This window comes from Cyrtonyx montezumae, unplaced genomic scaffold (genome assembly GCF_038088225.1).
Source record: "Cyrtonyx montezumae isolate F1298 unplaced genomic scaffold, pur_monq_1.0 scaffold_3, whole genome shotgun sequence".
Lineage (NCBI taxonomy): Eukaryota > Metazoa > Chordata > Aves > Galliformes > Odontophoridae > Cyrtonyx > Cyrtonyx montezumae.
The window spans coordinates 74,531,967-74,604,055 of NW_027072034.1; positions in this window are offsets into that span (position 1 = coordinate 74,531,967).

The window sequence follows — 72,089 nt, forward strand, 5'->3', positions numbered from 1 at the left end:
TCACTTCAGCTCAAGTCTTCGATCCTTTCTTGCATGATTCCATTTCCCAGTAAAGAAAGTAGCACTATAAGGCACACAGAATTCAGGATTAGTCACACTGGCAGTCTTAGAAAGCAACACTGCATTAGAAAAGTTTAAAAAAAAAGATAGAAAAGCTTTTTCCAACAACCCACAATAACATATAGGTTTAGAAAGTTCTCATTTTCAGTAGCACTGATGATACCTGAATGACAGGAAAGCAGCCTCCAGTACAGCAAGCTTACTTCTTTTGAAGTTATCCCCTCATTTCTGGTAGTTGTTCTGCTATATTCAGATGAAAGCTGGGTCAATCTAACCAACAGTTCCATATCTAACTACTTCCAGGGCTGCTCTTAATATGTAGCTTGAATGCTCCTGATCATCTACAACCTGAGGAACTTGAACAACCATAAGTCTATGGATCCCCAAAAGATTCATCCCAGAGTCCTGAAGGACTGGTTATTGTAGCTGCCAAGCCACATTCAATTATATTTGAAAAGTCATGGCAGTCAGTTGATGTCACTACTGACAGGAAAAAAGGCAATGCCACACATCCCTTCCAAAACAATCTGGGGGTACTGGTGGATGGCAAGCTGGACATGTGCAAGCAGTGCGCCCTCGCAGTCCAGAAAGAAGTGGTGTGGTCAGCAGGTTGACAGAAGGGTACTACCCCTCTACTCTGCACTGGTGAGACCTCACCTGGAGTACTGAGTCCAGATGCAGACTCCTCAGCACAGGATAGATGTGAACCTGCTGGAGTGTATCTACAGAAGGGGAAGGAAAATGGTCCAAGGTATTGAAAAACTCCCCTACAAGTACAGGCTGAGAGAGCTGGATGTGTTCAGTCCTGAGATGAGAAGGCTTTGGGGCTTTTCAGTATCTAAAAGGGGTTATAAGAAAAGAGAAAAACTCTTTAGCAAAGGTCTGTTGTGATGGGACAGGGGGAAAGAGGGGAGATTTAGGTTGGATGCAAGGAAAAAGGATTTTCTATAAGGGTAGTGAAGCACTGAAATAGGTTGCCCAGAGAGGCAGTAGATTCCTCATCCCTGGAAACATTCAAAAGCAGGCTGGACAGGGCTCTGAGCAACTTAATCTAGCTGCAGTTATTCCTGTTCATGGCAGGAGAGTTGGGCTAGATGACTTTAAAGGTCCCTATCAACTCCATTCTCTGATTCTATGACTTTGAAGTTAAAGGGGAGGGAATTGCACTCTCACAGGGTCTTCCTAGCTCCCAGCCTCAGTAATTTGCAGCATGGGATACTGGTGAGCAGCACATATTTCCAGTTACATCACCTCAAGTTTCTACAATAAAGCAGAGAGGTTTTCTTGAGGTACAAAAATCTCTCTAAACTGCTAACATCAGTTTGATGTCGATATCTATCATGTATTCCCCTTGCAACCTTCTCGGTGCAGTCCTCCAATTGATATTTCATCAGGCAAAAAGAGGGAGGGAAAAGAAACAACCACAACCACACACAAAAAAAAAAAAAAAAGAAAAAAAAAGAAAAAAAAAGAAAGAAAAGAAAAAAAAGAAAAAAAAAGCAGAAAAGCAGCTAACAAAACACAAGAATCTGTCTGGCACCTTATTAATGCCTCCTCAAACTGGCTAAACACATGTATCAATAAATCTCAGCCATTCTGGAGTATGGTATTTTTCAGCCTTATTATTTCCAATATTTTACCTGTCATTTCTGAATGGCTTCTCAAAAATAAAAGCTTGTCCTTGAGAAGCCAGAAAAAGTTACTATATTTTCAGCCTGAATCACCTCATAATATAAGCACTGAAATGCTAGGAATAATGTAAACTCTACAGTAAAATACTATGATATAGTATACCTAGAAATACCTCAGCTTAATAGGTGTTGTGCCATTAACAGTGAATTTTATGGAAGCTAGTAGATGTAAATCTGTCAGGTAGACAAAGATTTACAGTAATATCCACTGCAGTGGACGATTTTTATCACATTTAGGACTGTCAGGCAACTAGTGTGTTTTCTTCTGTTCCTTCAGTTGTGAAGGCCCCTTCATTTTATTTAAAGGCTTGTACTTTCACCTTCAGGAATTTAGCACTGATGAACAGAGCTCCCCTATGCTCTGTCCCTTTTCATGGAGATAGCCTGGAGCTTAGGTGACTTTGCACATTCATGCAACTCTTTTCCAGATAAGAGCCATAGCCCCAAGCACTGAACGTTGTCACGCTGCAGGAGGTGAGACCCAAATCTATGGCATATGCATTTTCAAAACTATAACAGCATTGACTAGGGCACTCTGCTGACTCAGACTCAACTTGCTGTCAGCCAGACTCCTTTCTGGGCTTCTCTCTAGCCTCTGTCCTGTCCAGTTGCAGAATCCAGTACTTGCTCTTGTTAAACAAAACAGTTTTCCCTCCAGTTTTCAAGATCTCCCTGCATGGCCTCTCTACCCTCAAGGGAGTCGAACATTTCTCCTAGTTTAGTGTTGCTGACAAACTTACTTAGTATACCTTCAGCTCCTGCATTCAAGTTATTGATGAAAATATTAAAGAGAAGTGGCCCTTAATTTAAGCCCTGTGGAACCCCATTAGTGACTGGCAACCACTCTGATGAAACTTTACTTGTCGATGAGTCAATGGGTGATTGTAAACTGTTCACTCAACGAATTATGTCTTTGTCTAGTTGAATGCTAGATGCTTTTCACAGAAGGATACTCTCAGAAACAGTATTGACAGCTTTGCTGAAATCCGAATAGTCACATCAGTTGCCTACCCTCGGTTGACTAGATGGGTAACCTTGTCATAAAAGGAGATTAAATTTGTTAAGCAGAACATTTTCCTCATGAACCCACACGGGCTGTGACCAATAACTGCATTTTCTTTTAGATGTTTTTCAATAACTCCCAGCATAATTTTCTCCATAATTTTGTCAGGAAGTAAGAATGACAGGCCTAGAGTGATATTCCTGCCTGCCTTTCTTGAAACCTGGGACAACATTCATCAGCTTCCAGTTAAGCAAGAAATCTAGGACAGCACCTTGCCTCATCAGCTCCCTAAGTACCTGTACCAGGAAGCTATCACCAAGATATCTGAAGGAAACTCCTGGACCTTTATGCATCAGCTGTGTTGCATTCCCAGTTAATATCTGGCAAGTAAAAGTCACCCTCAGGACAAGGACAGGTGATCTAAAGGTATCTCATTGGTGCCACTGACCAAGCTGGGTGGCCTACTGTGGAATTCCACAAGGACAGATACTTTATTTGCTTGTCACTTGTTCCTAACCCAGAAGCTTTCAACTGTATCATTGCCAGTTGCAAGCTTTGTACAGTTCAGCCCCTAGACAGGAAAGAAGACTCTGGTAATTGTAGACCCATCATTCTCATTTTCATGGCTGGCAAAATTATGGCCAAACATACCTGGGATGTCTTAGAACAGCACACCCATCCAGGCTGGGGAAGGGATTATCTTGTTCTGCTCTGTGCAGTCTCACCACCAGTACCTTGTGTATCTTTGGGTGCCACATAGTTTTATGTCCTTCCTACAACTAGAGAGCTTCAAAAAGAGGGCTACAAAGATGGGGAAGGGTCTGGAGGGCAAGGCATATAAGGAGCAGCTGAGGTCTCCTGGTTGGTTCAGTCCAGAGCAGAGGAGCTGAGGGGAGGCCTGATGGCGGCTGCAGCCCCTCACAAGGAGAATGGAGAGGCAGCGCTGAGCTCTGCTCTCTGTGTCATTGACAGGGCCCGAGGGAATGGCATGGAATTATGTCAGGGGACAGCAGGGTGGGGGATAGGAAAAGGTTCTTCACCAGAGGGTGGCAGGGCCCTGGAACAGACTCCCCAAGGCAGTAGGCAGAGACTCAGTCTGATGGAGTTCAAGAAATATTTGGAAACCACCCTCAGAAATGTATTAGCTTCAAGTATTCCAGTCAACCAGCCAGTCAGGGAGTCTCTACTCCCAGGCTAACCACAGAGTCTTATAAATAATAACTATTTGCCAGTAATACACACACACAAGAACTTAGCTGCTAAAATACCTGTCCACTCATCACCACGCCCCAGTCAGTGCTAGGCACATCACAACCAACTGGAGTGGCAAAGCAATGCCTCATTATGAGGGTACAGCACTCAAGGATTTAGTACAGATGCATTGGCCTGCCAGAGCCCTGACATGTCACCGCAGTATCCCTCATCACAGGGGATGGCAGTAGCAGGTCTTTCAGACTCCTCCACTCACCACCAGGATTCACCCCACCCCTCAACTCCATCATTACCCACCACCACCCACCCCCTTCCAGCCCAAGCCATTCCCTAAGCCAGCTGTCCTTTAGAGAGGAGAGGCCCCTCCAATATTTTGACCAAGACAATTACAAAGCAGCTATCTCAGCAGGTTCTGTGTGAATCTGCACAAAGCCCCACACAGTTCTGCTGCTCCTCAGGGCATTGCCTCAGTGCAGCTTCAGTCTTAAGGCCAGAGTCTGTACACAAGATGGTGGAAGACAGAAATACCTGGGGTAAATAATTCCAAAACCTCAGTGAAACCTTTACTTTATTCCTGGCTCAGCGTAAATAAACCCTGTGCAAACCCAGAGTATGGAAAAAAAATCACTATTTAAGATGAGCCTACAAAGGCTGAGAGAGCTGGGGCTCTTCAGTCTCGAGAAGAGAAGGCTTCAAGGAGACCTTACAGCAGACTTCCAGTTCCTGAAGGGCCTACAGGAAAGCTGGGGAGGGACTTTTTATAAGGGCATATAGAAACAGGATGAGGGGAAATGTTTTTAAACAGGAAGAGGGTAGATTTAGACTAGGTATTAGGAAGAAATTCTTTACTGTGAGGGTGGGGAGACACTGGCACAAGTTGCCCAATGAGGTTATGGATGCCCCCTCCCTGGAGGAATTCATGGCCAGGCTGGATGGGGCTTTAAGCAACGTGGTCTAGGGGGAGGTGTCCTTGCTTATAGCAGGGGGTTGGAACTAGATGATCCTAAATGTCCCTTCCAACGCAGATCATTCTATGATTCTATGAGTACACACAATCAGTTTTTCTGAAGGAGCAGTGACGTATCGGAAGTTGGGAAATTACAGCACGCAGATCTAGAGTCACAATTGCTCCTTCCTTCTCCATGCTGCATTCAGTCCCATACGTACCATGATGAAAAAGAAAAAAGTACTATTGAAAGATTTAATTTCTTCAGTTATGGTGCACTTTTTACACAAATAGCCACATAAACAAGTCCAAATTTCAGCTTGAAGCACTTTTCCAGGGATGAAAGAAGTTTCACAGAAATTAAACTAAAATTACAAAGTATACCATACTTTTAATTACACTTCACCATTTCCACAGTCCTAACTATCATCAGTGCTACAACAGCACAATTATATGATACACCATAGGCAATCGAACTATTTAGTGCTTGTAAAGCATATTTTGAAAAAGGAAGACCTCTGGCAATCACTGCTAAACACAGCCTGTTGCTGTGCTCATAGTGGAGGTGAATTATCCTCATTGTGCAATACTCCAAATGCAGGAAATCTTGAGCCAACAAACTCCTCAAAAGCTGAGCAATTACATGTTAAATCAATTTCCAATCAAGAACTGCAAAAGCACCTGATATCCAAAAGGAAGCCTGCCATTTGCTTCCTGCAGAGAACCCCCTATCTTCTTCAGTTCTAATTAATCTTTCAAGCTGCTTCATTTCCAGTTGGGAAGTAGCAACAACAACATACCTACATCTTGCAGGCTAAGTCCTGAAACAGCATTTCCTTAAACAGTCAGTGTCGCTTTTATCCCTATTGCCTCTAAGTTTTGGCAGAAAAGCCCCATACATCAACCCCTAGAAATGTATCTTAAATAATGCTTAGCAATTACAAGGGAAATATGCAGTATACTCAGTTGTATCCAATGGTAATGAAACTAATAACAGTGCAATCTCTATGCTAAAGTATCCACTAAATTCAAATACATAGAAGCAGTAGCCTATAAATTAAAAGACTTCACAGCTTTACTTCTCAACATACACATTCTAGTGTACATTCTATTTACAGGCTTTTTTCCATATTAAAGTTTCATCGTTTAAAATTCTGTCTTGACCTTGGTCTGTCAAGTGCCTCCCATCACCTTCACAGCATGTTTCAATGGTATTGAGCTAGGACTTTTACAGTTTACTAGATCAGAGGAGTTCCTTACGATCTTTGGTCTTACTTTCTGCACAAAATGGCTGAAATCAAAGGCAAAGAATGGTGACAGCTCTGCCACATCCCTAGACAGATAGCTCTGGTAGTTAATTACACTTAGAATTAAAAGTCCATTCTTTATTTTGATTTTTCTAACTGTCTTAATTGCATTCCTAGATTCCTATAACACCTTTGTCATCCAAGAGGCCTCTGGAGAAAGGCAGCTTTTTTTCATAGTCTCACAATTCTGTTTCCTTTTTCTCCCCTGAAAATAGTCTTATGAAAATGTTCAGGAATCGATTTTCCCATTTTCCTTGCTTCATGAGTACTACTTCATTTGAAGCATCAAATGTGCTTTAAAATGATTTACTGACTAATATAAAATAATAATAATAATATAAAATAATTTACTAAAGATTTCCTAAAGTAGTGACATTGACTACAAGGAAGAAGTTTTTGACCAGTCCTTACTAAACAGGAACAATCAGGATCATTCACTCAAAAACAGTGGGGGGAGGGGAATGGATACTCGTAAACAATCACATAAACATGGATATTCCATAAACGATGTTCATATTCTATGTCCACTCATTAGCATTCTTTCTAGGATGTCACTTGGGCCCTTTTATTGTTAGGAAAATGTAGAAAATACGAATAAGTCTAGTCAGTACCTGAAACATTTTTCTTAAAACCTTTTGAAATAAGTTCAGCTGTGGAATAAGCAACGATAGGACATCAACTGTAAAGGAGACTACTTCCAGGGTCTTAAAAAAACCAACTCACTTCTGAAGATAAAATTACAGTAGTACTCTCCACATAGTGCCAGAAACCCACACTGACCTTTGCTTTCCAAAACAGCACCACTGACATCAGTAGATCCATCTAAAGAGCAGATCCAGGATGAAGCCACACTAGACAAACTGGAGACCAGGTCAGCATTTTCTGAACTATAAATACTTTTTTTTTTTTTAGTAGCACAAATAATTAAAAGAACCTGCGTTAGTATCTCCTTATTAAACTCACCTGCACTTTTTGTATTTACTGTCTTGTTTTTCTGGCATCCACAAAGGCTAAAACAATGAAAGATTCAAATAGACATTTCAACAGAAGAGAGACTTGTCATTTATCAGGAGGTATCAAATTTAAAGGCACACAAATTTAGGCCAAATCATAAGCATTTTGAGAATAAATTGTGGTTCATCCTCAGTAAGGACACACTTTAACAGCTAAAATATTCAGGGAGGCAAGCTTTTCACCTGAAACTTGTAAAACCCCAATACAATGGAAGCACTACCACCTCATCACAGCAGAGGAACTGGCTGTACCCTTTCTAGCTCTGTATAACTCAGTATGAATGTTTGTATAGTACAATTTGCTGTTAATCAGCAAAATTATAAAGCTTAATAAAGGGTCCATGCCAAAATTACATGCAGGAACTGCACATCATGTGAAGGTGCTGGACTTACCCACAGGAATAGTAGCTGTGCGTTATATAAACTCACAAAGGAAAAAGGATATTGAAAATAGATATTGAAACCTTTTATTGCTCATCACTTCTCAATAATTAATTTCTTCTGAGTCTATGAGTATTTCTAATGTTTTGGGTAAACTCCCCATAAGAAATATGTTTTTCGCATTTTTGAAAATTAATACATAAATTAATTTAAAATGTCTGCACTACAGATTCTGATCATGATTCATCTCCACACATCTGTGATATTTTATATGACCTTGACTGGATTATGTAGTTGAACTGCTTTCTTTATTGGACTAAAAAACTCCAAAGGATGTGGAGGAAGAAGGAGAGGGTAATAAAACTAAGGAGAGGAAAAAAACAAAAAACAAAACAAAACAAAAAACTACAACAAAAACAATGGAAACAATAATAAAGAATACAATAAGTAAATACAGAAACAAAGAAAAAAAAACACCACAACAAAACACCACAATCCTTTCTATTCCTTTGTACTAACTGTTCATAGAAGGAAAGGTTGTTGCTGTTAAGACTGAACTTCGCAGGTAAACTTCTCCTAAGGAATTTTTGTCTGTGATTACATCCCCTGGAGCATAAATCACAGAATAAATACAGGGGAGCTGCTGGGATTTAGCATCATTTGTTGTGATGACTGGGTGGCTCACTCCATTGGAAAACTACAGAAACATGTCGCCCTGAATACTGCCCTTCAGGAATTGCAATTTCACACTTTGATTCCCAGCACTGCCTTGCGGGGCTGCTACGATAATGAGTTTCTGGATCTTCATATACCATGTGAAAGATTCCCTTTGCTGTAGTTTCCCAATAAGGCATGCAGAAATCAGTAGCGGAAAAGGTAGTTGAGGCAAAGCATTTCTACACCAAGAGGACAGAACAAAATGCTCCAAACACTTCACCAGAGGACTTGTCTTTTTTCTTTGCTGCACTGCTGTCTTTTTCACTTCTGCATTGTTGTTTCAGAGCACCAACAGTTGCTTTAACACAGCAGAGGATCAGGGATCACATGAGGAATGCTGTATTTCTGCATGGGTCATGAGCACTAAGTGTAAACTGTGGTTTTAGGCACTGGGATGAACAACAAAATTGAAGGAACCAGGATTAAGTGAACCAGGAAAATACCTATGAGGAAAAAAATGATTTTGTGAAGACAAGCTATACAATAACCTGGTTACAAACCATTCACACTTCTTTTCAGAGCACTCCAAACATGATTTTTGTAAGTGCCATTTGATCAGAGGAAGAAACATCACACTTGCTACAACCTCTTTCATTAACTGCTTGTCTTTTACATTTAAAATATTTAGACAGTAGAGTGATGTCTTAATAAACCAGGGCTGTAAACCCCAGTCACTTTTCCTAATGGTTACTAAAATCTTAGTTTCATGAGAATTTTTCCAGGACAACCATATTTTTTATATAGATAGCAGTATGTTTAGCTTCAAAGCTTTTACTCTCCAGGAAAAAAATACATATATATATTAAAAAGGTAAAGAAAACTATGGATGAATATAAGGAAGATGATGAGCAGCCATTTCATTCTTATGCTTTGGGAGCTTCTGTAAGTTGCTGTTTCAAATGCACTTTCATTATCTGGAAAAATAAATCCCATTTTTGAGCTTGTCTACAAATGACAGCTGAAGAGCATAAGCAATTCATACAGAAAGGTTAAAATATAAACGTGGATTCACAAATAGTGACTGCAGTTAAAATGTGCAAAACTATCCATAAAAGATTCCTCCAACACAGGAAAGGTAGAATATGTCCAGTAGGGATTACTATGAAAACAGTTTAACTGTGGTGATAAAAATTAAATGGGAAAGAGAGAAGAGCAACAACACTCCTCAGAGAAGCAACTATACCAGCAGAGAACAATATATATGGATACAGATTAAGGCTCCAAAGCAAACACTACTCTAAGGGAACACTTTTGGAAATGCAATTTAAAAAAAGTCTTCAAACCTCCAGCACCTCAGTGCCTCTTGTTCTGGGAAGCCCGCAAATGGGCATGGTACTCCAGGTGCAGTCTCACCAATGCCAAAGAGAAGAAAGGATCACTGCCCTCAGCATGCTGCCCACACTCCTGCTAATGCAGCCCAGGATGGTGCTGGTTTATTTTCTTCCAGAAAGTTTCCCTTGCTGAGCAGTGGGAGGCTTCTGCCTGTCCATTCCAGCCTCTGAAAGGCAGCCCTGCCATTCAGTACATCTCACCACTCCTATTTTAGGATTGCAGATTAATTTCCTGTGTACTGTACCTCACCATCCCGTTTGTTAATAAAGAGATAAACAGTATTGGCATCAGTACTGATCCTTTAGGAAGATCACTCATACCAAGCAAAACTTTCACTTCATGTTACTGATCATCACCATTCAAGCCTGATTGTATAACCAAATTTCATCCACTGCGCTACACATCTGTGCAGTCCATATCCTACCAACACAGATGTCATGGTCCTGTCTGCTACAGGAATATGAGATGGTTTGCCACATTTGAGCCAGATGTGATTTACCCTTGATAATTCTGCACTGGCTGTTTCCAGTCACCTTCTCTTTCTTTGTTCCTGGAAATGCCTTCCAAGCAGATTTGCTCCGTAATCCTGCCAAGGACAAAGGCAAGGCTGACCAGACTGTAGCTCAGCAGATCCTCCTCCTTGCTCTTTCAAAACTTGTATGAAATTTGCTTTTCTCTAGCAAACAGGAACCTCCACTGCTCACTGTGACTTTTGCAAGACAATAAATAGCATCTCTCAGAATCTATGGGAATATCCAATTAGTCCCCATAGGCTTGTGTGCATCCAACTTTCTTCCATAGGTATTACTGTTAGGACAGCAAATGGCACCTCCAGAAGAACAGGGCTTTGCAGTGTGAGCTTATTTTCCACCAGCCAGTCAAGAAAACTACTGTGCTTTCCTGGAAATAGAAGTATGGCATTATTGTTTTAAACTAACACTTCCACTTTAGAAACACCGGTGTCTCAAAATAAAGGCATGATGAACTCCCAGAGGAATATATTAGGATCTTGTTCAAAACCTGCACCTCCATTTCACTGCTTTTTCAAAGGATGATATCTTTCCCACCTTAACTTCCAAGCACAGCAGACTTAGGATTAGAAACAGCACTGGGGTGAGGGGAAAGGTGAGGAAGAACATTATGAAAATAGAGCTGCCTTCTATACTGAGGTAATATTCGGCCCATTTTACCAACTATATCACATATACAGCATTCTGAATGAACACATTCTTAGTCTGTGATTTCAAATTACATAACATAGAATGGTTTGGGTTGAAAGGGACATTTAGGATCATTTAGTTCCAATCCCCTGCTATAGGCAAGAACACCTCCCTCTAGACCACGTTGCTCAAAGCCCCATCCAGCCTGGCCATGAATTCCTCCAGGGAGGGGGCATCCACAGCCTCATTGGGCAACTTCTGTCAGTGTCTCCCCACCCTCACAGTAAAGAATTTCTTCCTAATACCTAGTCTAAATCTACCCTCTTCCTGTTTAAAAACATTTCCCCTCATCCTGTTTCTATATGCCCTTATAAAAAGTCCCTCCCCAGCTTTCCTGTAGGCCCTTCAGGAACTGGAAGTCTGCTGTAAGGTCTCCTTGAAGCCTTCTCTTCTCAAGACTGAAGAGCCCCAGCTCTCATCTTGTCCTCATAGGGGAGTTGCTGCATCACTCTCATCATCTTCATGACCCTTCTCTAGACCTGTTCCAACAATTCCATGTCCTTCTTGTGTTGGGAGTCCAGAACTAGAAGAGCAGAATCACCTCCCTTGATCCGTTGGTCACACTTGTCTTGAAGTGACCCAAGATACAGTTGGCTTTCTGGGCTACAAGCACACACTGCCAGCTCATGTTGAATCTTTCATCAGTCAACTGATATATCCTTCTCTTCAGCGCTGCTCTCAAGCCATTCTCCTCCCAGCCTGTATCTGTGCTTGGGATTGCCACAACCCAGGTGCAGGACCTTGGACTTGGCTTTGTTGAATTTCATGAAGTTGGCACAGGCTCACCATTCACGCCATGCCAGGTCCCTCTGGATAGCATCCCTTCCCTCTTGTATGTCAACTGCACCACTCAGCTTGGTGTCATCTGAAACCTTGCTGAGGATGCACTCAATCCCACTCTCCATGTCACCTACAAAGATGTTAAATAACACCAATCCCAACATCAATCCCTGAAGAACGCCACTCCTCACCAGTCTCCACTTGGACATTGAGCCACTGACCATAACTCTCTGTCCTAAAAAGGACTTCCACTCTATGAAATACAATATAACTAACTCTCTGAAGTTATATTTAAAGAGAATGAGAGTCATCATCCCCTTAAGGATAAATGTGCTGTCCAATGAAGAGTCTAGAAGAAAAACAGTAGGAATGTTCAAAGTCTAATTACAGCTTTGTATATTGTGCAGTCAACAAAGCAACTAAAAAGAGGCTGGTCCATCAGCTTTAAGAAATCACATATCTTGTTTTTCATTAATTTTTCTCTAGACTACCTCAGTATCTCTGAAATTTGCAATTTAGACTGCAGTGTGCTGCTTTTACTAGTTTTGACAACTACACCAGGAAGATATCTGAATCTCTTTATCCACAAACTTGGGGAGGGAAGTTTTGATGAGGATAGCAAATGAAGAGGTCAAAAAAGAAAACCTCCAGGCAGATGGACTCCTGCAGCACATTCCTCGCACTTTAAGGAAATGTCATTTTCTAAACAAGTCTGGACACCAGTCTTGATTGTAAGAAACGTAGCCTGACTAACACTGGGCATCACTTAATTCATACTCCACAGTCCACTATTATTTAAGTTTTCACATCTGATCTGGATTTTGCTACTCCAAAATCATTAAAACACCTCATGAAATATTCAAAGGATCACTAAGCCATCAGTCTACTGTAGAAACCAAAACTGCATTTACTTTCTTTTCTTTAATCTCCTGGACCTTAATTGCCATATTGACAGTAAAGAAACACTTGTTTACCTTCCAAAGTCTCAGGAGTGCCTGCCGAATTAATCCTTTTAAGCAGTCTTTCTTTGGCTCCAGAAACAACTAAGTAGCATGCAAAGCAGGAGATACTCCCTTAAGACGCAGTAAACAAACGCACTGCTTCAGAATTAACCTTGACTATTGCAACTTGTCAGAGGTTCATTCTCCTCCATTTCATATAGTTTAGAGGCTCTAAAAGGTGAGGGTGGTTTCTTAAGGTACAACCAGGACGTTTTGAAAATTGCATTCAAAAGTTAGGGGCAGTGAACAAAATGCACAGAGGAGTATGAGGCAGAGGTGCTGCTTACTGTTTACAGGGAGCTCACAGAAACAGAAAGCATCAGAAAGAGGGAACATATTTAGAAAACTGGCTCCTGGAAGACATGAAAACAAGCTGCACATTGCAAAGCCAAGCAATGTGTAAAGGCTACGAAAGAGTGCATAGCACCAGCAGTCTGCCCTACAGTCAGTACAGTACATTTTAAGGCATAATTATTTTTCCTCCTGCAAAGTGACAGGCTACCTCTCCTGTTGATAAACTTGACAGAGCTGGAATTTGCTATATGAATTGACTATTGCTTGATAACAGAATCAAAACAAATGATTTTTTTTTATTTATTTATTCTTTGATAATGCTTATACTTCATTTGCAAAAGAAATGGAAACCATAGAAATAACAGCAGCAAGGAATTTGTGTTTTAATATCAGACCAGGAGCTCGCTGCTAGGCTTCTGCTAAAATCAGCACTTAAATGAAGCACTCTGAATGATTTGCCAGTTCTCCTCACATGGTCCTTCACATGCACTGTCCCTTGGGAAAGAGCCTTTCCTACCATATCTGTAATGGGATGCAAACCCAAAACAGTTCTGCCAGAACTGAAGGAGCTGGCTAACAGAAGGAAGTTTAAACCAAGAAAGCAGCTCCACTCTTAAATGTACTTCAGCATACAGGATGTAATACAGCCAGTTTATTTATATTTGAAGGATCTCAGCAGAGACTTTATATACTCCCCTGTTGCCACCTCTAAATTTCGCTGTTGCTCCCAAGAATTATTTCAGCTTGGGAAATTTAAGAGCACGTTTGCAATGATGAGTCTATAACCAAGGCAAAAGGATAGCAAATTTAAGAGGCAGTAGGTGAGAAAGGAGTCTATTGGTGCCAGCTAAGTTCTGAGTAATACCACCAGGGATAAAAAGGTGCCAAATCTTAAACAAGATGTCACAAAATCTTACATGATTGCAGCCAACACATTGGAATCACTGCTCATTTTTAGAAATATTGTTGCACTTCACGTACCTGGTATGTGTTCTAGTAGTCATAGCATAGTTCTAGGTCTAGTGACTGCTTGCCTCACCAGTCTCTGTCACCGCGATGGTAGGGAGGTTGTCCTCCTCAGCACCACCAGATGCAAGATTCAGGCAAATAAAGAAACACATGTGGCAGGAGTGAAACCAGGACTGAAAAAGGGCATGTTTTGTAAGTGTCCTGCTTTGTTTAAATCACAGAATCACAGAATTATAGGGGTTGGAAGAGAGATCATCTAGTCCAACCACCATATATGTATACACAGTCATGGATTATGCTATTGAATAACTGGAAGACAATCTTCCCATACAATCTCAACTCTCTCAAAATATACAAAAAGATGTACTGAACATAAAGATGGAGTCTCTCATCCTCTTCTCACAATGAAAATATAAGCTATATCTCTATTGCATACAGAGTTTTGCTACACACAGTAATGTTTGCTAAACCTATACTGATCAGAGTGACAAAGAACAACTTCTTAAAATTAGCTTTTTCATTTTGCATATTTATTATGATACTTCTTGAGATTATTAACAGAAAAATAAAAAATGACCTATTTTTGAAAAAAAAAAATTTAGGATGGCATTTCATTTTCATAACTACTCCTCAGCTGTTAATTGTCACACTTATATAAGAGTATGACATTTATGACATTTCTGCCACACTACTCAAAACTAATCTCTACTTACATTGACAAACATTAGAACTGTCTGCATTAATTCTACTTTGTATGGACTAATGTTTACAGGGAGTGTCCAACTGTCCACATAAAAAAGCCAGCAGTAGTCAAAAGCCCACGTCCACTGTAGCTTCAAGTATTGCTGATAGCAAATAAATTGAATATGAGGCAGTAATGAAGGAAAAAAAAATCTTCATTGAGGACATGTAGAGGAACAGCAAAATTGATCCCCCTTGAACGTGACTTTTCCATTTTTATGGACTTCTGCATCTTCAGAAAACACACAGCTATTTGGACTCTAACTAAGTAGGCTAAGAATTTACTCTGTGGATACTGAATGGGGCTCTAGGAACTTTATAGTGAAGCTTTTTTTTTTTTTTTCCCTAGGAATTGTAGGCAACATTCCAGGTGAAATAAAAATTATTTTTTTCAAAAAGTCTTATCATTCTCTGCAGAGGAGGTGTTTCCATTTGCAAGAGAAACCATGTGTCTTCTATGCGTACTAATGCATAAGCATAATACATATTCACTTCATATTCTTGGTAGTCTTCCTGCCTTGTTGTCTGTCCTTCAGTCAGAAAACAAAAGAATATATGCAAAGTAGAAGTGCAATTGCCTTCCAGAGGTCTTCAGTGAAGACTGCTCCTCAGTATTTCTTAAGTCTCAGGTACCACCATTTCTGAATTTAATTCCTTATATAAGAATCCTTGTTCTGTATAATCCACTGTGCTAACTATGCATTGAGATAGATGCATGTGGGAATACAAGACTATTCAGAAAATAAGCTGTGGAGCAAGATAAACAGCAGATGCATAGATAAGCACTGTGAGAAATAGCTTTACATAAGCACAGAGAAGTTCACAGATCCAAATTCAAGGTACAGATGGGAAATAAGATCAGTTTGATGAAAAAACATAATGGAAAGTCTATCAGAAAGCAAGATGTGCAGACAAGCTAATGAGACCAGACAGAACTACAGACTGTTCCACAAACAGGCTCCTCAAATAACCTACGCCTATTAAAAATTTGTATGTTTTAATGCACAGGGCAAATGGTACAGCACATAATGACATGGAAGTTATGGCTAAGCTCCCTAACATAAACCAGAAATCTTCCTTATCTCTTTTCAGTGCATCCCACCAACCTCTTAAGGAAATAAGGCTGTTCTCCCCTCCATCTCTCAGCAGAGAAGTCCTCTTCCTAAAAAGATCAAGATCAGTGTCATGTTTGGCTGTTTGCCACAGAGAGAAGAACACAGTCCTGAAAATACCATCAACACAGCTATTAGGTAATGGAGCTGCAGGTTAAAGCACAGATGCTATAGAGATACAGTTCCTTTGACCAACAATTCTCATTGACTGTGTTAGAGATAAAGCTTAACTTTACATCAAGATTTATAAAGAAAAGCTTCCCAGTAGGAAGAACTTTCTAATTTGGGTCAGTCTGACTAGTAGCTGGACCAGGAAGTTATCCTCAACACACTCCAGGAATCTTCTGGATTGTCTGAAGCAGCAACAGCCACATCATGCCAGCTAGAAGAAGATCCTATGATGCCCTCTATAAAAAGCATTGGATAAAGTGAATATGCCAGCAGCAAGAACAGTTTTGAGTAGTGCAACTGTTCAGTTTTCTGTAGAAAGATTTTGCTTGTCTGCCTGGATGCTATGCTAGAGGCATTTAACTAGTTGTTCTGTAAGCACTTTGGAGTAAAGGTCTCAGTCATGAAAGGAACTTGACCGATCCAATTATTATATGTACAGTCTGTTACTTTGCCCCACCACACTGCCATATCACCAGCTATTTTCTCATAGATTTGTGCCTTTGGCTGTGCTTCCATAAAACAAATTCCTTGCAAGACTAGTTCTGTATTTAGTTTCATCAAAGAAGCCATCTGCTTGTTGCAGCTCAACAGTTATATTCACTTTCAATGACCAGGCATCCTTTCTCTCCACCTTCTTGTGATTACATCTTAGAAAAAAACAAAACACTCCCAAACAAGCTCCACAACTACAAGCCTCAAAATGCCTTTTACCACTTATTGATTCATTGAGTGTGCTGCTGTTGCCCTCTCCTTTTCAGAAAGGAAAACAACTACTTATGAGCACCTATTTGGACATATTGTCTCCTAAAAAATCAAATCTCTCATAGCAGACATCTTTCCTTTGGGAATGTTTGTTGCTAAATGTCAGTTCAAACAGCGGTGCAATATTTGGTTCAAAAATGTTCCCCTTTCCTGAGATTCAATACCTATTCTGAATTCAGTGACACTCTGAAGTCTAACCATCATATCAACACTGAAATATTTTTCTTTTCTGTGTCTCTTAGCTATAAACATCATTGTAGTTACCTTTACACAAATGCATCATTAAACCTTACTGCAAAGTGATTGAAAATTAAAAATAGTAATTAAATAATAATAATAATTAAAAAAAAAAAAGAGTTAAGAAAAACTATTAGCTCATCAGCAAGTTTATTCTAGGGGTTGAATCTCCTGGGAAGGTTAATTCAAGTACATGCTAGTAGAGAGTGCTATACTCTGCATCTCTCTACAACATGAGGAAACTACCATGTTAGCATCTAACTGGTATTAGTTCTGTACCAAGTAGATGAAACTAAAAATCTTCAGGTCCACTTGAACAACCAGTTCCAATGCTCATCAGTTTTTCTTTCTGTACTGATTACCTCTGTAACAGCTGACTCCTCACATCTCAGATAAACTAAATACCAAGTACATTAAGCTGCCATTGCTAGAACAAAGTGCTAATACAGTGCCAAGAGTCATGCTTACAGCAGAACTGTGGTAGAAAAGGGCACGTTCAGATTATTCTTTCTGTGCTAGTTACTTTTTAACCTACCTACTACTGACACTGAACAGAAATGTCTTAACCTTTTCCAAGAGGAATTATGTTTGTGCCAGTGCCCTGAGTAGTACCATAAGGAAAATAAGAACAGGAAAAGTCTCCAGTACATGACATTACATGTGTTTGTTTTCTTCATGCTCTAAAGTTAAACCTCTTGGATTTTTGTCACCAAGAGAGACGGGCATGCAGTTTATTTCCTTTCGTTTCCACTTAGATTTGTACTGTATCACTTTTTCCAAAGTTTTGCCTATTTCTGGTTAACAGTGGGGCATATATCTGTGTTGCTGTGTTGAGCCATTTCCAGAACAAGGAAGCAGGGCACATGGCCATAAAAGCAAACTAGAAATTTCCCCACAAATGATACATTCATATGAGAGATGAGGTGCTATGCAAAATAACAACTCCATAACTGATTTCCTAACACATCACATCAAAATTTACAAAAGTGCAGTTTTCTAACTCTTCCAAAATCAGCAGGTTAAGAGACCAGACACTAGAGCACCGCTATAGTAGCATATCTTAATTCAATGATATTGACCGAAACAATTAAAAACTTCATTAAGCCATAGGCACACAGCTAATCCTGCAAATTTGAGACAACTAATTTAGAACACTTGCAGATGTCTGGAAAATCATAAGGTCTGATTAGCTCATCTGTCATAACCTGATGATCTTTAGAAAGTCAGATGTGAACGATGCAATGATTTTGCTTTTAATCTACTTGCTAGAAACCATTCCTCACATACAAATTTTTTAATGTAAAATAAAATATGATTTCTCTTTGTCTTTTATTCCTCTGTCCATACAGTACACTAGAGAATCATAAGTAGTCCCCTAACAGAAAGGGGGAGAGGAAAAAGGAAGAAAAAACTAAAAATTCCCTTCTCTTTTTAAAAGCATTATGGCAGTGGTATAAGCATTCCAAGACAGTTTTTATTCAAACAGAATGAAAAACAAAAACAAAGCTATAAGCTCTAAAACAGACTGTATACCATTAATGGTTTCCTCTGTCCTTTTAAAGATTTACTGTCTTTGATGATATTGCCTCTCAACAGTTTGCCAGAGTAATATTGCATAACGCCAATAACCCAGCCAAGTCTCACAGTAGAAATAAATATGAGAATTAAGTTCTTGAAACAGAGTTGACAAACCAAAAATCCCTTGACTTTATAGTTAATACCTCCACTTGGGTCCTTATTTCTCGTTCTGGAAGTCATGAGACATGTGATCACATTATGGAACCTGTTAATTTGCTGCTTTGTATGTAATATTCTCTCTGTTTCATTCATTGTGCCATCAATGACCTTGCTGGTCCAAATTTACCCAGGTATTAAAAGTGCCCAGATATTCAACATCTCAGAAGGTAATCATAGACTCATGGATTCATGGAATGAACTGTGCTACGGGTGGTGTGACATCCAGCTTATTTTCTGCTAGGATATCCAAGACAGCTGAGTGGGAACTGGAAGATGAAGCAGAGAAGAATGCATGTCAGCTAAGGCTGAAATTCTCTCTCCAGCGTATATCCTGCATTAGACTTTCAGGCAAGATATTATTCACCAGTGCTTTTCTTATATACAAGCCTGAAAAAGTTGAATGGTAAAAATCAGAAAGCAAGATCGCTCTCTTAACTGAATGAAAATATTAACTACTTCTCATTATTTCCCCTCCTTCCCCATCCTATAACGCACATAGCATACCAGAACAGAACTGATTTTGTGAACAAAAATATCTCTTCAGTTTTTAGTTAGGTCTACCACAGACTTTGGTTCTGACATAAAAATGAGGTATACCTAGGACAGGTCATTTGTTGCATCCTCCAGTTCCTCAAAGAAATAAAAATATATTAAAAAAAAATAAGGAAGAGGTAAAAAAAATATTACACACCTATGATATGAAGGAATTTTGAAGCAGAATCTTCTTTTTTGTTTGTTTGTTTGTTTTTTAATAAATTACCTTGGAGATCTTTGGAATGAAAATTCTTTAATATAAGAACTCTATACAACTCCAACTTTAGGCTGATGTTAAAGTGAATAGCATTTGAACAGTGTCCACTGGAAAAAGTACATCACAGACATGGGAAAAAGCATTAATATAATGGCTTATGAGGGAGCTATGGAAAGTGAGAAATAAATATTGAAGTAGCTAGCACAACTGGCTCAAGAGCTTTCTCTCCCCTGTGGTCTCAGGGTTCATCAACACCTTTCTCTTCTGGGAGGTAAACAGTACAGTAACAGGCCCTCTTATACCCTCTTCAGCCTACAACACGTAACTGCAACTAAAGATTAGAACGTAATTAACAACGTAAAAAGTGCTAGTTCATAGGCAAGAGAAGGTAGCATACCTGGGCTTCAGAAGACCAGCTTTCATGAGCAGCAAAAGTGGGAGGGTGAAAGTGCACTCTGAAAAAGAGCTGTGTGTCTTACGAATTCAAGGAAGAGGAACTTAAGCAGAATGTATCCTGGCTTTGCAATGTTTCTCCAACTGCTGCAATTAGAGAATAATAAATAATTCACACTCTACCTTTATGCAAACGGGACAAACAGTGATGATAGTAACAATAATAAACCCCATACCATTCTAAGAAACAGTGGTAAAGTGGAACAACGCATCCCACGCCAAAGCCCAGCTTGAACTCAACTTGGCCATTAGAGTAAAAGAAAATATGTCTGTAAAAAAGTTTCTTGTTAACAGCAAGAGGAGGACCAAGGAAAATCTCCATTCTTTACTGGATGCGGCTGGGAACGAGACCACTGAGGATAAGATAGTAGCTGAGATTCTCAATGCCTTCTTTATGTCTGTCTTTAAAAGTCAGACCAGTTATCCTCAGTGTACTCTACCCCCTGACCTGGAAGTCAGATGGGGAACAGAATAAACCCCTCATGATTAAGGAGGTAACAGTGAGAACTATTGGTGATAGGAGGACAGTTGGACTGTAAAATCTTGTCGGTCTTTCCCAACCATGGTGATTCTATGATTCTATGATTGAGAAGCAATTATGGAAAAATAAATAAATAAATCATTGGATACAAGTTACTTACAATGCCTCTGCATATTTTTGAAAACATCTCTAGTATTTCCTACTTTCTTTTAATAATGATTCACATTTATTGCAGGAAAAAGCCTACTATATGATAGCTACTATCATTCTAGCTTACCTTTATTGCAATCAGTTCATGTAACCATGTCCTGCAATACATTTCATTATTATTATCACCATCCAAGGCAGTGCAGCATTACAAAATTTCTTTGGCTGTAATTAAACAGATCATTTCCTTTTATTTAATATTGAAAAGCTATAAGATGTTATTAGAAGGTGGAAGCTTTAATGCCAGTTTATTAATAGCACTGATTTGGTGCCTGCTGATAGTTACCATGAAGTCCAAAAGGTTAACAAGAGTTGGCTGGGATCAAGTAGTTGCCAGGTGTTTTCCTTGTGGTTGATGGAGTAAAGCCAATTGAAATTATCAGTTTGAAAACTAGCCACTAGCCACTCTTCATTTCAACATGGAAACATCAGTTCATGGGTAAAAAAATATCATTTTTCCTCTCCTCTCTTGCTACAACTGTCACATAATTTGTATTAATTAGAACCAGCAGCAGCCAGCTTTCTCTCCAGACTACAACAGCTTCCTCACAAAAATAAATAAAAAAATAAATGTGCAAAGAAATAGTAACACTTTGCATTAAAATAATAACGATCTTTTCAGAAGAATAAAGTCATACAGCTTTCTGAACTTAGTAAGCAATATTTAAGGTGCAGAACACAAATTTTTTTCCAGACGACTTCTAATTACCTAATTTGCATGCGTAAAAAGTTGTAATAAAAAATAAAAATATGCTTAAATATGAGTCAGACAGAATGGATAGTTAAAGAAATGCACACTGTTGATTTGAACTGAATATACAACTATTTGGTTCAAAATGAAGCACATGGCAAACCAAAGAGGAAAGCGTCCACTTTATCTTGCAAATCCTGTGGTTCTCTGATTATAGTTATTTGTTTGAGGGTACTTTAATATATCTGTAAAATTAGGCAGACAAAAAAGATGACATACATGTTGCACAATTTCCTTGGCAGAAGATAAAAAGACAGAAATTAACAGATATGTTAGAAAACACATCAATCAAAAACAGATGATGTTAACTGAGTTGCTAAGTTATTCCCTTGTACTTCCTCCTGTATAGGGCTCTATCCTAACCAGAACTCACCAAAGCATGAGTTCAGTCTTTTAGGGCAGCCCTTTTTACATCTGTGTTTACCTGTTAGATAGATATGTGGACATACACATATCTATATACACATACCATGAACCCATTTTTATCAGTCATTAGCCTCGATGACCTTTTTACTGTAAAGGCACAAATAGGAATTGTGAAACATGTTTTAATTGCCTTTAACTTCATCTCATGTTTCAAGTATATTAAAACTTCCTAAAGGCAGAATGAAGGTCTCCCTATACTGATATCACACATGATTTTGATCAAGTCAGAGTTTTACCCTTGATAGAAAATTCTGAATAGAAATAATATTTTCCAATTGGGAGGTAGGAGGGGAGAGGAGGAATGGAGTTTCTGTGCAGCAGGTACATTACAGAACTATTTTCCAGGTGAATTCTACTAAGGAGGGACTTTTATATTTAGGGACTCGCCTTTCCCCCATCACACAGCATTTCAGGCAATTTGTTTGAAAATTCTTATATTAAACTGTTCAGCTTCATTCCCTGCCTGTCCATTCTCCTGCATTTCCTATTCAGAACCCTATCATTCTTATAGTGCTGCTAATGACAACAAAATGCTTCGTTCCTTGTTGAAATTTCAGAAAGATAAAGCTGAAGTATTCCGCAAGGACAAAGGGTACATTAAAATGAGCTGTGGAGTGTATGGTAATCATGACACGAAGAAAATAACCTCTCTGGCAACTTGTTCCAGTATTTGTCCTTCTCTACAGTAATAAATAAATGAATAAATCGTAATATTGAGTTCACATTTTCCATGTTCCCCCTTATGTCTGTTGTCTCTTGTCCCATCACTGTGCCCCTCAGAATTCTGAGAGCCTGCCTCCCACTCCACCTCCTCTTTCCATCAGAAAGCACCAAGGACTCTCTGCCCTCAGCCCACTGGCTGCACTCCTGTGAACACAGCGCAGGATGTGGCTGGCATTTCTGCTGCAAGGACACACTGCTAACTTGTTCAGACTCCTGTCCACAGGGACTGCAAGTCTTTTTCTTGTCTCCACTGCTGCGGGCTCAGCCCGTGGTTTTACATCGGGGTCATCCCAGCTCACAGGCTGGATGTCGGGCTTGCATGTGTTGAATTCCTGGATGTACCCAGTCAGACCACTTAGCAGCATGCTGAGGTCCCTCCAAAAAGCACTTATGCCCTTCAGCAAAGAAACATTTCCCATTACTTAGTATCATACATTTGCTGAGAGTGTGTTGTATTTCATTACTCAGTTTGTAGACAGGGAAGTGAAAAATTATTAGCATCATTACTGGTGCCTGAGAGATGCCACTAATCAGCCATGAATTTGTGTCATTGATCACAATATTTTGAGTCTAACAATCCACCCAGTTTTCGAACACCTCATCAATCACTTTGTGTAGGCTGCATCTCACCATTTTGTTTACAAGAATACTAGCAGTTGTGCCAAAGGCTTTGGTAATGTAAGGTAAACACAACTATTTACCTCACTGAAGGACTCATTTGGGCCAGACAGGAGTTCTCTTGTTCAGTCTGCACACCCTGTTTAGAGTCACGTTCTCATTCTCGACATGCCTAGAAAAAGGTTCAAGGAAGATTTGCTCCATAACCTTCCAAGGGCCTGAAGTGAGGCTGACCAGCCCAGAGCTCCATAGATCCTCATCCTTCTTAACTCAGTCTTCTTGAGAATACATGTGAGGTTTACTTTTCTGCAACAAACAGGAACATTCCTTGATCACCATGGTCCTTGTGTTGTAGTAGACAGCACACTCCCAATGAAACTAGTCAACTCTTTCAACCACCTCATATGCAACATATCTACTCATATGGGCTTCTGTACATTCTATAATCATACAACCATGGGAAATGAGGTCAGAAAACATGGGAGGACTACAGAGATACTGTTTACTTTTGTAGAAAAAATACGTGCAGCCAAAGCTCAGAGTTGAAGCAGGCCAACACTGAGGGGGAACAACAAAAAGGGTTATTTAAAACGTATCAACAGCAAAGGGATGTCATTGTTATGTATCTTCATGAGGACGGTCACTTCACAAATAGAGGTGGAGACAAAAAAAAAAAAAGTTAAATGTGCATCTTTGTCTTCAGCACCAATGATGAGCACTGAGAACCAGGAGCCCTGAGTTGGAGGACTGTGACTATGGCAGTAATAACTCCCTCCCAGCTCCTAACTTCTGAGGGATTTGCTGCTCCAGCTGGATGCTTATAAGTTGAGGAAGCCCAATGGAATTCATCCCAGGGTACTCCATGAACTGACTGATATCATCTCAAGACCTCTCTCAATTATTTTTCAACAGTTCTGGGACTCTGGAGAGGTCCCAGTTGACTGGAGAGTGGAAAACATTGCTCCAGCTTTCAAGAAGGGTAAGAAAAAAGGCTTTAGTAATTACAGGCCTGTCAGTCTCACTTTAGTGCCTGGTAAAATTATGGAGCACATGATGATGAGAGTTATTGAAAAATACCTGAAAGAAAATGCAGTCACTGATCATAGCCAACATAGGCTCCTGAGGGGAAAGTCCTGCTTCACAAATTTCATCATCTTTTACAAGGTTACTCACCTAACTGACCAAGGGAAGCCAGCTGATGTAATACTTTTGGATTCCAGCAAAGCTTTCAGTACTAATGGTATCCATCTGGGCAAAACATCAATCAAATAACTAACTTCTTCAAAACTTATTTTTAAGGAGATAAGTTAGATATCTTGGATTCTTTATCCTCTCCTCCACTGTCTTCTTTCCTAACTAGACATAAGCATAATGGACACTCTCTTCTTTGAACTGCCAGAAGAGCAGAAAAGAAGAGAGCAAGCAGAAAGATGAGGAACAATTAAATGCTATTCTTTGGCTCACTTCAGCTAGCTAGATAGATAAAGATAGTTCTCATTTTAACTCCAAAAGTCACTCATAAGGACCTCCCATCAATTACAGCATCACATTCAATAACCTTATTTTGACACAGATAAATTGTAACCTACTGTTTTGTTTTTTTTTTTTATTTACAGAAAATTGAAATAATTTCCAGAATTAAAGAGCTTTTATTTACAAGTTAGTAACAGATATAAATTCATAAAAATGCTTCCTATGAAAAACCTAGTACAAATCATTGGGATCCTAATTAAAAAGTGACTTAAAATCTGCATATTTTGATAAACATTAACATGGATGTTTCAAGGAGAGGAGAGAGGAGTCAGGAGAACAGAGGAGTGCAGTGATGTGGCCGTGTCTGCAGTAGCAGTGGGACAACTTACACTGGGGTATATGTAAGACAGGCAGCATTGTGGCCCAGGCCTTCAGTGAGCATGGCACACACCTGCTAGTGGCCATGGCTCAGGTGGTCTTCATCACCCCAGGACATTGATGGGAATCATTCTGTTGAGAATTAACCTCATGGATGGGGATATGCAAGAGTGTGTGCAGCTGTGTGTGGAGCAACTGAGTCCAGACATGGCTCAGCCACTGCACAGCATGGAGACAGGAACAGAGTGTGGTGGCCAGGGGAGCCCTGCCCTTTTCTGGCCCCCTCATCCTCTTCCAGCACCTGGTGCAGAAGCCAGCCACCATCACCCACGTGCTGTTTAAGTCTGAGGTATTGTGAGACAGGCTCACAAGAAGGCTGGCCCTGGAAGAGATCTCCACTGATGCTGGGGGAGATTGTCTCACAGACAGCTGCATGTATGGGACTCAGAGCTGGTGGAAGATGGAGACCAGCTGCTTTCAGAGAGGAGAAGAGATCAGGATACAGAGAGCAAGGAGAGGGAAGGCCCCATGCAGCAACCCACTGAGAAGAAAAGCAATGTCCTTCCTGGGACAGTCCTCCCACTGCAGTAGCTGGTGAATACAGAGGTCAGTGCTGTAGCCAGCATAGTCATCAATTTTTAGCCTGCCTTCCTGTCTCATGAACTGGTATGACCAGAGTGGCTATTTTACCCAGGGCCTGACATTCCTTCTCTCAGCTGTGGCTGCACAGTTCCCAAGCAAGGAGCACCATTACAGGCTGTGTTTTGCTCATGGCTCCAAGCCTGCAAGAGTTTGAGAAGTGTTTGGATGTACAAAGAGTTTTGAATTTTGATTGTTCCTGAATGGAGTCCTGAGTTGGATTTGATTATCCTTATGGGTTCCTTCCAATCAGGATGTTCTATGATTTCTACCTACTGTGGAATTCTTTGTGTATTTAAGCTCAGCGAGGAGTTTTCTGTTCAATCATGAGTATCTTCTTCCATGCTTGCTTCGCTACTTGCCCATTGTAGAGGCTTATTCTTCTGCTTCAAGAACACTGATCTTAAATATTCTTTCCACAAACCAAGACACTGTGTTGTCTAATCTACCTTAGTTACTCTGGAGTTTATATTTGCTTCATTAGATGTACTTTTAGGCACCTTGTAGCCTAATTTCCATTGATTACAAATTTGCATTAAAGAGACAATCTCATGAATGCCAAATGTCTTTTTCAGAGCCTTTTCTTACTATTTAGGCTCAGTAATACATATAAATACTCTCCATACCTAAACCTGGCTTGAAGTTGAGGTATTTGCCTCCTATACACTTCATTCTCCTCTCAAATCACTAAAGCTTTTGTAATGTTTCCATCAGCTTAGCAAATGCAACTATTTGCAATCATAATTGCAATCATATACCCATCTTTTGGATTAATTCCTTTTGTTTTTTCATGAAACAGTTGTTTGCTATTACACTGGTTGAAAAGCAGCATTAGCACTATACACTGCATTTTTATTAGCACACTAGCCAAGAAATGATTCAAGAACATAACAGCTTTTCTGAACTGGATCTAAATTACCATCGATCTTCAATAAAGTGCAACAAGATTTCCCCTTCTTGCACATTTTGTCAAATACCACTGCATGTTTTCCTGACTAAAGTCTATGGTGGCCAAAAGAAATCTCTCAGAATACAGGGTTGAACTTGAACATACAGGATACAATATATGCTTTAAAAGATGAAACTGTGTTTAGAGTTTATCCCTCCCTCTCAGTATTTCATACTTTTTCAATACTGCAGTCTTCATAAGAATGGCATATCATCATCTTTCAATATGTGTTCTGACATACTTCTCCAGTAATCGCTGCAACAGTTTTTGCAATTTATTGGCATATATATTTTTATTTTTCTTTCTATTCCTTCATTCCGCTGCTCAGTTTAACCTACTGCTTTTTTTCTCTTTTCTTTAATGTAATCCAGCCCCATAATAACTTTCTTTACATGAAAAAACAATTTTTGTTTGAATTGCCCAGGAATCCAATTGAATGTGTGGTAATCCTATAATTACATGATAGAAACACACCACTTTCCCTAGCTAATCCAGAAACCATTCTCCCTCCATAAAATTATCAATAAGCAAAGCACATTGAAATGTGGTTTCCAGCAGTCTCATTGCAGGTAGATGCTAAAAAGGCCAAATCTATATCTACTCCGCAGCTAAGGAGAATGCAGAGCAGACCAAAAAGCAGCTCTGAGGGATTTGACTAAGTGTTACTTACTCTGCTTTAAAGTAATTCTAGCTAATTTTTATATGCCACATCCAAACACATACAGTAATTCTACATTAACACCAATTACTATGTCATTTCAGGGCAAAATAGTCTTTTCCTATCCTCTTCACATAAGAAAGGCAGAAAAGAAAAACAAATACCATCTGGAATTATTCATACATTTTAATTATATATAATTCATTCTGTTTCTTCGGGCATTTAAAAGTTAACACCTGGACCTGTTTCTGTTTGACAACAGTCAAATGCTTATGGATGAGTACAGACTTGCACAGTAAAATAAATTACATTAAATAGTATGGCACAAGTCATACAGGCCAGAAGAATGCACTTCAAAAAATAACATTTATATTCTGTGACAAGATGATATCCAACTGCTTCACGATTAAGCAGCAACGGCCAAGTCTGGTTCATACCAGTGAAGAAAATACTCTCTGTTTCCAGTTAAGGGTTTTTTTTGGAATGTGCTTTGACATCTAGGCACATTGTTTCCTTTTTTTTTTTTCTTTTTATTTATTTATTATTTTTTTTTTTAAGTCCAGTTAGATTCTCTCAAGAGAAGCTAATTACATGGATGGATTTTTTTTTACTGTGGACATTTTGATTTCCAGCTGTTAGATGATACTCCTTAGTGTCTGGACACCGCACATTCTCATTCCATCTTACAAGACAGATTGGAGGAGTGGGACATAAACAGTGTGAAGATGATGTGATAGGCAGATCCAACACTGCTGGAGCAAGGAGCAAAGTGCATGCCAGTATAGCTCATTCTGCTTCAAAAGCTTTAAGAGAGCCCAAGATTCCCAAGTCAAAAACATCAGAGCATGCATTATCCCAAGATTACATAACTGAGCACTGTCACAACATATGCAAGGTACAGGGAAGCAGTTAAACCTGCATACGGGACCTTAACATGGGAATATCCAAGAGTATGGCCTGAGACCTAGTGTTCTTTTAGATGTTTGTTAGTATCTCCAAGCAAATGAACATATATGTACAAAGTTTGTTTATGTGATAAAAAAAAGCATAAAATATCCTATTAACATTTGTGTGGTGCTTTCGTTTTGTTTTGAAAAAATATATCTGTATTGCTGTACAACCAGGATGAGACTCTCAAAAGCAGTCAACAGAAATAAGAAGCTTAAATCTTAAATTTAATTGGTGTCACAGCTATTCCAGTGAAAATGGTTATGCAGATTAATTGACTGATTTTAAACCTTTCCCCTGTAAGAGGCAAAGAACCAGGAACAAGCAGCAAGGATGAGCTGAAAAAAGGTGGGGAAGAATAAAAAGAAATCTTTCCAAACAAGACCTATTACAAGAGCAAGGGAGAGTGCAGTTTCAGTATAGTTGGATTTAAGTAATGAATTTCACAGAGTGCTTCATAAACATCTTACAAGAAAGAACTAGTTTAAGTAAGCCTGAATATGAGTGTTGAGGTACAGAAAGACGACTAAAAGAGTATGGTCCAGAGGTAACAATACTCTGAATAGGGAATTTCCTTCATTTCTTCCATATTTTCTGAACTTTCCCTGGAAAATAAATAAATAAATAAAGTTTAACAGTCCAGGTAAAGAAGAAGAAAGTGTCGAGCAAGATCCAGAGTCAATATGGTAGATAACCACGCAAGAAAATTAAGCAGCACACAGGATCTGTACAGCTCTGTAAAGGTGCAGCTATCATTTATATCATTTCACTCCGTGTCTTTTTTGTTGGTCTCTTTCAATTGCTACATCTCATCTTTTAGAGAGTCTTGTCTTCAGAGTAAGACTTGTTATTCTGCTACATGCTTTATTCAGTGCTTAACAAAATAGGTCTCTGAATAGGTAAGATTCCTTATGGTATTACTTCAGTATATATTTTAAGCAACAATATTATTGTTATGCTACATAGCTGATCCACATCAAAGGATTTGGAGTTGATTCATTCATCATTGTCAGCCAGGTAGTTTAAATTCCATTTGAGCCCATAAGCAACAACTTGAGAATAATGTGATCACTTTTTAAGGTTACCAAAGAGAAAAGGAGTCTTGGGAACAATTTGAAAAGAAAGTTCTCTTAATAACTGAGGTCAAACTGGAGCTGAACAACTTGATGCATCCCATAAGGTACAGTAATATGAATCTGTGAAGCTCCATGAGACTTGTCTGCAAGACCCTTCTCAAGCTGATGCTGGGCATGTGCTTGTAATTCCCAGGAGTGAAACATCAGGGACACAAGACCCTGCGGTCTCCTGGACCTACTTCCATTTACCTAAGTTACAATGCCACCAAACTGGTTGCAGAGAGATGAGATGAGAGTCATTTCCAAAGGCATACTTGCCACAGTGATCAGAGAGATTGTGTGGGCTGTTGGCTCTTGTAGCCACCAAGCACTAGATTTTGAATTTTCCACAAGCTGCTCCTCAGACTTCCCTGCCTTATAGTCCAGCAATAACCAGTCGGCCCAACACAGCAACAGAAGCATTGCCTAGTCAGATGGGACATCAAGTGATAATATTTTAAGTCTGAATTAGGTATTAAGACTGAAAGAGATCAAGTAAGACTTCCTAGAGACCAAAGACTTCCTTTGGTGTTTAGATACCCCTTCTACACTCACAGTAAAAACTTCTGGGCTCTTCTGATCTCAACATTACACCTCCTCTGCTGAAAGAATATGTATAAGCAAGCTTTTCTTTTGCATTCTAGTATCATTTCCAGCTCGTTAAATGTTTCAGAAGGTCCTTCTGCTTTACTCCATCACCATAATTCTATCTGAAGTGACACATCTTTCTGAAAAACGAAACTTCCAGATATTCCAAGGCAAGAAGATATAGCTTGATCTAGCTTCACTTTCACTCAAGGTCTTCTACCAATATATTCATTATGTCATGCAAGTAACATAGTGCAAACCTCAGAATATACTGCTCAATGATATAAAGAACTTAGTTCCTGTTCTTGACAGAGAATTTCAAAATCCATACCAGAGAGAACTGTATTAGAAATATATGTATCTTTTCTTTGAATACTTGTAAATGGAATACCTTTGTGCAGCAGCCAGATATCCAAGGCAATTTAATTTGAAAAAATACAAATCCAAGGTCTTGACCATCTGTGTTCAGTGAAAAATCTCAAGAGATTCTCACAAGTTTAAGCATTTAGTCTGTGTTTCTCCAAATGACAAATCAGACTGGGTTATCTGAACAGGTGATTTGCACTGTACTTCTCATTTGGAAAATTACTTTCTTTGTATTCCAGGCAAAAAGTAAAAGTACGGAAAATCTGGTAGATTATTTACAAAATCCTTCACAAGGAAAGGCGTGATAAATGCAGATTACGATAGCACTAGAAATCACAATGTAATTGACAAAACTCCTGTCTAACAACACTTTGCTATAAAAAAGTTAGAAGTCATATTTAAAAGCATGAGTTCAAAACGGGGGTGTTATCTTTGCATGATACAATGAATTTAATGGAGGAAAGCATATATGCTCCTTTAAAAAAAGATCTCTGTAGAGATTTTCTTCTTTTTTTTCCTTCTCACTTTAAGTAACAGCTGTGAGGTCAACAAATGTTCCTCACTGAAAGAAAAAAAAAATATGTTTTCTTCTACTTCTAATTGCTGCACTTGCTCGCTAGTTGCCTTCACTTAAGAAAGTGCAGCATCTAAGCACTCAGCAGTCCGTGAACTCCTGCATCTTTCACATTGCGTGACTGGCTACCCAAGGGCAGGAAAGCAATCCTCTCAGATGCCTAACAAGTGCACTCAAGGGGAAAGAGGCACGGGTGTTGTCATCAGCCTCTGGAATCATCTTGCCAGCTACGAGGGCAGGAGGAGAAGAAAGAAAAGCGCAAGGAGAGGGAGAATGAGCCAGAACTGAACCCTAACTCAATGTCACAAGAAATGCAGTGTTTGTTTACTAACAAAGATGTCAAGCTTGGGAATTTTCCTATTCGCTTCAGGGGTCTGACTGCATTTTGTCATGTGAATGAGGATCCTGCTGAGGGCTTTTTTTTTTGTTGTTTTTGTGGGGGTTGTTAGGTATTTTATTTTGCTGATATGCTTAAAAACATCCATGAAATTGTGATACTATTAATCTCTATAATTACCTGCATTAAGGCACAAAATTGGCCTGAGAGAATTCTCCCAATGTCTATGCACATGACCACACAGAGACCAAGCCTTCAGAAGGATGTCACTCTACCTCACCACTGAAAGAAGTGAACTGGGAGTTAAGTGGTTCAGTCTTTCTGCTGAGACACGTTAAGGGCAGAGTTTTAAAGCTGGGTGATGAGAGGTGGAGAAAAACAATACGAAAACAGCTAGTTCCCAGCAATTAGCCTAAACTTCTGAAAATCTCAGTCCAAATCTTACTTCAGATTCGTGTGTCCTTACCCTTGTCAAGCCAGGTAGCGCATTGCAGAAAAGCTGAATGGAAAACGAAGGGCTTCCTTACAGTCATCTCTGTAAATTTCCTAATTACTGTTCCACATTTGTCTCATTGCTATTATCCTCTTATTTACAGCAGCAAAGTGTGAGAGCCCACAGATCTTTCTACAGACCCTGCATTTATTTCTTACATCCCTATGGGTGTTTGGCTAGAAGTCTTTAACTCCAAGCATTTTGGAACCAAGACTGTAATTCTTGTTATATGTTTATGCAGCATTGCTCCATGGTCTACTGGCCTTCAGCTGCAACCTTCAGAATTAACATGAAACTCACTTCCACATATTCCATGAAACTTAGATTTCTCCTTAGAGCAAATCATGCTTGCTCCCCCCAGCACACACTTTTTTTCCTTAAAGATTAAAGGATTTAAGATCTTTGATAACAGTAAGGTTGGGTTGTTTTATTAATGATTACAGACAGTAGAAACAAATGCAAGATATGGGAACTAACAGCACTGATGCTGCAATAAATATACATTACATAGCAATGTTTTGAGGCTGATTTATCATTACATGCTCACTGACTTAGCGATAACATGCTACATCACTTCGATCCTATAGTGCTCAGATGTTTTCAGCAGAAACCACTACAACAAGGGACAACATAAGGGAGGCAAAGAACATTATCTAGTAGAAGATGGTTTAGAAAAAAAAAAAATCCCCTATCTGACATGTCACAAAACAAATACAACACATTTCTCACCTATACACTGGAAAAATAATAAAAAAAAAGTTTTCCTGATTCCTAGATGTTTGAAGAGAAGATCAAATCAACACAAACAGGAAAAGTTCTCTTGCCAGCAGTCCATCTAGAAATATAGCTTTATTTTATTTTATATTTTTAGCTTGTGGCTGAGTAACCTCCACTGTCTCTCACCGATGATGGTAAACTGTGGATCAAACCAGCGGCTAGGGACCACAAACCCCGAGCACTGGGGCTCTGAATACCAGCTTTAATTCCTCTCCACTCAGTTTTTCTGAGTATACTGTAACATTGATTTGACTGATGTGTGCCACCATGTGGCCAAACTCAGCAGTACCCAAACAATCCAAGCTTTATTTCTTTCAGTACTGCTATTTTAAATACAAGATGAAAGTGAAATAGAAAGAGACATGATTGCAAAAACGTATTCATACAGGCCTGATTCTCCAGCAGGAATTCCAGATTCCTCAAGTGACACTGCCCTTTCTATTCCTGAATGACTGCTAGCAAGTTGAACAGGGATTATAATCTTTGCACCCCTGGTAGGAACATTGCTGCCACAAAAACTAAACCCTAATGCACCTTCAGAAAGTTCTGCATTTTCTAGTGGATGTCATCATATCATTGCAAATCAGTAAGAAGCTCAATCCTGCTTTGCAGCTGCAGAGAAGGTGCTGACTGACCCCCCTGCCAAATGAATCAAGCTGATGAGCTGTCTGCAGCCAACTGCCGGGGGCCCAACACAGAGCGGTCACCTTTACACATAACAGCACAAGAAAATTACAATTTCAAAAACATTTAGACACTTACACTAAAATAGCAAATCCAGTCATTTTCATGAGTGTTGCTTAACGCAATTTCATGGCCTTGCAGCCTTGCTGAGCAGCATTTTCTGCTCCTTCCTCTTCACAAGGCTAAAGTGAGTGATTAAAGCTGGCAGAGCTGACTCGCCCCAAACACAGTGGGCTGGGCTGCATGACACTTAAAGCCACAGTATTGGGTACTATCAGAAACCAACAAGGACAAGTCAGTCCTTGAGCAAGCTCCTTGAGGCTGTCCTCATCACAAAGGCAAGCCACAACATGGTTCAGGGATGAGCAACTGCAGAGTCACCCATCCTCAATTCTTATATATAAATATTGGAGGCAATAAAGAAAGGTTCGTACTAGAGAATAAAATGGAATTCAGACAACCTGTCATAGTCTACAGAACGAAGGATGAGAGCTTGAGTTTTACTTAAACATTTATTCATAGAGCTTAAAGGCAAATAAGACCATTACAATCATTTTGAGTGACCTCACTTAAACCACACACCACTAAATTTTAACCAGTTACACATGATAACAACTTTTATACAGCTAAAGGATGTTTTCCTGAGTGGGACTAAGTCTTGATTTGAAGCACAGCACCTAAAAAACACTTCCCTTGGGTGCTTGTACCAGAGATCACAAAGTTTAAACTGTGTCCCATTACTACATTAGTTTGTCCAACATCATCTTACAGCCACTGATTTTCTATGTCCTTCTATGCTGAAGAGCCAATTAGTAGCCAGTATTTTCTCTCCTTGAAGGCACTAAAATTTTGCAATCAAATATTCTTAGAGTAATCTTTCTGGTACCTACACAGATTTAACTGTTTTTTGTATTTCTCATTGCTAAGACTCTACAAGTTTGTAATCAGTCTTACGGTGCATTTATTTCCAGGTGATAGATGCAGATGGTGAATAACATTGGCACAGGAGGGGCAATCAGATGCACCAGTAGTACCACTCTTGTTTTGGGTAACAAGTTCTCTATTGACAACTGTTTCCACGACTGGCAAATTTCCAATAAGTTAAAGGTACAGTGACAAACCCAAAGAGTGCTACATCTTTAAGCAATCAGAATATTACAAACTGTTGATCAGAGTTTATTATATCTTCACAAATACCAAGTACAAAGTACTTAATCAGTAACACCTAATTTGACTGACATTCTTCAAAACTTGCATCTACTACATTTACATAAAAGTAAATGCTATCAATTCTTTATAAATTATATCTGCATCATTTGCCCAATACAGAGTCTGAGATAGGCATTATGCTAACAAGATTTTTACAGTCCATATCACCAAGTTTGTCTTGAAACAGTAATTCTAAAACTTTCCAAATCCACAGTGTGGAGAATAAAAAAGACAATTTCATGCAACTCTTTTCTATCCTTGATAAAAGTCACCTTAAGTCAGCAAGTTTTGGTGTTAACCTCTAAGAGACACAATTCAACAGCCTCCTCAAAATTGCCACTGGATTAAAAAGTGCCTCAAAATTCCTCATTCAGTGTGTATATATTATTTCTTTTCTTTCTCTGTATGGAGAAGATTTTAACCAAATACCTCTGCCATTCCCGCACCAGCTATTGACATATTCTCTTCTAGTTACTAATAGGTGTAATGGGTTTGCCTTGGCTAACAGCAAGATTTGCACCCAAAACAACTGCTCTGTATCATTTTCCTATTTCTAATATTCTTCATAATTCTTGTAGATATTCACCTGAAAACCCTGCTGATGAATCATGGGTTTCTCCTAACAAGAAAAGAATCTCCTTCCAGTTTTCTGAACTTCCTAGTGTCTTTGATTGATTTGCCTGCTACACTGTCTTCTTCTATCTTATATATATCTGCACGTATAAAAGCCAAAATAGGCTTTTAACTAAAACTCTGTTTTATTGTAGAATCAAGATACTATTCAAGCACGTCCCTCTTTCCTTGCCAAGTTTCAATAGTTAATAATTGTCAGTGACTATGTACTTAATATCTCCCAGGCCAAAAGTTAGTATTTCTTAATATGCCATCCTGAAGTACAAAAATACAGTTAGTAGGTCCTGAATACCACACATACGATACAGGAATATTTTAAACACTTATTTAAGAAATTCTAACAAAAGTGCACTGCAGTTTGCATGACACATTCAGAATATGTCTCTCAAACTGAAGCTGGCCATAAACTATCTGTATTGCAGAAAAATGCTTAGGTACTCATGCATGGTAATCTGTAAATTGATTGATTAGGCTAAAGGGGAGAATTCTGCTAGTTAGAACACCAGTGCTTGCATGTTTGAGATCCTGCAGTTAGGTTACTAGTCACACTACAAAAAAAAAAGGAAAAACAACCTGACCCTATATTATTACTAAATAGGCCATAGTCAGTCATCTTAACGTGTTATCTCTGTTTTCAGAAATCCCTCATGGATTAGATTTTAAGTCCTAGTCATTACTCATCATCAGGGCTTCAACGATCAAACACAGTAAACAAAGAATGCACCTAAACACAGAAGTCCAAAACTTTGGGGTTTAGCTGAGCTGAAGTCAGTCTCAAGAGGAAGAAAAATTATGGCTTATGCACCCTCTCCACTATTCAGACATTTGAAGCTGCTCTAAATTATTCTTCTGTTTTGGCACTTTTTGCTACCAATGCTCCGAGTATTCATGAGACCAAGTGACATAAAATAGCTGGAAGGACTCTAAAGCCTGAAGTTTCCTCCCTTTGAGAGGACCTTGAGCCAGGCAGTTAGACAGTCTTTACAGCCTCCTCAAACCTCTGAAGCACAGATAATCACTGGAGGATAGAGACCATGCCAACATAATAGGATTTATCTCCTCTAACAAATAAAACTTTTTCCTCATATACAAAAAAATAAAATTTACACAAACCACTGACCAACGGAGCTGTGAGCCATACAGCACTGGTCATCAGATATAGTCCTGGACAAAAGAAAGTCACATTCAGAGAGAATGAACTCCAGAACTGGAGACCTTTATCACCTGAAAATAAGAACTCACTAGCAAAGAAATACGCCTCACTCTGGATGCCTGGAATCTATTCACAACTAAGAGGCACTATAAATAACTCTTTGACTACATAGAAAGGGCTTCAGAACTAAGGGATTCCAGTTAATGCTTTAGGAAGTAAAATGACAGGTTTGTCAAAGTGCTCATTAAAGAAAATGGCAGATGGGCACCAAATTAACGTACTAAAAAACACAAAAATTGATTCACAAGGAAGGATTTGCTATCTATTCATCAAAAGAACAAAATGTTACCTTACATGGAGAAAAATACGTTGCACAAGTCTATAGGACAATGTAGCAAGAAGAGCCTTAAGAAATGATCAACTCCATCCCCCGCAGTCCTTATACAAGACGACGTTTCTTCACAAACCTTTCCATTAAACACACACAATCCCAAAAATAAATAAACAAACAAACACCACACAAAATGGAAAAAATAGTAAAATAACATTCCCCCCTCCCCCCCCCCACACACACAGGCCAAGTGTATAAACCAATTTTTTCCAATAAAGCATAAATCTGAGCACTTCCTGTTCTTTCTACCAGGAGTACAAAGAATAGACTACTTCTCCCCCCCCCCCCCAGATGCTTTTTCTACCTTTGAAGTCTTAATGTGGTCCTTCCTTTTCTCTTCCATTTCCCCTCTTATTGCTAAATGAATTTATTTCACAATTGGATATAATTTCTAAATAAAGATAATTCTGTAACTTGGGTTTCGTTCATAGAAGCAAGAAGCTAATTGCTACCCTGAAGATCTCCAAAATCTCAAGGAATGAAATAATACAGCTGTAAAAATTATACCATGTTTATTATATTATGTGTATTACAGTATCAAATCTGTCTTGTCATCGTATACTTAGCTGGTGAGCTTCTGCCACTGTTATCTTCCATACAAAGTCACAGTAACCAGCCTTTCAACCAGGAGAGTCAAATAAAAGGAAAAACTGCCCTACACCTATTTGAGTAAACTACATGGAAAATCACGTTGCAGACAGCATGTGACAGAGTGAATAATGTCCTTTGCATTTCTGTTAAGCTTCAGCATATCAGGTTGCAATACTCTCACAGTACATCCAATTTAGAGTGTGACTTTTGTCCATGAAATATCCCATATTTGTCATCTGTTGCAGGCCATTTTGCTCAGACAGGATGATTTTAATAGGAGGAAAATGTAGAGAAAAAGAATGTTTATGAGTCCTCTTGTTGACAGTGAAGGACAGAAGACATGTTATTTTGTTTCATCTTTCAACATAAGATAATTCTCCAGACTGTGCTTTGTCAGGTTTAGGATATTTCAATACATTTAAAGATAAGGGTGGCAGTACTATGGCCCTACCCACACCTTCTCCTTAAGTTTGACATCACATTTATGGTACGACCCCTGAATCCAAATCAAACTTATTCATGAAAAAGATGGAGAGACTTGTCCATGCTTTAGTATACATTTACTCTTATATATGCATATATTTCAAACTGTTATATACAAATATTGAGCTTTTTTGTCTTCATTAGCTCCACCCATTTGGAAACATGCTCCTTTTATGATAGAAGCCAAAGTAAGGAGAAGCAAAGCATTGGCCTGTATTGTTGCAAGTTGCTGAGACACCTTTATCTTAATCCTTATTTTTAATATTACAGTTTCCACTACTGTGATTAACTCCCATGCGCACTTATATTCACATTTATTGGCCTTTCCTCATTGAATGATCAAGAATGATTTAAGAACTACTTCAGTTTAGAGTTTAGCTACTTTTTCTGTTGTAAATTATTCAGATGTTTGTTTGGTCATCAGAACTGGCCAGCTTCAGAGGTTACATCCTACAGAACACTCAAGTATGGTTAAGAGCTATACTATATGAATCCTTTAAGGTCTCAAAGTAAGTCATATCTGACATTGCATTTGTCATCCTGAAATCCTGATAACAGAAGACAAATGGCCCTTAATGTTGAAGGGAATCCTTCAGACAGAAATCACTTTAAAAGTAATAAGTTAATAAAGTGTAGAGATGCTTATGCAGAATAGTCATCAGGCTCATAGGCTGGGATTTTGCTCAGATCTCTTCGAATAACTTCCTAGATGAAGAAGAGGACTTAATTTTCCTGATAAAATTAGACCAATTAATCAGGCAGCACAGCAAATGATGTACTTCCCTTCTATAAGGGGAAAACCAGCTAAGTTATGATAAAGAATTTATTAGTAAGAAGTGTTCTCCTTAGACTTCTTTGGGAAATGAAGGGCAAGCCAATAGTAAAATATTTTAAAGCTCATTGTGGGCTTTTGGAGCACTGGTGAAATGTGCACCATCGATCAAGATTATTAAGATGAAACTATTAACCCTCTGACAGTTTAATAACCATTCTTTATGTTATAATAACACAGGGCCCCTTTGGGATCAGAGTTCCAATTTTGGAGCTAGTGTCCATCATTTGTCAAGGAAATTGAACCTTTGTGTTGAACAAAACAGCAACAGGACCAGCCTCCCTCCCACCTTTCCTCCCAAAACAATACAGCCTTGTAGATTCAGGTTGAGGTTTTTCTCTTTAGAAGTTGGTGTTTTTTTTGCCTGTAAATAGAGCCATTTGGTCTTTACACTTCTTGGGGGAATCACAAATCACTGGACTATAAGAACAAAACAACAACAACAACAAATAAAAAGGATTAAAGAAGATTGGTCTCACAAACCTGAACACTCCTGAAGCTCATAAGGCTTCAGACCACTTATAGCACTGTCACATTATGGTACTCGTAAATGCCAAATCCCAAGTAGCTTGCATCAGTTACTCATCATAGTGTACAAAATAACACCTCAGTGCAGCACCTAGAAAAAGACCTTGCACCTTCCTTTACATGCACTGCATAGATTCAGAAATAGAAGCCAGGATTATTAATATTCATACCATGCATGGCCAGTACTGTGCATACATGCATTCCTAATCCATCGGGTTTAACATTCACACACTTGTAGGGTATTCTAGAAGTCATATGAACCCACTTTCAGAAATAATTAAAAAAAATCAAGCACATGGTCCCCCGTATACACCTTAGAAGGAACTCAACTGAGCTATTAACGTGTATTTTTTACATACTAGTAAATGATATGCCGTAGGTAATAGCATTTCACCCAAAGTGCAGGTAAGTTACCTTCAAGGAGAATACTCTTTCTGAAACTGTGACTTTAGGTTGCCTCACCCTAACTTACAAATGAGAGCTTCTATCCTATTGCTTGTGTGCTTTTGCTGAACAGAAGCTTCCTGTACTACTGTTATTAAAATCACTGAAGGCGGCACAGTGCAGCTCTTGTTAATTAAGACTCTATCATGGGACTCAAGGCTTTTTAGCTTGCTATTGGGCACTTTCCCAGAGGTCCTACATGACTGTGGGCAAATCATCAGGGAAATGACTTGCTAAGGCACATGAATTAGGAAAGGGCCTGTATTCCTTGCAAGAGTTGCAAAGTACCTTGAAGAGGCTTCCAGTTAACCACTTCTGTAATAAGTTTTCTTGTCACTTGCATTATGATGAAAAGCTAAGGCATAAATGCCTCTGAATATAAGACTGTATGCTGTAAAATTGTTGCCCAAGTGCACCAAAATCTTGAAAAGAATGCTCTCATGTGCTAGTCAGCCACTAATTAATGGCAACAAGCAACATTTGTATTTGCTACAAATCTAACCCACAAAATATTATTTCTTAACCAATGATTAAAATCAAATTGACGTGTACAACTAAGTATATATGTACACACATACAGGTACGTCATATGGTTACAGAAATGTTTTATTTTCTGTTCTTATACACTCATCTATCATTTTGAGTACTTGCTTTTGGAAGCCATAGAAACTTCCTATTTCTGAATTTATTTCCTAGGAATTTGTTACTGTAGATTTGATTATTTGGCTTTCATTGTATTTTGAAGACTAAAGATCTATTTACCCTTAAAACCCTATTTTATTTCATTTTTCTATATAAAATAAAAGACCTACTGAATGTGCTCAATTCTAAACAATAAGGATTGGTCTGTTAACGGTCCATCCACTTCCCAGTGACTTCATTAGACTTTTCAGAGATGACTGAAATTGCACTGGGGAGCTTAGTTCTCTCTGTTTTGTTATCCTAGAACACCTGGCTTACTTTGGCCATATGATTCCAAGTCATACATTAGAAAATTCTTTGGTTTTGTCCTTGGTTTGTAAAGCTGAAAGATCACTGAATTCTGAAATTTACAAGTTATTTTTGAGATTATTTATAATATTCAGCACTTAGAATTTCCAGAACGATTCAGAAAGCTAGCATGGGCATCTTCAGAGTAACATGATAAAAAGCCTTGATATACTGTAACCAAGAGGTAAGCATTTCTTCCAGAAAGTGAATAACTACTCTTGACATAAGGAGTACATTACACTGAGCTCTCACTTAGAATCTCACTCCAGTCTTTTATAGATATTCCACACCCACATTATAATCTATTTTTCTTTTGCGCTCCCCTTGTGATTATGAATGTTTGTCACGTAGCCAAGAATTCTGCACCTCCACATTTTGGGGAATCACAATCCCCTAGTGAGGAGCCTTTTGCAGAAATACTGCATGTAGCCACAAAGTGTTTAGCTAGATGGAATTTCAAGGATTTCCTGTATCAAAGCAAAGTACGTCGTTTCCAGTATAGTTTTCTTATACAGTTTATCCCCTGCTGTATCGGTCCAGCATTCGTAGTAAAACACTTGGAAGGGGCAACAGCCCAGATTCTGCTTCCCCACAGTGCCAGGTCCTCAACCAATGAAAAGAATACCATGATACCATTGAAGTCAGTGTAGTATAGCCCCTATATTATGATGAATGTATCATCAACCAGTAGGTATTTTCCCAGTCCATACAAACAACACTCACCATCAAGTCACTAGTAAAGCCTACGTCAGCAGTCTTGTCAAGAGGTGATAACAACAAACATCAAGAAACAAAAGAAAATTATACCCATGGACTGAGTACTCTTGTATGCAGAAAACAGCAAGTAAAGGAAATCAGACAGTAACCTAAAGGCAGAAGTCTCAATAAACAGAGTTGGTTATATTCACTGCCTGCTGGAGGCCACTGATTGGCATTTCCTTCAGAAGGTGTTTTGCAGCAACTTTTGCTGACACTTTATGCTTAAGATCAGAAATTATACAGACTTTTATAAGCATGCCCATTTGAGCATATTTATAACATACACTTTTGGTCCTGTGTCATATTTGGTGTAGTTCACATCTGTAACTTTGCTAGTTTTCAAGAATGCAACTCTGATCCCCAACTATTCCTTTTCTTTTGTGGCTCTGTTTTCTGTCTTATCCCAGACTTGGCAAAACTGCCATTTTGTTAGTGACTGGCAGTCTTAACAGATGTCTTTGAGTGACCTCAGTACCCTTGATCAACAACTCTTCCCAAGTTTCTAATTTAAAATATGTCCTCCCAAGTCTCATCAGTGTTCTGGTCAGCACTCTAAGAAAGAAAAAAAAAAAAAAAAGGAAAAAAAACTGATTTGCATAACCTTTTCCTTCTACAAGTATGGGAGTGACTAATAATGCACTGAAAGTCTTGACTACGTCGTCTTCTCTCCCTTCTTTCTTCTTCTTTCATACAGAACTGGAGCCACCTAGAAGACGCTGATACCTCCTCTCCTCCTTCCCACTCCTGGGAATTAAGTGCATCTCCTCAAAACTCTCCTCACCTTACCAGCTCAACTCACTCCCATGCAAACACAGAGAATTTTCATCTCTCTGCAATTACTGAAATCAGTCACAGAAAAATGCATCCCAGACCTGAGGTTGTGTAGGAAGTTACCTAAGCCACTCTATAGGAGAACATATTTGACTTCATAATTCATTTTGAAATCTGAATACAGAATATTTCATATTCTATTTGAATATTAATTCTGTGAGCTTTTGAGTCTTGTCCTGTTTTTATCTGAATCATTTCAGTTTCTGTCTGTAGACACCAATGCAAAATGTGCCATTGTATCACTGACTGAATGATGCTGCTGAAGAAAACACCACTATGATTCCTACGCTTCCTTGTATTAGAAGTGAAGGTACCTGACACAGTCACTGCTTCTTTTGTACTGGAGGAGGAAAAAACCTCTTCCAGCCCTTTAAAATGTTTGATGATTTGCCACTAGATTTAGACTAAGAGTTTTTTAGCATTTCAATTTTTTACAGTGCTAGCTGTTCATGGAATTCTTTACTTGAGCTCGGTCACTAAGAGTTCATTCTTTTCATTAAACAACTTGCTTTCAATTAAGCTGCTCGAGAGCTCTATGATGAACTCAGGCACTTATTTCCAATTTCTTTTTATTCAAATTTCTTTCTTTTAAAGATGCTTAACTTCAAGCATGCATTTAAGTCACAGTGAACTCAATGGCTCTTAAGAACATACTTAGTACTCTGCAGCTTGCTGAATACAAAAAGATTTGAAGGCAAGTTTAATTATTCAGATGAAATTGGAGCTGGAAAGAACATATTACATTACTTTAAACTGCAGTCCTCCAAGTGAATTTGTAATTACTAGTAGAGTGTACATTTTTCATTAGAGGCACAGAAACTTTACCCTACAGAACCCCTTTGACATTTTATGTCATATGTCTTTTATACAGTCATAATATGTGAAGTATCCTTGGAACAGGAAGCCAGAAATAGCTTTTGGAGTGGTGTAAACAAATGAACAAACAAACAAATGTATTTTGCAGAGTACAAAACATTATGCAGAGAAGTAGCATTCACTTTGTAATGATAACCATGGGTAAGGGTGCAAACAATTCATTTACATTACTTCTTCAGTGCTGGCAATGACTATCATCAAGCTTCACAAAGCAATTCTGTGTTAAAAGTGAGTCTTTGGTCCTTAGAACTTACTGCAAGTTTGTGTTGAAAATCTGACATTTCTGTAAAGTTTAGAAAATTCTTTCCAGCCTTTTGAGAATAAGGGGAGGAATAGATAGGAGCTGATATCACAAGGAGAAGAAAACTGCACACCCCAAATAGATCAAGGGCCTGTGTTTTATCTAATTAATAGGTTGTTACCATCCCCTGGAACTGTTCAAAACTAAGTTATTAGTCATGGTATCACACAGGAAAAAAAAAAAAACTTCCCTGGTTCTTGTGTCAATGGATGCCCAGATCACTGGTGTTCAGACAGAAAATCCACAGATGAAGTGCAGCTACATCAACTGACTCAGTCTATGCTCTATGGATTAGGCCAATCTTGTCCTTATAAAGACAACCAGTATTAGGCAGTATGATAGTCTTACAGCCACAATGATAAATATTGACTAGACTCTCTATAACACTATGGAGTCCACACTGCCTTTTCTGTAGGAAGCCATACAGAGGGGTACTACTACAGACTAAAAGATGCTGTCTATATACATCTTGACGTGTGGGAAAAAGAAATCCATCCCTTCAAAAAAAAAAAAACAACAACAAAAAACCACTCCTGAAGTTTACTGTATATATTCCATTAAAAGAATAAAATAAATAGAATATGAAGGGCAAAAAATTCAAATTATCAGCCTAAGATGATAAATGTCAAAATTAGCCTGATTTCACAAAATAATGATTTGCAGCAAACTCCGTCAAAGCATTTAATTTCCTGTGGAAACTTTCAAATTGCCCAAAGGCATTCTCTGACCAGCTGTACAACACATTAACTAAATATCCTCTGAGTGAAAAGATTCCCACATCAGAGGCACCTGCACTATGTGCAACAACACATTTCTTTTTAACGTATTTGTTCAAGGCTGCTATACAGTTCCACTGGATCATCATTTACATTCACAATGGACAGCTGGCATCATCTAAATGAGACATTAAACTTGTTTGTGCTCTCAGTAAATAAATAAAATGAATTAAAAAATTAGAGTAGTAACTGCAAAAAGGAAAGGAGTGACTTTAAAAGTTCTTTCAGATTCTGAAATGTTTAATTGCACTTTCAACTGGCAACCAATCAAAATATGCACTTTCTCATGTGTTATGAGTACTAAGGGAAAACCAAACCAACCAACCAACCAAAAAAAAAAAAAAGTAAAGAAAACAACCCAAATTTTGCAATCTCACAGAATACTGCTAGATCACTTTGCCAAATCAGGATGAATGGAGAAAGAAGTATAATTATTGCAAGTCTCTGCTTCATTTACAGACCACAATCCAACAAAAAAATTAACCATATGTTGTACTACACTATGGGAGCAGTAAGAACCAATCAGAAAGCCTTCTAGTTAAAGCCTCTAAGAATATACGCATCTGCTGAATTCTGCATGGTAAACTCCTACCCTTCGTTATGCTAGCAGAAACATTTTTGCTGATTTTAGATGACACCCTAGCATTTAATTACCCAAGTCAGTATCTTGATGATGTTTCAGCCTCCACAGATTCCCATTCACTTGAAGTTTTTTTGATCCATAAGACTTCATGTTATGTTTGTTTTTATTACCTTTGCAGGCAAATTTCTCAAGCAGAGAAAATATTTCATTACAACTCAGCTTCAAGATAAAACTGCATCAACTCCTCACAAGCTGAGCACGTTCTTCCTCAAACTCTTACCTCCTAGTCACTGTGTTTTACCTCACCAGGATACAGCGAGAGCTACCGTTCTACCAAGGAAGCAGAGTTGAGTGCTGAGATAACCAGTTCCACACTCCCATTCCCACAGCAGTCAAATGAGATGAGCAGAGCAAGTCCACTGACTGTAACTAGGACCAGCTGAACCCAGATATCAACAAGCAAGTTGATAGGTCAAGCTGACAACTCAAGTTAGCAAGTCAAAGTTGGAATCAACAAAGTATATGGCTGGACGTCGTATGAATACACATAGTGTGGCTCAGGCAAGCATAAAGTTAATGCAGCTCCCAGGCACGTTACAGGTGGTCCCTCTAAATATGCTTAAGCCAGCTCTCCCTCAATGCTTTGCACCTGAGTACTCCATTACACTTCCTTCAGAAAATTCAAGAAATAGTCACAATCATTGAAGTCCAACAGAACAACCAAACAAAATTCCCTTAGATTCCCCACACTCTGAAAATCTTACAGGTTCTTGAAGTACTGCCAAATCCATTTCTTCTACACTGAAATTCTCAGTTACTCTGCCCAGTCCTCACAGTGGCAACAGTCCCTGCTTGTCTAGAGCTCTCAATTTGTAAGCTCCAGTACTCACCACAATGTTCTCACTGCTCAGATACCAATGCTCCAGAACAAGTTTTCTGAGAGAGTGCTCCTATGTTTACAATTTTTGTTAAGCTTGAATGTTAATTGTGAACTGGAGGAAAGAAGTTGGCAAGGAATTCTGCATCCACCATTATAAAGATTTTGTAAGTCACAAGCAAACACATAAAGCTTATGTACGTCTATGGTACACATATACATGAAAGATATACACATAAGATCACTCCAAAAGAAATGCTTCATATTTCTTTCCATGGAAAATACAACAGATACTAAAGCCATAATAACATTATTTAATAGAGCAAATTCTCAGCTAGAAAACATTATTTTCAAACATACTCACCACCATTAATTAATTCACAAAGATGAGCTGATTGAAACATTTTTATTTTGTGGTCTGACAGCTGTGCATGGCAATCCAGAACGTGGCTTATCATTCATGTCACTGTCATCACTACTGAAATGCACCACCCAGCCTCACTGTGCTCACATCCACTGGCTGATCTCTATAAACATTCGGCAAGTGTCAGTGAATGTCAATGGGTGCCATTTTTTCCTCATGGAGGAATTCAGTGATGCATCTTTGCTCCATACACAATTCCATGTCAGATGCCGTTTTGTCAGACTGCCCCTCTGCTGCCATCTGCCTCACAGGAACAAAATGTAACAGAATATTGTCAGGTAGGTTCAACCTCTACTGCCATACTACCAACATCTGCCTCTAATGTCTTGGGCATTAATTTCTGAGCAGCCCTCAAAATTTGAGAAATCATATTGAGAAAGTTAAAGATGATGTGAAAACTCTCACTGGTTACAAAATCACTTCCTTCCAGGGCTCACTTTATGGTAAGAATGCTTGCAGTACAAGGGATCCCAGTCAGCTGCTCTCAATTACCTTGACTCATTCTTCTGTCTGATAACAGCTGCCTGACAAATTTCAACCCTAAACCTTCTGGAATGATTTTGGTGTTGGAGAATAGTTCTCAGCTGGGAAGCAGCAGAGACTTCTTTGGAAGGTTTCCAATGAAAAGTCTTAATTCCATATTAAGTTACATCTCCTGTTTGTAAAACAAGCTTTTACCATTAACTGTGCTTAAATAAGAATGTCCAAATTTTTATGTTGCAAAATTCCCACTAGTAGAACTAATTCCAAGGTGTTTTTCTTAGTGCTTTGTACAGCTGTAAAGACGACTAGTTAAAAATATTTTCTATGGATTTTTGTGTGTGTTTTTTTCTTATTTGTTTCTTCAGTACAAAATAAATTTCAGTTGGAGAGACTGGTGTAAAGGGCTGCAGTGTCTTCATGAGGACTGTAAAATGGTATAGGAGTTTTAACCTATTCCCTCAGAAGGTCAGATGGTGTGAGTTAAAAGTACTACTATGTTTGAGTTATGGAGATTTTTGCAAATATAAGTTAAGAGAAGCACTTGCAACTCCATCAACTTTTGCATTAAAGGCAAGTCCTAAAAAGGGTCATCTACAATTTTCACCACAAACATTGGTTCATCCATCATGCCTGCGTATCATGTTGCTACTTTGCTTTGAGAGAACTACCATAACAGGACACATTAGTTTGCCACTCCATTAAATTCCTTCCTTGCCTTTGTGCCAACAAAAAGAATGAGATTTTTCTCCACGATACTGTGATGGAAGAAAGCCAGATGAATATAATGCATTTTACAAGCTTAACTGATTACAAGCAACGCAACCTTCGTATCATGGAGATGCTATCATTCTCCTTGATGGAGAGAGGGACAGTGAAACAATAAGAGATTTACAAGATGTGCCTGAAGTTTCACATTTGCTTGGTCAAATAAGGAGGAAAAAAATGATCTCTGAACTTACGAGTTCCATAACTACTTTTACAAGTTTATCTTTCACACAAATGTGATGTTGCTTTATGGGATTTGGATATTGATCTTCAAAGAAATGAACTCAAGCTCCTTAACACTGGGGTAGATGGTGAGTAATAGGGAACTTATTCAGGGGATTTACTGCTTTTATGTTGCTGTTGGTCAGAGTGACTGAGTTTACAAAAACAATACATGACTATATTATCTCTCTCAAAAATATCTGTGATGTATTCATGCAGACATTTAATATTCTCACTGTACGATTAGTAGCCCAAGTCACTGAATGACTTAACTAGATGATCGTGCAAAGGCAAAGCAACCTTAAATAAATGGGCTAACTACTGTGCTTTAAATGCAAATATGAACCAGATAAGAAAGAAAAACTACAATTTTATTCAAAAGAATATTTGTGAATGTCTCTTGCTCACTATTACTTGAAAGCTCTTCATTAGACCAATCTAAGATTGGCTTGAACCTAAAACCTGAAGCTTAACTGTTTTGTTTGCCAATACTGATTCCCTGAACTTCATATTTACCCCTCTTGCTTAAAAGCACAAAAAAAGCACACAATTTTCAGTGGAGTTTGGAATCCAAATCCGTTTTGTTTCTTCAATAAAGACCTCTGAGGTCAATGAAAATCTTTGCAACTTCTTTCTTTCACTTTTCCTGACTATGTTTGTGTGTGCAGAACAGGAAATTTTCAGTCAATTAATGCAGATCTGATTTCTGAGAAGAACTGCTAATTATTACCATCTTTCCATTTTGTGCTATTAACAAAAGTTTTTAAAAGTTTAAAACTTGTGGACAAGTGAGTCTATCTTAAAAGCCACTAATTTTATTGTGGAATCATCAGGGAATGCTACTAATAATATTATTTTCCAGTTTCCAACCTATATTTTTAATGCAAACTGCTAAGGACTTGTTCAGCAGTGGGAGTCTATTTATCTGCACAATGCATATTCTTGTTTACATGTTATCACTTGTTAGTTTTATGCCTGTAGACAAAAGGAAAAGCTGAACTAAAACTGCATGAGTCTAACAGGGGAACACTTGGCAGAACAGAACAGACTACAGGTTATGGTTTTTAAACACATCATTTTATGAATTGCCAAGTGATGACAATGGTCAGAATTTTAATAAGGTTTATAAGCAGCACTTCTGCACTCCCTGTTTTTAAGAAAGATGGTGTAATCAATTCCATAATTAATACAGAATCCTAGACAGATTAATTCTCATAATAAGCCAGTTATTTTAATTCAGAAAGGGGGGAAGGGAAGGGAAGGGAAGGGAAAGGGAAAGGGAAAGGGAAAGGGAAAGGGAAAGGGAAAGGGAAAGGGAAAGGGAAAGGGAAAGGGAAAGGGAAAGGGAAAGGGAAAGGGAAAGGGAAAGGGAAAGGGAAAGGGAAAGGGAAAGGGAAGAAGAGGAAGGAAGGGAAGAGGAAGGAAGGAAAGCTGGAGCTTCCTTCCAGTGTGAGAGGAAGCGCTGAAGGTAAATAGCATAATTTCGCAGAATCAGCTAAGTCCATTCAATCTTGAATTGATCATGGAATTTTTGGAACAAATGTTCAAAAACAGATTTTTCATTTTCTGTGAAAGCCACTTATACCTGGATCCAGACACAGCGCCATCATTACCTTTCATCTCTGTAACAGATCACTTCCACTGACACCTTTAACTGGATGATTCTGGTGCCTACCTGTAAGATGTTAATTCCTTGATTCCTTCAGATTTTATGGCTCAGATTCTGTCTCGAGATTAAAGATCTGGCCCTAAGCTCAAAAAGAGAAGTTTAATTTATGATATTCCTTGTGCAGAAAGCACATATTAATGCATATACAGGGATAAGTAATGTATTCTGCTGCATTACTTTAGCATATGATTAAATTCACCTTAAGGCTTTACTGACAATATGGTAAACACCATCAACATTCTTATGTGGCTTTTTCATCACCACTAAACAAAACCCAAAGCTGAAGCGATCAGTAGTGAAATCTTCTGGTAAAATTGCTAACACCATTTCAAATATTACATTAAATATATTTATTACATTAAATATATTTAATTTCTTACGCGTAGCTTTTTTGTACATATTGCAGTAAGTCAGAAAGTAAGTCTTTTTTTTTTGCCCCTAGTATTTTTAAGTATACAGAAAATACACATAATGCTCTAATCTTGCTCTGAGCAAGAACTGTGTAGCCCAGTTTTGTATGATACAGCAAATGAATCTTGAAAGAAGCATCTGAATATATTTGTATCAATGGCTGACTTCACCATGAACTGAAACGTGACAGAGTTATGATCCTCAAATCCTGTGTTTCCCTTCCTTCAAGTGCAGCTCTCTTGAGCTCCTTATGTCAGAAGTGATAGAGCCAGAAAACAAGATCAGAGTAATTTCTGTACCAGCTACCCCATTTAACGTAAAGAGAGACTCTCTTAAATGACAAAGAAAGAGAAATGGACATCAAATTTATGTCCTTCAGGTGCTAGTTCAGCCAGTGACTTCTAATAGAGATGTTTTCTCTACATGTAGAGGGCATTCGCTATTTAAAACTGTTTCTTTAAGGAGGCTAGTTTGCTAAACAGCAGATCATTTGCTTCACGCCTCAAAAAAGAAAAAAAAAAAAAAAAGTTAAAAATCCTGTCTTTTTTTCTTTCTTTTTTTTTTTCCCACTTCTCCCAAAGGCTGTTCTAGAGAGTGCATTTATTTCTGTTTAGAAATCCTATGTTAACAATTGCATGTAAGTGCCTGTTAAAAACAACTACCACCATCCTGCAGTCATTGGCCCATCCATTACGGCTTTCAGCTGTGTTAATACCACAGTGTGGAACATTACCATAGAGTGCAACATTTCTGTGTAGGAGCAGATGGGAGCCCAGTGCTGCACATTTTCTGTTCTCAAGTGGATTTCTGAGATCAGTCTGTTCTCTCTGGGGCAAACCACAAGTGACCTGTATAAATGAAAAGCCTGTATGCAAAGACTGTGCCAAGAGCAGAGACTAGAGGGACAGGTCTGCTAGAGAACATCCAAAGGAGGACTGTGAAGATGGTGAAGGGTCTCTGGAGGGCAAGGCATATGAGGAGAGACTGAGATCCATAGATTGCTCAGCGCAGAGCAGAGGAGCTGAGGGGAGGCCTGATGGCGGCTGCAGCTCTCACAGGGAGAGGAGGGGCAGCGCTGAGCTCTGCTCTGTGTGACAGCCACAGGGCCCGAGGGAACGGCATGGAGCTGTGTCAGGGGAGGGGCAGGAGAAGGTCCCCCACCAGCAATGGGGCATAAAACAGGCTCGCGAGGGCACTGGGCACGGCCTCAATTCCAAGGGGTGTTCGGGCAATGCTGTCAGACATAGGGTTTGAATTTTGAGTGGTCCCGAGTGGAGTCAGGAGTTGGACTGAACAATCCTGGGTCCCTCCTAGCTAGGGATATTCTGTGATTCTATAACCATATGAGCCTTTGATACTGAGGTGAAAAACTTCATTCCTCTTGATTCATCCCACATTATTAGATTCTTTTTCAGTTATATTGATTGAACAGATTTTTTTTTCCATATAGATTAATTGGAAGAGCTGTTTATTATTTCTTCTGCTTTGATTAGCATTTGAGAGACATTTGATTATGATAAAGTGTTATTAAATCCATCACAGAAAATTCAAAATCTGGCATTTTCTAACATGTGAATCAGATGGGAATTAACTTTTGAGTGTACTATAACAGACAGTGTGTTTCTAATATTAATCTGATACGGCTGTGGATACCAGTTCATCACATACCTCTTTTCACATCAGTCGATTTGCATAAATTCAGCCAGAGCAAAGTCTGGCTTTTACCAATTGCCTTACAAAGGGCATAAGGGCTGAGGCTTTTTCCAGATGACTATTGCAAGCATGAACTATGGTGCTCAGGCTAGCCTCTTCTCTGGAGGTATACAAAATCTGCCTGGACAATTTCCTGTTTAAACTACTATAGGGAACCTACTTTAGTAGATGATATTCAGAGGTCCCTTCCAATGCCTATAATTCTGTGATAAAATTGAGTTTGTGGAAACACATAAAGCATTAAAGCAGTAACTGTAGCACAGAACAATGGAAAAGCGAAAACGCAATTATCAGGTTTCTTGTTTTGACACTTTTCCTGGTTATCTGGAGAGGTCCCACAAGATTGGAGGCTTGCCGATGTGACTCCCATCTACAAGAAAGGCCGTAAGGAAGACCCGGGGAACTACAGGCCTGTCAGCCTGACCTCGGTATCAGGGAAAGTTATGGAGCAGATGATCTTGAAGGAGATCACACAACACGTGCATGGCAACAAGGGGATCAGACCCAGCCAGCACGGGTTCACCAAGGGCAGGTCGTGCTTGTCCAACCTCATCTCCTTCTATGACTGGGTGACCAGACAGGTAGATGAGGGAAAGGCTGTTGATGTAGTCTACCTGGACTTCAGCAAGGCCTTTGACACGGTCTCCCACAGTATTCTCCTAAGGAAACTGACAGCCCGTGGTGTGGACAGGTTCACTTTTCTCTGGGTGGAGAACTGGCTATAGAGGGCTGTGCCCAGAGGGTAGTGGTTAATGGAGTTAAGTCCAGCTGGCGTCCTGTTACGAGTGGTGTTCCCCAAGGGTCAGTTTTGGGGCCCATCTTGTTTAATATCTTTATTGATGACCTAGACGAGGGAATTGAGTGTACCCTCAGTAAGTTTGCAGATGACACCAAGTTGGGAGGATGTGTCAAACTGCCTGAGGGTAGGGAGGCCCTTCAGAGGGATTTGGATAGGCTGAATAGCTGGGCTGAGCTCAATGGGATGAGGTTCAATAAGACCAAGTGCCGGGTCCTGCACTTTGGCCACAATAACCCCATGCAATGCTATAGGCTTGGGGCAGAATGGCTTGAAGAATGTAGAGAGGAAAAGGACCTGGGGGTGTTGGTTGATGCTTGGCTCAACATGAGCCGGCAGTGTGCCCAGGTGGCCAAGAAGGCCAACAGCATCCTGGCCTGTATTAGAAATAGTGTAGCCAGCAGGAGCAGGGAGGTGATCATCCCCCTGTACTCAGCTCTGGTACGGCCGCACCTCGAGTACTGTGTTCAGTTTTGGGCCCCTCACTACAAGTAGGACATTGAGGCCCTGGAGCGTGTTCAGAGAAGGGCAACAAAACTGGTGAGGGGCCTGGAGCACAAGTCTTATGAGGAGCGGCTGAGGGAGCTGGGATTGTTCAGTCTGGAGAAGAGGAGGCTCAGAGGAGACCTTATTGCACTCTACCACTTCCTGAAGGGAGGTTGTGGTGAGGAGGGGGTAGGCCTCTTCTCCCTGATAAATAATGACAGGACGAGAGGGAATGGCCACAAGTTGCGCCGGGGAAGATTTAGATTAGACCTGAGGAAACATTTTTTTTTTCTGAAAGAGTGGTCAGGCACTGGAATGGCCTGCCTAGGGAGGTGGCCGAGGCACCATCCCTAGCGCTGTTCAAGAAGCGTTTAGATGAGGTGCTAAGGGATTTGATTTAGTAGTTGGGTAGGGATAGTGATAGGAGGATGGTTGGACTAGATGATCTTGTAGGTCCTTTCCAACCTTATGAACCTATGAACATGCCTGAGAAATGCCTAATGCCATCATATCACAAAAATTTAAGTAGCAAAACCCTACACTAAATGAAAGCACGAGAAACATCTAGCGTCAGTTTCAGTAACTACTGTTGCTGTACAAATATATACATACTGAAACACACAAGTTCTTGAGGCAACATTACCCTCAAGATACCATTTTAGTCCTAAAGGTACTTCCTACACTTGAAAACTGATACATCAACACTACAAAAGCCGTGAAACTTCAGCTACAGAATTGACATTGGCAAACTAAAAGAAAATTCATAGTGATTGGTTTCCAGTCATCCAAACTCCTTGGGCTAGGTTGGCAGGGAAGCTGCGCCTGCTTGCAACCCTACTCAGCTTGGTCTCTTTTCCACATGCGCTAGGAAGTCTTCAGAGGAAAAAATAGGTACCCAAGAAAGGGCAAGCATTAAATCATTATAGTTACATATCCTGCTCCTTTTGTTTTCTGTAAGCCACAGAGGAATGGGACTCACATTGGATGGCACAAGGCGTCAAAAATCAGGACAAAGGGAAAAAAGATGGAGAAAATTAGAAGACAAAAGGCATAAGGATGGAATCAAGAAACTTTTGAAGAAGAATGAAGAAGTGTGGAGCATAGAGAATTTTTTGAAAGGCAATAGAATCAAGTTGGTATAATGTATTTTAAAATAAAGAAAGGAAAAAAGAAAAACCTTTTGAAAGAGTTACTACTATGTATAAGTAAAAATGAGTGTTAGATACAGCTCTAAACCTTGTAACTTAGACACTAACCTTGGCCTAATTAATTCATCCCTTTCTTCCTCAGTTGAAGCAGGAAATAAGATTAAAGAAACTTGCCTTACAATAGTTCTGTCAAAAGGTTTACAAAATATTTGGAGATCTCAGTGGATAAGTCAGCACGTAAGAGCAGAATATTTTTATGGCAACGTGCAAGGATATTTTATCACCTGCTGGATGAGTTGGTGTGCAAGAGATTAAAGAAAGCGCATCAAAAGAAAACTCCTCATGTCCGTCAGCTGCAGTCTATGTAAATGTATCAAGCTACAGTCTCCTCACGCCTCAGCTACTTAATAAAAGGTACGCAAAGAAGCCACCACTCTGAGCTGAATGCTTCTAGCTTATTAATTCCTCACGGACAAGATAAGGAGATAGGAAGCCTCTGAAGCATGTAAATTTCATTGTTTATAAGTGTAAGCTCTTTTAACCCTGCATAGTCATGCCAGGCGTTTGAAGCATTGTCACCACCCAAATGTCAGACAGCAGTCTTCTGATTTTGCTGTTTTACCTCAATTTAATTTGTCTTGAGCAGAGGAACTGCTCCATCCCAAAAGCCAGCTGAATAACTCTGAGGTGAAGATAGGGAAGAAGCCAGGCTGCATGCTCCGGTAATGGAAGAGAATGGGCAGAACAGAGGGCAGCATAACAGGTACTTACAATAAAAAGGGGTTTTATTACTTTTGCCAGAAGCAAGCCTGCAGAGGCATGCAGCTTTTTCAGAGTAACTGGAAACATATTGGGCCTGCAATCCACTGTTATGGGCAGCCAGTTTTCCCAGGAACACCAAAGCCTGGAGAAACTGTTCCCCATCCCCTGGCCCCTAACAATATCTTCAGAGGAACTCTAAAATCTGGGGTAATCTTGGCTCTTTCCCAATGATGTATGTTAATTAGAAAAGATACTAAAAGAAATTCTCACTCATGTTACGGTATGATTTGTGGAACTTATATGACAGATCTCCAAAACAATGCAAACTGTGTCTTTCTAAGCAATATTTTTTGAATACTTGTCCAGGCTTTAGCTAAAGCAGCATCTGACCCTCTTAAATAGTAAGAACAAAAGCAGAAATTTACCCAGAAATATTAGTTTGATGCAGGTAACCAGCAAGACTGTGTAATGGGCACAATTCTCTCCTCATCTGCAGTGGTACTGCACAGCTCAAGTATGAAGTTCAGTGAAACAGCTTCTGATGTACAATGGCTGGGAAAAGAGGAAAAATGTTTACAGGATGCCATGCTGACCACTAAGTGCATTTAGTAGAGCAACTTGGCTGTACAGAAGCAAGATGAGTAAATCACACTCAGCTTCTGGATCTCAACAGAAAAGCACCCTGATCTACTCCATGACATCTCCCCATCAGGTGTCACTGTAGATGAGTTTTGCTGATGCTCATCAGCTCTAGCAAGCTGCTCCAAGTGAAGGCAATATCAGTTATTTGAGGGGTGTTGCTTTTTTTCCTTCCTTATGTCTTCTTAATTTTCAGCAGCAGCTATTTTACCAGTTCAACAGCTATTGCTGAGATGAAGTGGTTGCTGAGTGGAAAGACTGAAGAGGGAGGTGTACTGCTTACAAAGAAGCAATCAATTCTGGTGAATCAATGCTACCAGAATAAAATATTGAGTTGTAATTAGATGTTCTTGCTTCAGAATGGTAGATCAAGTGCTGATTACACTTGTTAGGCTCATTCTTTGGACACTGACAATTTTAACTTGTGCCAGGAGGGAGTATATAAAAGGCACTCACCTGCCAGAATTTACACGAAGTGGAGAGGAAGTAAAACCTGACTGAAATCCCCTCACTATAAACAACCAATTTAGTAAGTCCATTACTGTCCCCAGAAAGGAAAGAAAAGGCACAGGAAAGAAAAACAGTGTATGCTTCAAGGCACATCATAAGCTGTTGAAAATAATACTTCTTTGACACCATTGCATCTCGTAAGGATTTGTTATTTCTATCATTCTGTGAAACTGGGATCACTCACCTCATTTTGATTGGAAACAGCTTAGTGTCCCAAAGAAGGGAAACATTTAACACATAAAAATGCAGAAAATACACAGATGAATGCAGAGAAGAAAGCAGATGCCTGACAATGTAAAAAAGATGGTGTCAAAACATTGACATACTCTTATGGACAGAGTAACTGGGGCACACATGAAGAAGCTTTTCAGTGAGTTTGCATTAGTATGACTTCACCAGTCTTGCCTTCCAATGGCACAGCCCCATCTGCAGCTGATAATCAGTTTATTTAAAAAAAATAGTGGTTACTCATTCAGCTGTCACTGTCTCAGAACAGACATCTTTCCTTCCAATATATGGGTTCTATATGAATATTTAAAAAATAGATAGCAGAATGACATGCCATTGCGTATGGCATCTCTTCAAGCAACATCTCCCTCTACGGGGAAAAAATGGTGATAAGAGATAAATCAGTATCTCTGCAGGATCAGCAGAGAACACTGGAAAGCTTTCTGAAAGTAGGTTTTATAACAGAAGAGAAATTTACAAAGCATCCCAGGAATACCATCTCCCTACCACACATTCGCTGTGGCAAGTGACAAAAGCCACACAGCCTGCTTTTCTTCTTTGGAGTAAGAGACCAATAAGTCAGGAAGCCCCCCAAAAGAGATGGGAGCAATATTCTCCAGCTCCCAAAATATGAGCAGTGACATCACCACGAATTATTCCAGAGTTATTCCCTGTGCTAAGACCCAAGTACTCAGTGCAAACACAGTATCTTTAAATCTTCTTTTGCTAGTACAGTATAAATGTCTCAACTCTCTTCTTTGCTTGTGTCCTAAAGATGAACCTGACCAGAATAATTGACTCTCAATCTTCCTGATATAGCTACTGAAAATAACTTCATCTAATGTAATCTCTTTATTACTACTGTAAAACACTTTTCTCTTACTTCGGGTCACAGGCAGAAAGATAAGCTGGTTGAATGCCTAAGCCAGACCCAGGAACACAAAACTCTAGCAAATATTGTTAGAGCTTCATATATAATCAGCACTCTTTTCTGCTGCAAGGAAATCTGATTTACATCAAGCTGCTGCTGCAGCAAAGGCAGGAAAGGTCCTGCAGGGATGCACAGCTCCAATAAATCCAGGAGCCACATCAGAAATTAAACTGAGGGTCACATTCTGCTCCTGGTTATGCCAGAGTAATGGCCCTGCAATCAATGGAATTATTCTTGATTGATATCATACCTGGTAGCAAAAATCTGACCATAAGCCCACAGTACCAGGCTCTGTTCTCCAGAGAGCTTTGAAATATTTCTAAGCCTGATGTTTTTAAGCTTCCAGTTACAGTCAATGGCATAAAGGCTTTTGGAAGCAAAATACCACTCCTCACCCCACTGAGGGTATTAAAAGCAGACCTTCCTTGTGTGATTATCAAAAACATTACAAAGCATGCTAAAAAAATAAAAATGTACAATCTCCAGAACTCTGATAGGTATGAAACATCTTTTTTGTTTGTTTGTTTGAGGTAACTGGTCAACCTTAATCACTGAGTTGAAGAGAACAAAACAAAAACAAAGTAAAACAACAAAAACACCCAAACTCACATCACTTTATCACCAACACAGGCAGTTTGGGCTGTGTATGATGTGTCCAGGGTCACAGGAGCGTAAGGAGAAAGAATACAGGAATAGCTCAAAGGCTGAACTGATCTTTTATGCTAATTCCTATGCTCAATTTATGGTTTGAAGTAATAAACGAGAGCTGCTCGCAGAAATAGCAAGCCTCATCTCTTCTCTTACAGCAACACTGCTGGTTGCCATCTATTTATTTATTATGCTAGCTAGAACCTTACAAATGCATTAGTTAAATTCAGGCAAAAATCAGCAGGCACAGCTATTAAAATAAATACAAAATCAACGTGCAGACACAGCAAAAAGCCTGCCTAAACTCAACTTTCTTGTGGAACGTGTAGAACAATAAACTAAAACTAAATTGCTTTCTGGAGAGCATTGGTGCAGAGGAGTTTTATTTCTACATCTCAGCCTGATCTCCTGCTTTCCAGGAAAAGGAGACAGCTCTGTGTTCTCCATTGGTGCTGGGAATTTGAGCACTCTTACAGGGATTGCTTGCAGCAAAACAAGATGAAAGCTGCATTAGGATTGATTCAAGCTATTTTGTCTTTTTAACTGTTACGACCTCTTCTCATTTCTTAGCCAGAGCCAAAATGAATGAGCCATTTTCATGGTTTCATCCATCCCTTTGTTGGAATGAAAAACTTACTTGTTTCCAGCCTCTCTAATTTAGTGAATTTCTCCCCCAGGAGAACGTCATCTTCAGACATTGAGGGCTTACAATGATGAGTTCCATCTCTGAATCATAGATAAAATAATCCCAAAGTCAAACAAACAGCAACAACAACTCTGAGGTCAAAGCACATCTAGTAATCAAGGGAAGTAATCAAAGCTCCAGAAAGCGTGAGTCATTCCAAGCTGACTTCTGTACTGAAGAGTCTATCTCCAGGTGATGTTGGACTGTCTCTAATATTGATTTGTGCAGGATATCTTGATATCACCCCATTACTCAGTGGAATGAATGCCTACTTTTTAACCAGAGGCTGCAGAACAGGAGACCTCTGTTTGGATGTGGGATTTGCAATTAAAACGATCCATCATTAAGTGACCATCAGGATTTTACTGAAGAAGACTATGAAATAAGAATAAAAGTACTTGCATGCAGGCACTAGAGAATTGCTGTGCCAGGACACACACATTTTGAACAACAGTGTGCTTTAATAAATATTATTTACAATTTTATGGTAAATATATACTACGCAAATATAGGTCTAGTACTGAGGAGGGATATATGAAAACCACAAGATACTATGTCAGGGGTTCAGTCAGAAGGGGACTAAGCTCAAATATCTCTATGCCTGTGATGGATGAGGCATTAGTAGATGCCATGTAAAGAAAAAAAAAAAAGAAAAATGTAGTCAAAATTCAGGATGGGAAAGCAAAGACCCAAGTACAAGCTAAAAGAAATTTATCTTAAAAACATCCCCTCCACAAAATATTCAATGATGAAACAAAGCATGGGACAGTAGAGTAATAAAAAAGGAACAAATACAACAGTCTTCGCCTGAAATTATTGCTAAGAAGGACCAACCAGGAGAATATAATCCCAACAGATAACTTATACAGCACATATGCTCCAAGAGACTAAATGGCAAACATGGGCTATTTTGATCATTTTCAGACACTGCCATTTATGGGGTGACAGAACTGACTCCTTTGCAGTTGATAAGCGTACACCATAATGTCAACTGCAGCAAAGCTCATGCCTCTTAGAATCACAGTTGGAAGGCACCTTTAAGATCATCTAGTTCCAACGTCCTGCTATAGGCAGGGACACCTCCCTCTAGACCAGGTTGCTCAAAGTCGCATCCAGCCTGGTGTTGTAGTGGGCGCGGCTGGGACATCGGGATGTGACGCGACAGGACCTCCCCTGCTCTGAGATTGATAAATGACACGTGCTTAGGGGCATAGATGATGATAGATGTATGTATATAAGGAGCTGCCGTGCCTTATTAAATTCCATTTTCTACTTCTCCATACTGGTGTCTATGTGGAAGTGGCCCTAGTGTGGGAGATCGCTAACTTCCAGCAGTCCGACCTTTCAGAACAGTGACAGCAGCCTGGTAGAACAGGATTTCTTTCCAGATGCTGTGAAGAGGCATGGTACGCCCCCATTGTAACAGAACCATTCAGTGCAAATGCAGAAGTGAGAGCTTATTGGGTCACCATATGTATAAGTGGGAAGAAAGTAGGAAAATAAACTACAGGCTAATTTTAATGAGAAACAGACAACTGGAGTTTTTTTTACTATTGCTAATGTTAGCAGACATTCAACAATATCTGTCTTCCACTTTGTATCTCCCCAGATGAGCTGGATGGTTAAAAATAAGAGGAAGTTTCACAACCAAACCAGTGAAGCTTTATTTCTACTCCAATTGGTCATTCATAAAACAAGAAGAGAGTAGGTATGAACAGGAAATGAAAGTAATTTGAAGGAAGAAAAATATGTAAAATCAGGAGTAAAGCAAACCTAATAGAAAAATTACCCAATGGAGCAGAAATCTTACTGCATTTCATCAACCAAGTTTGAAGACGTATTTTGAAACTACAAATAGAAACCCCTCCAGCCATAAAGTTTCAAGGACCAAGCATTACTATTATGATGTCAAATGTGTCTTTTATTACGCTTACCTAATTATATTAATGAACCTTATATTGATTTACATAAAGAAAAAAATATTTACATGGGTGACCCAGCTGTCAAACCCTTTCTTCTGATCTTTTTTGATCAGGGAATGGTAGAACTGTCTCTTACCTCCAGTACTTCCTTATCCTGTAAGGTACCTGTAGCTACCAAGATTCTATTAACAATGTTATGCCTTCTATTTCAAGTGAAAGAGTTAGGTTTAAAAAAGCAGGGAGTCCCTGATGCTAAGTAAATTTCTTTTGATCATATTGGATATTACAAACTGCATGAAACTCTTTCAAACCAATCTGTCAAAGTGCAATAGGCACAGGTTTTATTTCTCTCTAGCAAGTGAGTACTGACTGTACTTAGAGCCATCTGTCTCACATGCCTTATAGAAGCAATTCCCCCATTCTGTCTTTGAAAACAGTTAGAGGAATTCATGCCAGTACTGGGGTGACTTTGTCCTGTGGGCTTGAGACAAGCATGGCTCTGTGCAATCTCAGACTGTGCTAAAGCTTTGTACAGGAAAAGTAACAGTATGGAAAATCAGTGGATGTCAGTGGGAAGAAATGGTTCAGGAAGAGAGGCAGAGAGCATGAGGTTTATGAGAGAAGCAACGAGTAATTTAGAAAAGAGCACTAAGCTGGGGAGGAGTGCAGCCATGTGAGCAAGAAGAGGGCAAGTTTTCTATTTGTGACCATGAGAGAAGACCAGGTCACAGGCAGAGGGGATACAAGCTGGAGAAGGAACACTGGGAGGACAGAGCAAAACCATAGACTGCAAAGGAAGAGAGGAGGACAACATCATATTACCTCCTTCTCATAGGCTGAGGGAGGCCATTACAAGTACTTGGTATTCCAATCAGTATTAAAGCAACTCTAGTTCAGCGTATGTGAGACTACTATCTTCTGATTTTGATTTAGTGTAATGTTTTTAAGACAGAAAACACATGTTTTTTAGCTTAATCCTCTGACAGAAGCAGAACCTTTGAAACAATGCCACAAATGATGTTGTTTCTAAGCGCTTGCCTAAATAGGGCTCCTCATTATTTGAAAAAAAAAAAAAAAAAGAGCATTTGTGGACACGTCTTGCCTTTAAATGATATATGCTGTATTATATATATTCACAATATTATATATTGTGATACATTGTGACACAATGTTGACTAATGGGCTATGAAGCATCGTAAACTATTAAAGGGATGATAACACTGATGAGAAAACATGAAATAGAACATCCTTCCTGAAACAGAAGTCATCCTTGTAGAATAACTTACTTGCTAGTGCACAAAATTCATTGCTATACAGTTTTTTTTTTCACTCACTGGGAAAAATTAACAAAGTTTTATTGGCCTGATGTATCAAATGAAATCATGCTGAGTGCCCAAAGCCAAAGGTCAAGCTTTTACTTCCAAAAATACCCTATATTCAATGATGGGCTATTCTACCACTTAGAGTGTTTCCATCTACATGTTTATGCTCATGCATTTTAAAAGCAGAAGATGTGCATGCATCTTTTATTAGACATGCATGACTGCTTTAATTGTCTTTTGACTTCTTAGCTTCTCTTTACAAATGCTCTCGAAGTTCTAGTAGTAAAACCTCGTTCTTATTTAGCAAATGGATTACCCAGTATCACACTTAAGTACAGTAGACCGAATCCCAAAGTAACTAAAAGCCTGTAAGCATCTCTTCCTCAAAACTAATATGGTAGCAAATTATATGAAAATAAATCTTGATATGGAGAATATCTGTGTATACCCATATAGTCTCTCCAGTTCCTGCTAGGGACACTCTATTACAGTCTGTATTCAGAGGCTTCTGTGAGCAGTTAGAAAACACGAAGGCTCAAAATAAAATGACAGATTCTAAGAGGTCACATGCTATTTACCATGGTTCTCATTATTAAATATAGTCAAATCAGGAGGGTTCAGGAATGATACACTATAAACAGTTGGATTACCTTGATGTAGAACTAGTGGGTAACGGCGAGAAAAAAAATGTTAAGCAGTAAAGAAGTAAACCATACTCAGTGCTTACACAAATTGCCAGAAGAACGATCTGTTCCTTACTGAACATCAGTTTTCAAGAGCATGTATAATAAGCTGCAGAACTGAAGTGTGTTCATCATACTGTTATTAAACTTCATTACCTATCTAAAATCAATTGTTCCAATCTCCAGGAGGTGTGCGAGGAGGGGAAAAGGTTAATTCTTTCTCTGAACTCACTTAAAACACTTCCTATATTTAGAGACCAACCATTTAGCTGACTCCTTTCATCATCAAACCTGAAGTATCAGAGACCTACAGAACATGCTAGGGGAATTTGAATGAGACCACATACACCGTAAAGCATGAAAATCTGAACTTCAGAGATCTGAAAGTCCTCCAAGGAGCCAATAAATAAACTGCTGAGTCCTCAGCCCTTACTGCACACATCTGCTTCCACTGAAAGTAGAGTTTGGTAATACATAGCCATCATGCCTGCTTCTCTGACATAGAGGTTTATCACGTTTCCTATATTTTCTGAACTAGATTTCCCACCATCACCATGCACGACTGTTTCACCCTTCACATGAAGGCATGTTACTTGTGATTAACACTGCTGCGTTTTCCTGCATCTCCACAGTAGATTAGAATCCATCCACCCACTCTTATTTATGAGGACAAAGGTTCAAAGCCTGTATATTAGCAGAGAGTTCTGTTTTCCTAAAGCCTTTCAAGTTTTCTGTTCCCTGACATACAAGTGCTGCACTGCATCATAAAATAGCATAAGATTGTCTAGCAAAATCATGAGTCTTGGGCTATGCCATAAAAGCCTAAGACATGGCACTACTTCAAGTGAATTGCAAAGTACTCATTTGCATGAGTCTCTCCTAAAACACAGTGTCCTTGTTTCCAGAAGAGTTTTAGCTTATGGTCTTATTCTGTGTCACTTAGTACAGGTTACTTTACTGAAAACAGGGTGGGGTGGGTAGGGAAGATGAGGTAAGGTGAAGAAAAAGAAAATATTCCTAGGAATAAGCAGGAGATGTAAGTTTGAAAGAGTTTAAGTTTGCTAAGCCATGGATAATGAACAAACTCTATGGCAATGTGACAATATTTCATATAGCAGATCTGGTTTATGGTTAACTGCTATAAAGAGACAAGGGAATTTCAGACCAAAGTCTCAAACAAACAAAACTGGATGTGGGAGAAACATACTCCAGAACAAAAGGCAGAACAGGAAGTTGTGCAGATAAATATTTCTTAAACATGACAAATTATGCATCTAATTATGCATTTTTCCATTTTTGGAGTCGGTCTGTATTAGAACACTTTTGCAAGAAGAAAATTCTACTTCATCTCTACTCTTTTAGGTGGAGAAAGATTTGGGGCTGTCAACTGATGAACATGAGCTGGCAACGTGCATGAGGCCCCCAGAGGGCCAACTGTTTCCTGGGTTGCTTCAAGAAAAGTGCGACCAGCAGGTCGAGGGAGGTGATTCTGTCCTTCTACTTTGCTCTTGTGAGAGTCCACCTGGAGACCTGCTCCAGTTCTGCTGTCCCCAGCACCAGAAGGGGAGGTATCCCTGCCTATAACAGGGATTTGGAACTAGGTGATCTAGGTGATCTTAAAAATCCCTTTCCAACCTTAACCATTCTATAGTTCTATGAAGTCCTCCTCCTCTTCCTCCTTCCTTGCTTATCCTGCTGCGCAAAACATTTTCCTAACTCTGACAATAGATAGGTAATCTTCTCAAAACTAATGCCTGGACTTGAAATTATCCTGCTGGCTTCTTGTTGTTGTTGTCGTTTTGTCCTTGCAAAATATATCTCCTTTCTATATCATCTCTTCCACCTGCTTGACACAAACAAAACATTTTAAATGGAAACTACAAATCCAATATTCATGAAAATGCATGCTACTTCAAGTGCTGGCAAATAGCCTATGTTGTGCAGGAAGTCAGATCATATTACCTTCTGGCCTTTTCTTATAACAAAAGCACAGTTCTTTCCTACTCACCCATGTAATTAGGAGGCAGAGCATCAATCAGCAGCTCATACATATAGAAGACGTTGTGCTAAACCTGCCGAACTCCTGCCTGTGCTGAACTCTTGGATATGCCTAGGAGAAAACATGACTTTAAGCCACATCAGAACAATAACTTTATGAAATCGCACTTTGCGTTGAGATCCAAAACCTATTTCATATACTGACAGAGTATAAAATCCTGGAGGGCTCTCCTTTCCTTCAGTAAAATAATAGCCCTGCTTTTGAAAGGAAAAGGAAATCTTATATTAGGCTGGTGGATGTCATGGTATGAAAAATTACCTTGTCTAACTGAAATCTGATTCAAATGGCTTTGATTTTGGGGATACGATATGTTGCATTCTCAACTACAGATACAACAAAGCCTTTCCACACAAATTTATCACAGCTATGTGATTATTTGTGTGCAGAAGTGAGTGAAGATGAAGCTGATTACAACACTGCTCAGCTAGCTACTAATAGACACACTAATATGAGTCTACTGTGTGCATTTCATTTACACGTGTAGTATTTCAAAATATATAAGGGCTGCTCCGAAAGTAAGGCCTCCTATTTTATTGTATTGGTCCACAACATCAGAGGTGGATGCTGGTGGTATGGCAGTAGAGAATGAACCTCCCCAACAATACTCCCTTACACCTTGTTGCTGTGTGACAGATGGCAGCAGAGAGACAGACTGACAGACTGACATCTGACATGGAAGTGCAGATGAAGCAAAGACATGTCATTGAATTCCTGCATGCAGAAAAAAATGGTGTCCACTGATGCTCATCAGCACTTACTGAGCATATCTGGAGATGAAACAGTGTTTGCGAGCACAGCGAGGTAGCAAGTGGTATGTTTCAGCAGCAGTGACAGCAACATGAAAGACAAGTCATGTTCTGGACAACCATGTACATCTGCCAGACCTCAAAATGAAGAACATCACAATCAGCTCTTTTGCATCAGTCAGCTAATGAAGTCAACTATGTTGAAAAATTTGTTTTATAGCTGAGAACGATATACAAATACAACAGCATTGTATTTTTTGTAGACTCCACGGAAATAAATATGAAGCATTACATTTGGAGCAACCAAAATATATTTAGGAGTAGTTGTAGGACAGTACCTGATGTTTGAACCCTGAAGAAGCACATGGAGATGAGGGTAAGACAGAAAGATGCCTGGGCCAATAGCTTTGTAAATGGAGCTTACGTATGCACCAGACAGAGTATGTGATTTTATGACCTATGATGTCTTGTGGCCACAAGTCCACCATGGGAGTTTTCCTTTTATATAGAGAATACAGAATTGAACAGTGCCACCAGCTAGACTGTCCTGAGGATCCAAACTGGCTGCACTTCATGTGCTGTAAGCTTTGACCTGTGCACTCTTTGGTGGCATGATCAAGGTTACAACAGGCACCTCCTTCACCCTGCTTGGATCACTTGTCTGGTGATCCTGAGATGGGATAGGAGACAAACTTTTTATTGTTGGTCAGTGCAGCAAGGGAGCAAAATATAGCTCAGGAAACAAGGCAGATGAACCATATCAGAATGTCTGGATTTCCACCCACACTGTCACCTTCAGCACCCCTCCAAGTCCCTGTTACAATACATGGTCACAAGTCAAAGAACTAGCATGAAACCTGATTTGATCTTATCTGGGACTGAGGCTGAACATATTTCCATATTTTTGTTGTCACTTTTTTTTTTTTTAATATAGATTTATTAACGATCCCTTTGCTATAAAATTCTTGGATTAAAGTAAATAAGGCTATAACTCAAAATATTTTGCACAGCAATCTGCAGTGAAAAAAGAATTGATATTTCTGGTAGTGATGACTGGATGTACTAATAATGGTATTATTTTTTATTCATGTCCAAAATCACGCAGGAGTTATTAACTTTAGTAAACACATGTCACAAACAGAAGCATAGAGAAAACAGAATGTAGAAACTCAGCACTAAGAGCAATTTTATATTAAAATGAAGGCTGTCATGCCTTAACCACACAACTAGAAAAAATCCAATTTTTACATCTCAGCCTAGCCAAAAGAAATAAACACCAATAAATGCAGCTCACCTCTGATCTCCTCTAGATGTTCTGGATGTCTCTATTTTACAGAATCACAGAATTGTAGGGGTTGGAAGGGACCTCCAGAGATCATCGAGTCCAAACCCCTGCCAGAGCAGCTCCCTAGCCCAGGTTGCACATGTAGGTGTTCAGGTGGGTCTCGAACTTCTCCAGAGAAGGAGACTCCACCACCTCTCTGTGCAGCTGTGCCACTGCTCCGTCACTGCACTGTGAAGATGTTTCCATGCACAGTTGTGCAGAACTTCCTATGCTTCAGTTTGTGACTGTTTCCCCTTATCACCACACACTGCTGAGAAGAGTTCAGCCTTGTCCCTTTGCCTCCCCCAGCACAAGAAAGGCATAGAACTGTTGGAGCAAGTCCAAAGAAGGACACAAAGATGATGGGGCCAGAAGCACCTCTCCTATAAAAACAGGTTGAGGGAGTTGGGCTTGTTCAGCCTGGAGAAGAGAAGGGAGATCTCAATTGCGGCCTTCCTGTACTTAAAGGGAACTTACAAGCAGGAAAGTGGCTGACTTCTTATACAATGAGGTGGTGACAGGACAAGGGGAATGGTTTTGAATAAAAGAGATGTAAAGACTTAAATTAGATGTTACTAATCATTAGTAGTCTGCACACAATTATTAGACTCTTGACGTTTCAGCAGAAGACAAGGATTCAACATACATGTGCCATAAGCAATAGAAAAGCTTTCTTGAATTAATGTGAATGAATTGAGCTATATGTGTAATAAATAGCATTCAATAAACATATACCTAGTCTCATCAACTGCAAATTGCTTTTGCATTTTGTACCACAAGCTGCTCTCAGACTTCACCATATCATAAATGCATAGATACAGAACTACATTATGGGAAATTTTTATGCAACCTAAAAAAGAATAATTGAAACTATAAAATCCCATTGATGTGGCATGAATTTATATAAAAAATATCATGAGAAACCGTGGTATTTGTTAGAACCAGTTTTCTGGGTTTTTTAATTGTATTAAAGCATCCTATAGAAATTAATGCCACAGATGTTATTTTTTATTATAGCATGGTCCAATTTAAGGTTAAAGCTATTGCATTAATAACACTCTTCCAGAAGCCATGCAGTTGTGCTAGACCACTGCATGCCATATGCAACATTATATATTTTTACTTATAGTTCAACTTTGTTTTACATATATCACAAATACGCTCTAAATAATATATATAGGTATTTATACTCCCATATTTTGGGCTGCTTTACAACACAGTATTCAGCTGCAATTACTAGTATGCAAACAGCTTAATGACAAGTTGCCTTCTGATGTAAACCTACTTCCTACAGTAGGTGAAACACTGTTCAGGAATCCTAAATTTTGTCTCATTCAAAGAATGCATTAAGAAGCAGAGAAAATAAATGAAAGAAGTTGGGGAGGAAGGATAGGACCCCGTATCCTATGAAAAATGAAAGCAAGTTGAAGTGCTAGCCTGTGAAACAAACTGCCATCCAGAGACAACCATGAAGGTAGGAAGAAAGGAGGTAAGATTTACATTATCATCAATGCTAGAGAACAAATGTTAACAGTAGAGAATTGAATTTTATTCAGAGATATGAATCAAACCCTATTAAACAGCAATGAAAACATACAGAAATACAATACCAGATCTTAAGTAAAGTCATTTGTAAGAGAATATTTGTTACAGATTTCCAACACAGGAAAATTAATGAATAATATTAGTGGCATTTACATGATCCACTTTATTCCTGTACAGTATTTGCCTAATGTAATGAGATCTGGGTTGGCTGAATATAATAAAAAATTTAGAACATTATGCCTGAAATGGATCCTGCATGTATTAAAATAAAAAAAAATAAAAAAGAGGAAAACTAACACAGTACTGTATGTATTAAAAATGCTCAACTGTACTGATATAGTAGGCTATTGCTACTGAATTAATAGCGCTCACAAATTAACAGCACTAGGATCCCCACCAATTATGTGGACATTTCCTATACAAATGTACTTTTTCCATTCCTGTTCAGGTGAAGGCCGTGATGTCCTAATTGCACTTGAATGATTCAATTTTTATTCTCTGAGGCAGACAATGTGGGAGAAGTATGACCAACAGAAGACAGATTTGCTTTATTTACTGAAATTGAGGTGAAAATTACTTTTGTGTCACTACATTCTAATTCACTCTTCCTATGAATATCCACACCAGATAGATAAATAGATGCTACTTACTATCACTCAAGACAAAAGAAGTTATGTCATGTTTTAAGTCATATCGACAACCCCACAAATTCAAAAAGAACTAGATGGAAAAGTTTCACTTTTGTTTGCAAGTGCTACATAACTACATACATACCATAGTTTATGTCATGAAGAAAATATACAAGTCACTGCTACTCCATGAACAAAGCCAGAAAATTTAGGTATGATAGAACTGGGCTTGCTTCAGTATAAATTAGAGAGAACTATCTTAACAGGTCAGCAGCTTGCTAAATGTTGTCTTATATTTCTCATTCCTTCCTTGAGTCGTGTTTTCCAAGTTCTTACTTCTCGTGTGCTCCAACCATCTTTTGAATAGGCAACCAAATTCCTAGTAGCTACAAGTACGTTCGTAACTTCTGAAAGTTTACACCTGTGAGGCAATCCAAGAGCCCACATTCCCTTTCCTCTGATAAAACTGCACACCAGAGTTTTCTGCTCACAGCACGCTGCTTACACTTGCTCAGGTTTGTACGTCCAGGTGGTCTGGGGATTATAGTCCCCAAACTAATCGCCAAGACAAGACAACAAAAAAGCCTAAAGACATCTTTTGAGGAAATCTTTCCTCCTCAAAGGACGGACCAGGTTCCTTGCTGGGATCAGCCACCACTGTTCTGTTGAAACTGTGAGAATTTACACCAGTAGAGCATCTGTTCCCAGACAGTACTTATATGTGATAAGGATTAGCTCTGGAGTTCTGCTGTGCGTCACAGTCCCAGCAGCTGAAATCCCAGGAAAGCTGTCTTGCTTAACATATGAAGGAGCTATGCATTTTTGTCACGTTTTCAAGCACTGCCTTTTTGCCATCTCCTTTGTAAGGGGAAAACTGCAGCTGACATGTTTATATTTGCATCAGACACAACGGTCTCCAGGTAATTTCTTAACAAATCATTTATAAGCCTGCAAGCTACACCTGCCAAACTCAATAGTGGAAATATTGCATGCAAGGTACAGTGGGCCTGTAGGGAAAAAAATACAGAGCAAAGGATCTCCTGACACGGACAGGAAAAAATGTTTCCGGTGTGCAAATTCAAAATAACAGACTACTACTAGAAGGTGAGAGCATTTAGGAAGTCTTTAATTCTAACATATGTATTGATAACCTTTAATGGATTAGGTTTGTGAGTTAAATGTATTATAATACAGGTGCTGCAACACAGCTGTGAGTTGAAAGGAGTTGACTGGCCCATGCAAGAGGTAAAACAAATTGATCCATCTGGAATTACCGAAATTAAACTAGGAGATTAGAACAGACTCTCAACATCACGGTAGCAATACTCTCAACATTTTAAAATTTTAACATTTTCCAATCAAAAATGCCACTAGCAAACCAATTGTGCCTCAGACAGCATTTATCACATTTTATTAATGCTCTGAAACAATGATTCTTAAAAGGGAGTACACCAAGAACAGAAGAGCAAAGATCAGGTATACATACTTCTGAAATCGTGTTTACTTACCCACAGAGATTTGAATATCAAAAGAAGCCTGAAATCGTGAGATTACTACACGTTCAGTAAGAGTTGTTTTTAAGGATCACTTGATTTTCTTTAACTACAGCCATACAGGGGGGACCGGGGGGGGGGGGGGGGGGGGGGGGAGTAGAAGCTTAAAGTGAGCTATCCCCACCGTGGGAACTCCTAAAACACCATGCACTTAAAAAGCCAGACACATAGCTACTCAAACACCTTGCCCAGTACAGCTGCTAATGGGAGAGGAAGAGCAGAGAGAATCAATATGTCTTTTCAGCTTTCCTAAAATCAAGAGAATAATCTTTGCCAGTGCTTCTGACTGAAATTAATTTATACGCCTTAAGCACTCATTCCCTTCCCCCCACTACAAAACCAGCCTGCCCACTCCCCTTTCCAGAACTGCTTTTTGTCTCCTAGAGTTCTTATGTCATTTCTTTTTACATTCCCTAAAAGCTACTGTAGAAAGAAATAAAATGTTTCTCTTTACAAATGTCAGGATGCTTTCTAAGTGCAAAGAAACAGAAGCAGAAGGAAAAGGGAGCAAGGTGACCGAAGGTGGTGGCCTTCACTTTGCGCTCAGTCTTGTAGGGCAATGGAGATGCCCTGCAGGAGCAACTGACCATTCTGATGGGTTGCACTCAGCAGAGCACAAGGAGGAAATTGCTTTTTTTTTTTTAATAGATAAGCTCACATTTTTCTGAAGGTGAAACCCATTTGTTTGCTTGTATGCTCTTAACCTCACCAAGGCCTAAACATTCATCTTCAAATACATTGTGGGGCCTGAATGAAGATATCAAATGCAACCTCTGAGACGGACTTAACCCAAGCAAGGATTTGCAGTCTGAGATTATCTTTGCCACTCCAGCACTGGGAATTTGCACACTGCTGTCTTTCTATTAGTGTCCTCTTTGTGATGCGCTGTCATATCGCTTGAGTTAAACAAGTGCATATGGGCTGTTAGAGATGAACTAGCACGATGACATTTTAAGCTCTGCCTGCATCACAGTTACTGCTGCAAAATTTCACATGCAGGAGTGTGAAACGCAATTCACGTGCCTGGTCCTGCTTTATCCATCCTAACAATCATCAGTCAATCAACAATCAACCAGTCGTGGGCATTCCAACAGAAGTTTACCTCGCCCTTTCCAAAACAATTCTGCACAATGTTTTGATTCAACCCTCCCTGTGGAAAAATCAAATGCACTTTCCCATTCACTGTCACCAACAGCAGTTGTTTACCTGAAGTAACCACTGGGAAGAAGAGCTCTTGTCCAGAACTGACTGAGACCTAGCCCGCTTTAACCTTTAAGTTAACATTTTCAAAGAGCTGAAATGTTTTTGAAAGCCCAAATCTCCAAGGAAGTGAATGCCACTTTGACACTTAGGTCACTTAGCTACTGTCAACCATACTGCATTTCAGACAGGTTAAACATATGGTGTAAAGAGTGAAAGACAGTGTTCTAATTTTCCTTTTAATGTAGGATTCAACAGAGAATGTGCTCCTTAGAAAGTCTTTTACAGTCTCCTTGTCTCCTTGATTTCAGAAAAATACATTTCTTTGAATAGGAAAAGAACTTTAGAAATCTTTAGATTAAGACATTTATCTCTAGTGCAGCTCCTTTTTTCCTTCTGCGTATTCAAAATACATATAACAACAATGCAGAAAGGTCAGTAAAATAGACAAAACAAAGCGCAACGCATTGCATTTGATCAGCATTCATATATTTATCTGAGGTCCCAGGAACCAAATTGTACTCTTGCCATCTCTAAGTCCTTTCAGGTAGAAGAACCTAAAGAAGCCTCTCAGTTTATGTACGTATGCATGTAGGGGAAGGAATCTTTACTTAAAAACAAAACAATGTAAAAAATCAAAACTGTTCAGACCTTTTCACTGTCTCTCATCCCTCATAGGAACTCATTTCCACCTAGCATAAAAAATGCTTATAACACCTGATGTCAAATCTCTGCAGAATCACTGCAGATGAGACAAAGAGTCTCTTTGGACCAAGAGCTTGAGCTAACCATGGATCCATTCACTTGTGCTGACAGAGTAATCTCACCCTTCACACCATGCAGTCTTCCAGACAGTTCTCCAAGAAACTGCCCAATTAATAAAGTTCAAAGAGCTCTTACAAAATTGGTCACCATTACCAATACATCTGTCTGTCCTCAGCCAGATTATTATGCCTTCATTCTCAGAAAAATCTAGTGAAAAATCAGCTTCCACTTCAAGCAGGCATTACTTTTCAACTTTCTGAAATTGTACTTACTCAACTTTAAACGTTCAAATTTTGCTGCTTGTATGGCATGAGAAGCTCTGTCTATAGCCTCATGTAAATCAGACCACAGAAAGGGGACAAATTCAGAAGTTTACAGTTTTGCTTTATAACCGAGACTTTTCTTTACTCCAAACCAACCATTCAAGTTTTCTGTCACTTGAAAACACCTGGAAATAACTGATGAAGTTGTATTACTTTCATTATAACA